The sequence below is a fragment of the Arachis ipaensis genome, chromosome B1 (assembly GCF_059453495.1).
Source record: "Arachis ipaensis isolate K30076 ecotype BB chromosome B1, ASM5945349v1, whole genome shotgun sequence".
Lineage (NCBI taxonomy): Eukaryota > Viridiplantae > Streptophyta > Magnoliopsida > Fabales > Fabaceae > Arachis > Arachis ipaensis.
This window is the reverse complement of record NC_142436.1, coordinates 146181847-146253731: the sequence shown is the minus strand read 5'-3', so window position 1 is coordinate 146253731 and position 71885 is coordinate 146181847. Positions and strand designations below refer to the sequence as shown.

At 33.2% G+C, this 71885-nt stretch overlaps 5 protein-coding genes and 4 pseudogenes across 8 annotated transcripts in view; 1 reads left to right on the top strand and 8 right to left on the bottom strand.

Annotated features, from left to right (window-relative positions):
* Positions 1-6472: 6472 nt before the first annotated feature.
* On the bottom strand, positions 6473-8975 carry LOC107614789 (protein FAR1-RELATED SEQUENCE 5-like; annotated as a pseudogene).
* A 5890-nt stretch (positions 8976-14865) lies between these two features.
* LOC107620132 (putative ubiquitin-conjugating enzyme E2 39 pseudogene) lies at positions 14866-16902 on the bottom strand (annotated as a pseudogene). The gene is made up of 2 exons (XR_015899956.1): positions 15710-16902; positions 14866-15337 (listed from the first exon to the last, which is right to left on the bottom strand). The product of XR_015899956.1 is annotated as a putative ubiquitin-conjugating enzyme E2 39 pseudogene (transcript).
* Positions 16903-20922: 4020 nt separating this feature from the next.
* On the bottom strand, positions 20923-22291 carry LOC107614779 (putative ubiquitin-conjugating enzyme E2 38 pseudogene; annotated as a pseudogene).
* Positions 22292-27331: 5040 nt separating this feature from the next.
* Positions 27332-30629, bottom strand: LOC107614770 (putative ubiquitin-conjugating enzyme E2 38 pseudogene; annotated as a pseudogene).
* A 1883-nt stretch (positions 30630-32512) lies between these two features.
* ECHIA (enoyl-CoA hydratase/isomerase A) lies at positions 32513-34269 on the bottom strand. The gene is made up of 3 exons (XM_016342739.3): positions 33644-34269; positions 33269-33551; positions 32513-32814 (listed from the first exon to the last, which is right to left on the bottom strand). The coding sequence occupies exons 1-3, from the start codon at positions 34051-34053 to the stop codon at positions 32719-32721; spliced, it is 789 nt and encodes a 262-aa protein (XP_016198225.1). The 5' UTR covers positions 34054-34269; the 3' UTR covers positions 32513-32718.
* A 1331-nt stretch (positions 34270-35600) lies between these two features.
* LOC107620123 (uncharacterized) lies at positions 35601-36468 on the bottom strand. Its single transcript, XM_016322340.3, has one exon. The coding sequence runs from the start codon at positions 36420-36422 to the stop codon at positions 35772-35774; it is 651 nt and encodes a 216-aa protein (XP_016177826.2). The 5' UTR covers positions 36423-36468; the 3' UTR covers positions 35601-35771.
* Positions 36469-56221: 19753 nt separating this feature from the next.
* LOC107639238 (PAS domain-containing protein tyrosine kinase family protein) lies at positions 56222-61336 on the bottom strand. The gene is made up of 13 exons (XM_016342721.3): positions 60446-61336; positions 59763-60177; positions 59035-59683; positions 58712-58752; positions 58348-58416; positions 58154-58254; positions 57954-58032; positions 57742-57840; positions 57493-57561; positions 57356-57405; positions 57175-57256; positions 56943-57037; positions 56222-56849 (listed from the first exon to the last, which is right to left on the bottom strand). The coding sequence occupies exons 1-13, from the start codon at positions 60868-60870 to the stop codon at positions 56723-56725; spliced, it is 2301 nt and encodes a 766-aa protein (XP_016198207.1). The 5' UTR covers positions 60871-61336; the 3' UTR covers positions 56222-56722.
* Positions 61337-63513: 2177 nt separating this feature from the next.
* Positions 63514-65249, top strand: LOC107639229 (organelle RRM domain-containing protein 1, chloroplastic-like). Its single transcript, XM_016342710.3, has one exon. The coding sequence runs from the start codon at positions 63888-63890 to the stop codon at positions 65070-65072; it is 1185 nt and encodes a 394-aa protein (XP_016198196.1). The 5' UTR covers positions 63514-63887; the 3' UTR covers positions 65073-65249.
* Positions 65250-68265: 3016 nt separating this feature from the next.
* Positions 68266-71885, bottom strand: part of LOC107639214 (ATP-citrate synthase beta chain protein 1) — a 5123-nt gene continuing 1503 nt past the window's right edge. For all 3 annotated transcript variants that reach the window (XM_016342690.3, XM_016342698.3, XM_016342704.3), the window contains exons 4-17: positions 71861-71885; positions 71648-71771; positions 71425-71559; positions 71104-71164; positions 70946-71022; positions 70668-70823; positions 70440-70568; positions 70172-70304; positions 69969-70096; positions 69646-69751; positions 69456-69532; positions 69280-69350; positions 68898-69182; positions 68266-68754 (exon numbers count right to left, since the gene is read on the bottom strand). The exon at positions 71861-71885 is cut by the window's right edge and continues 41 nt beyond it. In XM_016342690.3, the coding sequence (XP_016198176.1) occupies positions 68679-68754; positions 68898-69182; positions 69280-69350; positions 69456-69532; positions 69646-69751; positions 69969-70096; positions 70172-70304; positions 70440-70568; positions 70668-70823; positions 70946-71022; positions 71104-71164; positions 71425-71559; positions 71648-71771; positions 71861-71885 (1583 nt within the window). In that variant the 3' untranslated portion in view covers positions 68266-68678. The remainder of the gene's footprint in view (positions 68755-68897; positions 69183-69279; positions 69351-69455; positions 69533-69645; positions 69752-69968; positions 70097-70171; positions 70305-70439; positions 70569-70667; positions 70824-70945; positions 71023-71103; positions 71165-71424; positions 71560-71647; positions 71772-71860) is intronic.

Below are 71885 nucleotides of genomic sequence, written 5' to 3'. Positions count from 1 at the left end.
GCCATCAATACTCCATCTTTATTTACCTTTTACCAACTTTATCCTTTATCTATGTTATTATATTATTTATGGAATTCTTATTATTTTTGTTTATATGAACTCTTTTTTTATTATTTATTATTTTTATTTTTATTAATTATTTATTTGATATTATACACTTTTATAATTGTAATTTTTTGTGTTATTTTTATTATCTTTTTATAATATGATTTATTAATGCTATTAGGTAAAGTAAATTAAACAAAAAATTAACTGTAAATAATAATAATAATAAATTATAGCATACTAAAAAAGAGTACTAAGAGTATTAAAAATATACTATATAAAAAATTTCATAATTTTTTTTATTTATTTCAATTACTACCAACATAAATATTTAATTTTTTTTATTATTCTTAGTACTCTCTAAAATTTATATTTTGTTAGTTTTAATTAAAAATATATTTTGCCAATTTTTATATATTATTTTTATTTTAGTGTATAAATATTAATTTTATTATAGAATTAATTAATAAGATATATTCAATTATCTAAATTAAAATGATAAGATAACATACAAAAATTATTTAAGTTGGTGTATATTTTAATAATTTTTTATCTAAAAGTGATTTTGAGTAATATAATCTAAACAATATTTATTTTACTATAATTCACTTTGATGTAAAGATTGCCAAACGTAAATCACTTTAACACAATGAAATTAAATGTTTTTGAAGAAAAAATTAATTTTATGACGTTTTGATCAACTGCAAGCATTGATGGAGGGGGATTTATGGGGAGTTAGGATTGGGATAGAGGTAAAGACCGGATTATGTGTTTAATAGCATTAAAAACGGCACGTTTTAATACTTAATTTAAAATTTAAAATTTTATAAATCAAATGTGTGCCACTTAAGTTCCCTTTTCAGTATCCATGTTCTTTCATAAAACACTCCTCCTTGTAATCCCAAGCAACACCAGTTGCTGCTGACGGAATTGACTCCAAGATCTTCTACCCAGCGAAAACGCCGACCAAGGTAAACCCCTATGCTAAATCTTCTCCTTTTAACGATCAATAATTATGACCATCTTCAAGCAATGTCCAGTAAATAAAATTTTAATGGTAGTAAAATCAATAAAAACAACTTAACAGTGTTGAAAGGAACTAGTGAAGGATATTAGTTTCGCATTTGTTCATATGAAAAAGAATTTTTGTATTTAGGTTTGCTTAAGATTGTTCTGTTAAAGATTCAAATTTTCACGACATTGACATACTTCACAAAAAGGAAGTTGCACTGTTTTTGGAAAAATTGAAGCACTTGCTTTCCAACAACAAAAAGATGCATGTCTATAGATTCTGAACCGTAAGTGTCACTTGTATGAGTTTTTTATCATGAAGTCTGATTTTATTTGATTGTGGCCGTGAACTCTGTTTTGCAGTTGCCGTACATGACGTCTTCCAGGGACAAGGGTAAGAGAAAGCTACATATCGATCAGGGTAGCACGAATAACTACAAGTTGAGGTTTCTGAAGCCAGTAGTTTTAGGAAGTATGAAACTCAATTATATGTTAGTTGTTTGTTGAACAATTATATTTGCTTTTTGGTATGTCATGTATTTTGAAAACAAATTTGGATATTAACTGAATCAGATTTGCATTCGCCGATGATGTAATTTGTCGTACGGTTATAGTTGGCATTGTGAACCATAACTAGGTGAAAAACTTTTTTTGTTAAGATCAAATGGCAGAAGAGACTTTTTTTTTTAAAAAAAATTGCCAGAATGGGTTTATTCCTTTGGGAAACAAATAGTTTTTTTTGTTGGCCTTTAATATACGGTCAACATTTTTTTAAACTACAATTTATATACCATTCTTCGTTGGAGAACTATTTTTTTTTATTTTGGAATTTGGAAACATGAGAATTTTTTTTTCGTAATTGCACATACTTTAAAAAAAAAATCCGGCCCAATCAATGAGAAAGACAACCTTACGCATGTTTTTGTTAATGTATCTTTTCTATTAATGATTCAATATTTGGTAGTTTATTGTAGTTGGGCTTAGATATACTCAGGGTTGAATGTCCGATGTGGTGTGGGTTTTTTTTTTTTTTTTCTTAGCCCAGGAAATGTGAATAAAAAAAAAGGGGTGACTCTAGAAGGATCCACACACCAGAAAATTTTGAAGGAAGTCATTTGTCATCAGAAGGAGGAAACCAGCTATATTCGAAGGAAACCTTAAGCATGTCATCAGAGGCAGATCCATATTAATTAACAAAGTCAGTCGCTTGATAATTTTACATAATCTTCCTAAGTCGTCTGCCCTATCATGTTAGTGGTGGTGAGTACCTTTAGGGCGTTAAGATTCATCTCTTCATTGTAAGTACTCATTCCTATCCTCTTGGATTAGGATGATTGACTTTATACATTATTGATTATAAGGAACTGTGTCCTTCTCATTTGCTATATTTTTTTTCCGATTTGAAATCAGATGGACAGAGGTTGAAACATAGGTAACACCACAGACTAGGATGTGGCCACCGGGAAAGGAAATTGATGAAAATCCTAATACCCAATCGCAACATGGTTAGTAGCAGTGTGGTGGATCCCTATTTATTGGGTACGTGAACATATGTTATTTTTGCTTCATTGATTGTGAATTTCTGTCCTTTTGATTTTTTCGTTTTGTTGTTTCTGCAACCAGGTTGGTACATAGGTAAAAGATCAGGCCTCCGACTATCCGGAAACACAAACAGAAAAGGTGCATGCGAACAATAGTGACGATAATGGTGAATAACCTTTGCTGGTGCACGAAGGATGTATGGAGGCCCCATACACTCACACTGGAACACATGTAAGCTTAACAACCAGTTATTCTACAGTGTGATGTATTAACTGTGTTGATGAACTTGTTTGTTGGACGGTCGAATTCTGACTATTATTGCGTGTCTACATATGTTGGTTTCGTACAGGCTGATGTTGGATTATACGGGATCACTGGAGCCTTAATAAATGATGTTAAATGACCATCTTCCTTGCTTCGGGTTGGATAAATTAGCTATCTGTAAACAGTGCCTGGAGCCGTATTCCTTCCGCCTAATCTTGTTGAATCGGTACGTACTATTGTACTTAGCCTTGTGTATGCCGTTAGAAAATAAGCTGTTCAAATTTTGTCCGGAGAAAACCGAATAAATGGGGTTTTGTTTTATTTTCTTGTGGGTCATTTCGAAGATTAATGTACTGGGTGTTGTCCTCTACAACAATAATAATTATGTAGATATTGGAGCATACTCTTAAATTCGATTTCCTTGGAATTACCAAACGGAAATGAAATAAACGACAAAGAGAGTAAGAAAGAAGAGGTTAGCGTTTGGTTGAATGAAGGTTTGGTATAGAGTTCTCGAGTTACAGGGATTATAGTTTGTGTATTTTGTGGTATGTACGTGTTACGGTAAATCCTAGTTTAAATTCGTTGTGATCCATTAGGGTGACTCAGAGGTCGATTATTCGAGTTTGAGAACTTTCCATCACGATCACTGCTGTGTGGGAAATGATTTTCCGATTCGGACGGTTGCGATCGTTATGAAAATTTCTCAAACTTGAATAATCGATCTCTGAGGTACTCGAACGAATCACCATGAATATGAATTTGGATTAACTGTTACACTTAAAAACCACAAAATATCCATGCTTTAATCCTAGAAACTCATGAATTCTGTGCCAACCTTCGTTCAGCCAAACACTGATATTTTCTTTCATGCTCCATTTTATTTTATTATTTCTGGTTTGTAGTTCCAACGATATTGGATTTAACAGTTGTCTATGACCTTCGATACAAATTACAAACTAGCAACTGATTTTGTTATACTGGTAGAAGCTTAATATTAATTAACACAGAATGTCATATTAGAAATTATTCTAACACATTCTGAACTACATGTATGAGGATGAGCCGGAGATGGGGGTATGTGTTCTGTATGTCACATTGATGCGGCGACGCCCTCTCACAAATCGGTTAGTAACGGAATAGATAAATTTTATGTATATAGTTCATAGCCAAATGAATAATTATTGGGTTTTCAAAATCGATAAAAAAACTTGTAAGCTAAATGCATTTTCAATCGTCTTATATGGGATAAACGTAACATGGGGAAGGAGGGAGATGGTAGTGCTTTGTTGTGTGAATGCTGGTCCAGATTTGTGTAGTTATTGGAATTAAAGCTTGGGTATTTTGTGGTTTTAGAATATGAAGGAGAATCTAGATTTAGGATCTTAATGAGGCGTTCGAGTGAATCGGAGATTGAATATTCGAGTTTGACCAATTTCCATGGTGACGATCATTACCATGTGGGAAATAATTTTCCGATCCATATGGGATGAGCATTATGGAAACTTCTCAAACTTGAGTATTCTATCTCCGAGGCACTCAAACGGATCACCAAGAACTTAAATCTAGCTTCTCCTTTGTATTCTAGAATCACAAAAAACACTTGCTTTTATTCGAATAACTCTACAAGTCCGTTTCGAAGTGCATTCAACCAAATACTATCATCTTCTTTCTTGCTAAATTTTACATTCAAAGCATCCCATACATTCATTCCATCCCCACTGGAACTTTCAAGGCCATAGGTTTTGATAGCCCTTTCCAGTTTCTATTTAAGACAATACAATGAGAGAGAATGAAGTGGGTAAAATCGACGCGAAACAATTAATAACACTAGCTTGTTGTTGTTGTGTCCCTATCAATTGACTATTAATATGGTGCTTGTATAATTCCTTAATGAGCTTCATATGCTTAATATAAATTATACCACTAGGTTGTTGTTGTACTGTCCTTGTAAAAATACTATTTCTGATACTTCTGTAACTGCTTAATGAGATTCGTATGCTTAATATAAATTGATCACAAATTTTTTTTTACAAGAGGCGACTGTGGGTTTTGGGTGACAACATGGGTGAGTTGCATGTTCAAATGACTGCATGAATTAAGTAATTATAATGTTGCAGTCTTTGCTTTCTTGAAATGTCTTCACATATACTTTTGTTACAGTGATTGTTTATGAATTTTTAATATCAGGTAATAATAGTCTACAATGTTACGGATGCCAGATGAAAATATTTTGAAAACGTTCAGGCAGAAATCCTAAGAAGCAAAACCCTGCCTATCAAAGTCATGCTGTAGTCAAATAGCTGAAAATATAGAAAGATTCGCTAATGTTAAACTTAAAGGAAATGTCCGCATGGTTTCAAACTTTTATTGTTCCTAATGTTATCTTCTGTCAGTATCTAAGATTAGCATCTTCAAAATTTTATTGTTCCTAATAATCGAAAGTATGATATGCACAAATATAAATGTGTTTGTGTTTATGTTTTTTGCTTTATATATAACAGATTCATGACACATAACGAATCTCCTAAAATGGTACAAGAAACACTCGCTATATTTGAAACTGTTTTCATATACAGGGCGCCACTTCCCCTAAAAAAAATTTCCGACGAATATAGGAAATCCATAATAACAAAATAGATTCACAACCTGAAAGTAACACAACATAGGTACAATCATCGATGAACAATCCAACCCTGGAGCATACGACCCATTCAATCTAACAATTTGGTTGGTAAATCAAATGCACTATGTATGAAAAAAAATCCATTAACACAACTCTAATTTATCAACTATATTGCATAATCACAATTGTAGAAAGTCCTTACACCAAATGCAACCACAATTAACTGCAACTAAAATACAGCAATGTAAGCAAAACACATACATATTATTGAACATGATTATCATCCTAATGCACTAAGTAGAGAAAAAAATCAATTAACACAACTCTAATTGATCAACTGTATTGCATAATCACAATGGTAGCAACTCCTTACCCAAAATTCAACCAAAATTAACTGCAACTAGAATACAGCAATGTAAGCAAAAGACGTACATATTGTTGAACATAATTATCATCCTAATGAACATATTCACAATTAACGTAAATAACAACAAATTAAAACTCCTTAATACCAAGTAATGGCAAATACATTGCGGTCAGTAAATCAGGATAAATCATGCTTATAGAACCAAATATTTGCATTGCACTAAATTCAGAAGACTAATTCTTCCTATTGGTCAAAGTGTCCTATGCATCGACGCGAACAATGCCATGTACGATCCTTGTTTGTTGCCACAAGGCATTGACGATGGTAACGGATCTCGGACATCGATCTGCACATGTGGTGTGTCACATTTCTCATCCATGACATCATTAACGCATTCATAGTTTGTGAATGAATGTCCCTTGTCCTGCTGTGACTCCTTCACCTGGTTATGACATCATAATCCCCAATAAGAAACCATAATCATGCATAAAAGCGTAATGGTCATTCATCGCAAAGTGGTTAACAAGAGTTTTACGCATTGCACCTGTGTTAACAAATAGAGATTTTTGTTGAAAAATCCATTCATGGACGCGATGTCAATGGATTCACTGCTTTCATGGAGGCTCCGCTGTTTTATAAATTTTTTTTTTAAACAAGAAGAGGGAGATCTTCATTAATTTACCCAGTTCATGTCACGGAAATTAGAGGTTTACATTCACAAAAATTACCTCATCAAAAGTGTTGTCTTTACCCTTTCGGTTCCTCATACTCGTCGCCGTAAACTTCCTTGTTCCACCCTTTTTAAAAGGCTGCGCAAAGATAGGAACATTCACATAGTTTAATGGTTTTTAAAGGGACACCCACCGAAGAAAATTTTCACAGCATGAACGTAGTTAGAATAAACAAATCGTACCCTGGTCTTAGGTCCTAAGTGGTGTTCGGACTTAACTGAGAACGACCTCGAAGAATTAGCAAACCTTTCTGGACTAAAACTTGAGTCCTTGGCTGATGCATTGCCGTCTGATCGATCGCGAGAGTTACCTTCCACAATATGCTGCATCAGATCTGGACAACGCTTGTAGTAATGACCGTACTTGTGGCAATTAGAGCATGCACTCTTCTTCCTCCAAGAAGACCTCTTGGAAGGGGCTCCTTTGCTTTTGACAACAAAGAGATCGTTGATGCCTTCCATGTTAACATTAGGAGTTGAGTTGCCTTGTTTGCGTGACTACAGGCGGATAACTAAATTGACAAGTTCAGACTGGACTTCATCAAAGTCTGCAAGATCCTTGCAAGCAATATCACACAACTTGTTGCAATTCGATGCCAATGCACCAACTCAAAAATTTAAGACCCTTTCGACGTCATCATTCACAGGCATTTCTGTGCTAATAAATTCGTTCTTTGCATTCTTTGTCCACCTTTTATAGATCAACGAATCTGGAAACTCAAGTATGTTTTCGAACTTCATGGCACAGAAGACATGACTATAGGAAATACCACGTGATTCAAACAGCTTGCACGAGCACGAGAACAGATTCTTACCTCTATCGACTTCCACCCGTCGATCTTTGGCCAGGTCTCCGAGAGCAGTCACACTGAACTTGACCTTGTCCAAGGTTGTGCTTAGTACCTTGATATTCAAAACCCCTACCCTCTGAATCTCATTACGAATTTTCTTAAAAATGTTTCGAGTGAAATAACATGATGCAGATCTTTCATATACCTCCAACGAGGTAATCATCACTGGCTCTGAGCACTGAGACTTAAAGTCAGCGATTAATTCGTTGTTTCTATACTCCTTTAAGGCCCTATCCAGGTTATGCATGAAGTCAATGAGGGTGTTCTTGCGATTAACATAAAATCTTATGAGAGAATTTATACCTTCGCATTGTGATGTCGTCCTTATGTAACCGAAAAACTTATCCCGGAGGAAACAATGGGACCACATCGAACGAGTTTCGTACGTCTTTTCCATCCAGGTACTCCCAACAAGGTTGTGCTTATCTAAAATGGCTGCCCATCTCCGATCAAAGTCTCTGTGGTCGTTGTTGTCGCATATAAGACCCTTAAAATCACACAGGAAATTAGGATTCTTTATATTTTCACATGCATTTCTCTGCAGATGCCATCCACATAACCGATGGGTCGCATCAGGAAGAACATTCTTGATTGCATCTCGCATGGCAAGGTCTCCGTCAGTTATTACTGCTTTAGGACTTTTTCCACCCATCGCTTCAACAAAGATTTCCAACAACCACTTATACGTCTCTGTGGTTTCGTCGGATAGTAGGCCGGAGCCGAAGATAACAGTCTGCCCGTGATGATTGCATCCGGAGAAAATAACCAAAGGCTTGTTGTATTTATTCTTCTTGTAGGTTGAATCAAAAGCAACAATATCTCCAAAGCAGTGATAGTCGATAATTGACTGCCCATCTGCCCAAAAAATATGCTCGAGCCTTTCGTCACTAGTGAACATATACTTTCCAAAGAACAGCGGATCATTGTTTGACTTGCCAATCAAATAGTTTATTGCCGCATTGGCATCCCCGTTTTTAACCTTTGACCGACGATAACGATCAATGTGATTGTACAAATCTTTGCGTATGAAGCCAGCATGACGATATCCACCCTTCTGGAACGCAATATACCCCATAATATGGCAGGTCTTGACACCAAAATTATGAAGATTTTCCACTTGGATTTTATCAATGACAGTGAGACGACGATTGGCCGGAACTAGATGCGCAAATTGCGGTGGCGTCAGATCATGGTTGTGAGATTCCACAAAAAATGATACCTTCCATCTACCGCAGCCATAGTCAAGCTTTACCCTAAGCCGAGCTGGACACTTGGTTCGCGTTAGTGACTTTGCCTCCCTTGATCTATCATCCAGATCAAGATACCTCATATTCCTCCAGCCTTCTTTATTGCAAACAAGTTGCCTACTAATGATTGTACCTTGATTATCCCTAACCACGTCGTCCTTCCTCATTACAAATCCATGCCAACAAGAATATGCGTTATAAAATTGGCAGGCCTCATCCTCTGTCCTAAACTCCAGGTTCCAAATATCCTCCACCATTAAATCTGCTATTCTTTTTACACCACAAATTTCTTCACTCTTGCTAGTAGAATCCAATGAATCCACATCGTCGTCTTCAGCAGCATCTTCTGCAATCGGTTGATAATCGTAATCATCACCCAAATCATTATCAGAATCATTCTTCACATCATCCTCGTTTATGGACATAATTTAACCCCTGCCATAATTTTACCGAAAAATGTCAATAAACAGAGCCAATGGCAGCAACTACGGGAAGCTAAACTAAGCTGCATGTAAAATTAAATGAACAAAAACCAATTAAACTAATCCAATTATTTTCGACCCCAGTATAAGGTTTTAATTTCAATTCCCCAAACCTATCCACAACATAGAACTGGATAATGTTACTTAATTTTCAAATTCCAGAATAGCAACCCAATACCCTAAACAGAGAACCGTTTAAAAGGCATAGACTATCATCCAAATTAAACTAATCTGGATAACAAAAAAAAGTTAATCGGACATACCTTGATGACAACCAAAGGTTAATCTTGAACGGATAAAAAATGCACTCTCGGAGGGAGGTGACCTTACCTAATCCGACGCACGTAATTCGAAGGCAGTCGAAAAATGAATGTTGGTAAACCAGCTTCCAACAGCCACAGTTTCGGGTCAAGCAGAAGTTCAACTACAAATTTTTCTACCGGAGCCACATCAGTTTAGCGTTCGCCCTCTCCTCAGTTGACGTCAACGCCTATCTGACGGAACCAGAGCACCAATTCCAGAACCTGTTACTCGAGGGAGATCATTCTTGCTAAATGGACACTGGGTATAGAACAAAGGCAAAAAAATCAAACAGGGTTGGGTAGTGAGTTCTGGGATAACAAATTTCACGGTTGGGTAATGGGTATACAACGAAAGCGAAAAAACCAGTGGGTAGTGGTTCTATGCATTTTCCAAGTTCTGAGACATGCATGTTGAATTTCAGGAAGAGATGGAGGGTATTTTTTAAAATAAAAAATAAGTTAGAGATTATAAATTATAATTGTAAATGTTCCCCAATACACTATACAGTATGTGTATACAATAATTAATGTAGTATTTGTTATGGTATATGTTCATTAAAGGCTTTTGCTATAACCAATTAATGCATTAATGAGAGGTTGAAAATTTTTTTTATCAATGGCTGAGATGATGACACATATGCAAGGGTAATTTACCCATAAATTTGGCATGGGTTTGGAAGAAATTACCTAAAATAAATGGTAAGAGATCACACTTTATTCTCTAAAGTGAAATTCAAACTTTAGAAAATTCAAATAAAAAATATTATAGTGTGCTTATATTTTGGTAACTAGGATTGGGTCTATAATTTTTCTCACTACAAGCAAACCAAGGCGAAAATCAGAAGAAAAATTCCTCCAAACGACATTGGACTTCAACTTGGCACCATATTGTGAAACAGTAACGCTATGGAGATAAAAATCTAAAATTATTTTATTTAATTTAATATTTATAATTTTATATATATAATATTTAAAATTATTTATTTATTATATTTAATATTATATATTTATTTTAGGGGTAATTAATAAATATAATAAAAATAATAATATAAAAGAGTTAATTACCAATTTAATATCCAAAAGATTAAGCGCTGACAAAAAATATTTTAAAATATATTATCGATAAAAATTTTTTGAATAATTTTTAGTCTGTTTGAAAATTTTTAATAGTATAAAATTGAATTAAATTCTAGTATTTATAATGAATTATTAAAATTATAAAATTGAATTGAATTCTAGTGTTTAAAATGTTTATAAAATAAATTAAAGTTTTATAATAAACAATTTTATCTTTTATTAATATAACATCATATTTAAATAATAAATATATTTATTTATTAAATTATATAAAATAATAAAATTATACTTTTAACTAAAATCTTTTCAACTAAAATTTATTTACCTCTTTTAAAAAAACAAAAATTAGATTAACCTAAAATATTAAATTTAAAAAATATTATTATTAATTAAAACAATTAAATAACTCTTTATGGTTGATTTCAATGACAAACTATTAACAAAAAATAAACATGAACTATCGAAAATTAACTTGTTAATTAGTTTAATGACATAATAAATAAAAAATTAGTTATCAACGATCAATTATAGCAACTAATTCATGTTATTAAAATAGAATAAAATTGTGCTACTTTTTGCTAGTATCATAACTTTACTTAAAATGTTTAGACGTATTAGTAAATGTTTTGTATCATAAATCTAAGTTAAACACATAAAATCTATACATGTGGATAATTTTTTTGGATCTACATAGTAGACTTTTTAAAAAAAAGATATATATTATATTAAGTGAGTTGAAGAAAAAAAAAAAAGGTGGTGAGAGAAGAACAATGTGTATTAAAATGTGGAAGGCATAGAGAGAAAATGAATGAAAAAAAATTAAAAAAAAATAATTAGATTATAAAAACATTTTAGACATTTTAAATTTTAAGTAAAATTTTAATGGAGTAGAATTCTAAATTGACCTTATTTAAATTAGAATTAATTTAAAAAAAATTAAATTAAATTCTATCTATACTAATTTAATTATTTTTTGTTTCAAACACTGAAATTAAATTTTAAGAAGTTTCCAAACACCCTTACAAAAGTGACCAACTGCTCCATTTTTGTTAATGGAAAAGGCTAAAGTAACAAACGGAATGATAATATATACAAATATGAAATTATATTAAATTTTATATAATTCTAAAATTATTTTTTAATTATTTTTTATAATTTAAACAAAACATTAAACCATATCATTGTTAGTCTAGATTTTTTTTCTTCTTCATTCTCAAATCCTCTTCTTATCTTTCTTTTGTTCTCTCTGTGGTGATGACAGCAACTCAAATGACAGCAAAATCATCATCATTCCTAATTCTTTTTGTGCTCTCTACTTTTTAATGTTTTCATCGTCGGCGAATTCTTTCTTCCTTTTTTTCAATAAATTCTCTTTCATTTTTTCTCTAATTTTTCTTCTCTTCTATTTTCTCAACTATTTCACCACTACATGTTTTTTTTTCTTTTCTTCTTAGCATCCCATTCTTTTATTCTCTCTATCTCTTCTTCTCTATATTTAGATTTATTTTTTATTTTTATTTTTTAAATTGTATATTGTTATTGTTGAATTGTGTGAATATTATTATTGTTAATGATGAATTGTTATTGTAATTGAATGATGTGAGTGACCGATTATTGAGGAGAGTACTTAGAGCGAGGTGACAAAGAAAAAAATTGAGAAAAATAAGAAAGAAATAAAGAGAGGTAAAGGTAATTAGGGGATGGAATTAGTAGTGGATGGTGTGGAAAGTGGTGGTATTAGAGCAAAAGAAGACATGGACGGAACTCACGGAAGATGGTAATTTAGTATCACGTTATGTGCTTTGTTAATGAGTTTATCTAAAAATAACCAGACGTTAATGAGTTTTAATAAAAATAACCAGACGTTAAAAAGTTATTTTTATTAAAATTTAAAATATTTTTAAGAGTTATTTTGTCATTAATATTTTATTAAGATTTTTTTTTGTTAGTATTTAAAAAATTTAAATACTAATTTAATAGTTATCTCGAATATAAAATAACTTAATCTTAAACTGATTTGAATTAATTTTTATTGTCTCTATGCAAGTCTTATGCAGTATTTTATGATTTGAATTAAAACATGCTTATTTATTGATTTAGCAGTTAATATATGCATAAGATTAAGATACGAGACAAGTTCCAAAATTCAACGGCATTGTAGTATTTACTATTTAGTATAGCCTTTCAGGTTTTAATTTACAATAAGGTAATACTAAAAAAATAAAAAAATACGGTTAAAATTTGTCTTATTTAATATTAATAAATATTAAATAAAAAAATTACTAAAAATATCCATAAAATTTATAAACGTTGATAAAAATATTCATAAACTAAGAAAATTAATATTATACTCAGGAAAGATGGATTTCGTATGACAAAAATATTTAAATATTAATTTTTATTGAATTTTTAATAAAATTCTTAAACTATTCTCATCCTCAATTTCAACTCACTTTTTTAATCCTCCATATTTTAACCTCCACCTTTAAAACTTTTGTCATAGAGTCGAGAACTACTACAACAATCGAGGCCGAAATCAATGATGGTGGTGGTGACGGTGAAGACTTCGACCAATTGTTCTCCGAAGATGCCATGTCGATCGGTAGTTTTGGAGCAACACAAGAGGGGATTCTTGTCACCATTACAGCCAGTAATGACGGTCCTGAATCAAGTACGATTGTGAATGATGCTCCATGGATGTTTATCGTATTAGCAAATACTATGGATCGACAAATAGTAATATCAGTAAAGTTTGGAAATGGTGCAAAATATGATGGTGAGTCTCTTTACGAATCAAAACTATTCAAGAATGATTACAATTTTTGGAGTTCAATATTACTCCTGGTTCATCTTGATAGAACACCATGTAACAAAGGTCTATTAGAGAGTATGAAAGTGAAAGGGAAGATCATGGTGTGTGTTACCGAGAAGAACACAACGAACTGATGAAGTATAAACAAGTAGAAGCTATAAAATTCTCACCACCATCATTGATTTCGGTCTCATATATTGTAGTAGTTTTGGACTTCATAGCAAAGTTTTCAAAATTGCAGGTTGAGTTATGAAGGTTTGAAAAGTAAACTGAAGTTGAAGGTGGAGCTAGTTTGAAAATTTTATTAAAAAGTCAATACAAAATTAAGGTTTAAATACTTTTGTCGTACGGAACTCGGCTTCCATAAGTATAACGTTAATTTTTTTAGTTTATGAGTACTTTCTCAGCATTCATAAACTTTATGGGTATTTTTGATAATTTTTTCAAAATATTTTTGTTTACGATATATGCTAATAAACATTCAGGTAATTAATATGCAAGAGATGAACTCAAGATCCAAAGTCTCTACAAGAATTATTTTGCATCAATAACAAAAGAGATTCTAATGTATATTCTTACCATTATGTCATCATTTTGGTCTTATAAATAATAGTTCTTACCTCCCTCCTACACAGAGGCATATTGAAGCTCTGTTCATGGAGGAGACCAAATCGGACATCTTGAAACGACCTTGAAAGACCCATCTCATCGTCTTCGTCACTTACCTAGCCGGAGCTTGCTGCATAGAGGAGCTCCCCGTCGTCTTCTTCGCTGGCCTTGTCGGAACCTATTGTACAAAGAAGTTTGTCGTGGTCATCATCGTTGGCTTTGTCGGAGTTCGCCACGCCGTGCAGAGGACGTCATTCGCAGCAATAAGGTGGCTTAATTCATGGCTATGGACTATAGAGTCTATTCAAACTTCAAAGTAATGGCAACCAGAGAAAACACATGACTAGTGCTACATCCAATTTAGGGAGTGGGTGGGATGGTTCTTAGAGTCGGATTTGAGTTGTTGGGAATAGCCCAAGTCAAAAAAAAAAAAGCCTTAGCTTTTGCTTATTAAATTTTTTTTTTTTGTGACTTGCATATTAATTTTGTAATAGTTATTACCTGTGTCCTAGATACTTCCATATCTACCAACCACACTTAAATTTCCTTAATTTTTCGTGTTTCATCTTATGAATGTTCCTCTTTGTTCCCCCCATCCCCCACCTTTATACCAAAATTTGAATTTGTATGAGTTGTTTGCTGGATGTTAGCGAAAGATAATGAACACATCTAGGAAGAACACAATCTCAAATCCGGTAAGAATGTAAATTTGATTTCCCCAGTTAATATGAGAATCATTTTAATACGGTAATTTGTTAATATCCAAAGAGCCTAGAAGTATTTGTTTAAAAAAGAAGTGCCTAATTCATTCTGATATAAGATGGAGAAGGTCGAATTTAACAAAATTTCTATATAAAAAATATTAAAATAAATATAAAAGCAACTAATGGATTGGACGGATTGGAGGTTCAAAATCAAAATCATTGAGGATGCATGGTACATATGAAGTTCATTGCTCTTTTCACGCCACTTCAAGCCTAAAACTCAGTGCTTGAAAACCTAAAATCTGCCCACAGCAATTGTGGGCCGAAATTAACTGGATTAATAAGGAATTCCAAACCTGTGGTCCATTGATGGGGTTGCCTAACTAAAAATGATGGATGGACAAAAAAAGAGCTGTCAAATGTCCAGTTATAGCTAAATCCTTTATTGTGAGATAAGCTCTCCTACACAACCCTAATACTATAAGTGTGCAAACGGTATAGATCAAGCTAGCAAAAAATCTCTTGACCAAAAACACAAAGACGCTAGTAACAGAAACATTGGCGTATAATAAAGTCACCATAGTTAACTATAGAAACTCCCGTCATGGACCAGAAAAAACCCAAGAGTGCCACTCTACCTTGTCAAGTGTCTCACTACCGCTATGCTTCTGCATCATAACATAAATCAAGCAAGACAAATAAATAAATCAAAATTAAAAATTATTGCATTTTTCTAACTTGATTCTTTTTTCTCCCAATTGCATCAAATAATACCAATTAAGTTGTTATGTGTCAGTTAAGGGGGTTTAACATTATCTGTCAAAAACAAAATGATTTAGTTTCTTGTATGATTTTCATCAATCTTTCATCAACAGAAAGCAATTGAAAATGAAGACATGGGAAACTATATATCATTGTTAGGTTTAACTAATTTTGCCAATCTTAAGCCTCAATATTCGCTAAAAATCAATATTGAAAAATGTATTTATCATGCTAGAAGAATAAAACATCATATCATATATCATGTATTGGAATTTTACCTTGAAGAGATCACTTTGACACGTCGACTCTTCTACTTTGATCCTTCTTCAAAGCATAAAACTTCCTAAACTTACCCAACACCTTCCTGACAATCTTCCCATACTTTCTGTCACCGCCATGCCCCTTGTTCTTCGACGAACCACCATTTTTATCACTGTTCTCTAATTCCAAAAGCTCCGAACACAACGAAGAACCATTCAGTTGAAACGCCACAACCATCCGAAGATACAACTTCCCCATCGATGCCTTGAATTCCTCCGAGACCTTCACACGCGACCGATGGGAAGAGCCATCGTTCTCCCCAACGTCGCTCACACCGTACCACCCAACCCTCACGCGCCCATTCACGTACTCATGGCACGCCCTCAGAATCTGACACGCGCGGTCACGAAAGTGCGCGTGAACGAATTCCTCGAAGTTCCGCGGAGGTCGTTGGAGCCAAAACAGCATGGTCCTACAGCTAAGTAAGAAAACGGAATAGTTATAAGAACGCGCCTGCTTCTCAAAGAAGGCGCGTCCGAAGATTTCGGATCCGGCCTCGTTGAAAAACGGCTTGTCGTTTAGGACGAGGCCTTGGAGAGAAACGAGGAGCTGCAAAACGGTTGAACCGCATGGGTCCCACTTCTCGCTCTTTTTACCGATCCAGGTGTTGATGAGGCTGAGGCACACTTCGCCGTTATGGTAAAGGTTCGGGTTGAGTTTGAACCCGCAAGAGAGGTAGTGAACCTTGGGAGGTTGGGAAGGGTAATTTGGCGGGAAAGCAATGTCGAAGAAGAAGAGTCCATCGTGGTAGGGTGTACCAGCGGCGCCGACGATTGCTGCCCTCATGAGATCGATGCGGCTCTCGTAGACGCGGACGTAGATGGAGTCGGGCAGGCCGTTGGCGAGGATCTTCCATTCTCGCATTATGTTCTTGTACACTTTGCTGCCCGTGTTTGTAAAACAGTTTCGGGCAGCGTGGTTGGTTGGTTCCGGGTTGCGGTTCTGTTTCTGTTTCTTGGTAGTGTTAGCAGTTGGTTGGGAAAAGTGGTGCTCTGAATGGTCTGAAACGACGTCGAAGCGCTCGAAATTGTTCAGGCCAGCCATTTTGTTGAGGAAAGGATTGTAGTGATTGAGTGGTGTGGGAATGATGATGTGTTTGTGTTAGTGTTTATTCCAAGAAACGGTTACGTTATTGGGAAATGGAGGGGCAACTGGCAGCTGGCAGCAGATGCAAGAGATGAGGGGTTAGTGAGAGTAACTAACTAACTAACGATGAGTTGAATGAGCAAGGAATACGGATCATTATGCATGCCATGGGTTTAGCATTTTTAGTCATGGTAAGAGAGTGAGTTAAACAAGTATAATTATGGTAAACACCGCATGGTCTTCTAACGCCATCACTTTCTTTAATTAGATTCATCATGGGCAATTGGGTATCCCAATCACTTTTCCAGCTTAGAGTTTTATTAATGAAGTTTCATGAAATTAATATTGATTAGCTAACAAATATCTTTGCGGTAAATACGGATCGAGAGTTCGAGACTTTGTAGATCCAAAACTAGACCAACATATATTTTTACGGGGAGAGACACCGTACTAGTGCATTTTCATTTAATTTCCTACAACTTTACCAACATATTGAAGCGATATAATTTGTGTATGTATGTGCTAAGAGTTCTTGTGTTGCTTTCTTCTTCAATCCGGTGTAATTGTCATGGGCTCAAGCTCATGGTCTCTATCCGAGAATTACCGTACGTAAGTGGAGTCATGCAAAATGAATTGAGACAGTTTGGAAATAATGTACAAAGCAAAAAAAACCGTATGTTTTGACACATTTTAGATGGATCCAGTGGTGTAACGCTCAATTAACGGATTAACCATCACCACAATTTTTATATACGGACTTGGTAAACCAAATTTTAACTTGCGGTTTGCATTAGTAGATGACTAGGCCAAGCTAGTTAAGGCATGGCCAATGGTTCATGCAAGCATCAAACCATGAAACTTTTATAGGTTAGGCAGTAATATAAGTTGTAAACTTGGCTAAGTGCTTATGCAAGCTAAACAAGGATCTTTGTCAAAGCATATTACAATTTTTCTTTTTCTTTATATGTTTCGGTGCATTTTTTTTATTTGGTTTAAAAGATCTTTCCGTTGACATTTTTCTATGTAAAGAAGTGAGAGTTGAATAAATAAAAAAAGTTAATTAAACTTAAACGTGATGAAGTAATGGCGATAAAGAATATTAGTCTTTAAATAGTGTTGACGAGACACGTTTTCTATATGAAGCATTTCTCTAATAAAAATGGTGGAATGTGAGCATATTAAAATCATATGACAATTAAGTTAGCATATGTGAATTTTTGGTAGAGCAAAACCTTTCAGTTACAGGGTTCCAAAGAAACCATACCGTAACGTTTTTGGCAAGGTGCTAGACAACTATACAAAATTAGTCTAAATCGAGTTAAAAACTGAAATGGTAGGATAAGGACACATGCATGCATTGCTTTTAAAGAGACTGAGGATAAAATAGTACTTAAATGACAATGTGTGAAGCTAATTAACATTTTTTAGGTAACATATCAATAAATTTATATTAGTTAACATATATAATTTTTTATAATCATTTTTTCATTTAATTTTTTAATTGAATATGTGAGTGTACAGAGGTGATAACTTTAAAACCATTGGCCATTTACCAAAACTTCATGTTAAATTCGATAGTTGTAATACAATGAGAATGACAGCCAAATGGTAAAGATCAGAATCCGATTTTGGAAAAAAATTGAGTTTGTGACACTTGACTCTATACATTTGAATTCTGAATACATAATTAGTATCAGCTCCTTTGGATAAATAATTTAAAGGGTAAAGTATTAAATTGGTTCTACGTTTAGTTCTTAAGGTTTAAAGTGTTTTATTTGAATCCAAAATTTTTTTATTTAGTTTCAATTTAGTCCCACCGTGAGCTCATCAAAGGTAAAAAATTAATGAAATATCCTACAAAACAGTAGTACAAGAATAAGATCCATAATTTGGAGAATAAGTACAAGTTCTAGAGGCACAAAATCAACCGTGGATGCATTAATATATTTATTTATTATTTTTCTTATAATTTAAATGAAATATTTTTTATAAAACTAAGGAAAATGATAAATACATATTTTGATGTATCCACGGTTGATTTTGTACCTCTAGAACTTGTACTTATTCTCCAAATTATCAACCTTGTCTTGTACTACTGTCATGTAGGACATTTCATTAATTATTTAACTTTGACATCACGGTGGGACTACATTAATGCTAAATAAAACTTTTTTTGATTTAAATAGGACACTTTAAACCTTAAGGACCAAAACAGAATTACGCCCAAACGTAGGGGACCAATTTAGTACTTTACCCTAATTTAAATAAATTCTTTTTTCTCTTTTGAAGAAAGAGGATAAGAATATTTATTAATAATAACTTATAAATAAATTATTTTATATTTGTATTTTTAGTTATAAAAATATTTATTTTAAAGTTGTAGTGTTTGAATAAATAATTCAAAAAATATAAATTTTTTTACATAATAAAATGGATATTAAAATAACGATAATAACAAATATTTTTTTTATATTGAATATTAATTTTACATCACCTAACCACTAAGATTATAATCGTTTAAGCAATTGATTATTTATTTGTTCTCTTATTAGTTCTATTTTTTTAGGCAATTGATTCTTTTCACGTAATATCATTAAAAATAAAAATTGGTTCTTCTATTTCACCTTCACCCATAACGATATTTTTCTATGTGGTGAATAGTAATAAAATTTCAATTCACAATAATCTTAATGGCAATGCCAAAAAAATTATTGTGTAGTTAGTATTTGCTGCTTTATTGTGTATAATATGGTAGGTGAAAATAAAAAATAAATGTAAAATATGTGTCAATGTATATTTTGTTGCTTTTTTCTTTTTTTACTCTTATTAGAATTTCCTGCTCTTTTATTGGAGTCAATAATTTGCTATAACTAACTATCAAAATAATAACAAACTATATAAAAATAAAATCACATGTAAAAAAAATAAAATTAAAATTAAAATTTCATACTACACACAATATTAAATACAAATTTAATAATAAAAATAGAGTGGTAAAATAATTATAAAAAAACGCGAAAGAATATATATAGAAGCTTGTGTGTAAATGGTGGTAGATATTTTTTGTTTTGATGAAGTCAATTTTTACGGAACTGATAGAATGACTTATCGAAAAGGATAAGTCATATATTTTTATTTTGTGGTAAATAAAAAAGACTATTTGCTTGTGCTTGTAACTTTTAAAAGATTGGAGTATTTTTGAAAGTATCTAAGATAGAACTTTTTAAAGTTGCCTTGTGTTTTTCAAAATTTAAAAGTTTAATATAACATCATATTGTAACTAATTTTCAAATTTAATACTTACATTTACTTCTATTATAGTATTTTTAAATTTTAAAAACTATTTTACCAAACGCAATTAATGTTACTTGTATTTATTGAAACCTATTTTTGATTTGATTTACCAAATATAAATGTTACAATTTTTAAAAAATTATCTTTTAAAAATTAACTAAGCTTATTTTAAAAAAAATTGTGAATTAACTTTTTAAAAAATTAAATTTTTTTTAAAATAATGCCAAACATAGATATTATAATTTTTCATAATTCAATAATTAAAAAATAAAAAAATAACTTCTGCTACTTTTCAAATGGGTGCTAAATATCATTCCTTCAATTGTTACCCGACCCTAATATATAACATTATAACATCCAATTTATCTGCATCTATCACAGAAATAATGATTAACTACGAAAAGCTGGTCTAATAGATATTGTACTTTAACAACATATTTTAAGATTACTATTTTTTTTCAAGAAAAAATATATTAATATATTTATATATAAAACTTTATAAACATTTTTTTATCATATTCTTCTAGCCTAAACAGTTAAACATTATTGAAAGAAAATAATACAAAAAATTGTCAAGGAAGTTGTTAATCTATTAATTCAAAAATAAATAAATTTTGACTAATTAAAAATATAAAAATATTTTTTATTTTTTAAAATATAAAACATTTAAATTTGTATATATTCTAAACAAAAAATTAAAATATCTAATATTTAAAAATATAAAAATATTTTTAATTAGTCAAAATTTTATTTATCTTGGCATAACAAAATTAAATATCTATTTGTCCATTTTATCAAATAAAAATTAAGAAGCCTAATTAAAGGTCAAACAAGGATTTACTTATCTCCTAACTAACCCTTACAAAAAAAAACTAGAATTGTTTGGAGTCTGTCTTCTTCTTCTTCCATCCCAACGCCGTTTTGATCCTATCCACAGCTTTCATGAAGATCCCACCCTTATTGTTATGCTTCCCAACCTCACCCTTGTTTTCATGCTTCGTCGGATCAATCATTTGCTTCCTTTTGGGTTGCTTGTTAATAATAACTTCTGATTCCAACTCTTTTGGGGTACCTTTCAAATCCGCACCGCATGATTGAAACGTTTGAACCAGCCTAGGGTACAAAATTTCCACCAAACTCTTCTTAAAAGATGCCGAAACTTTCACATTTGACGAAGAACACAAACTGGATGACCTACCATCACCACCTTGGTTCCTGCAGTAATACCCGACCCACACGCGCTCATTGGCGTACTCGCGGCACGCGTCCAAGACAGCCACGGAGCGCGTGCTGAAGTGTTGAAGGACGAAGGCCTCAAAGTGCTCGGGCGGCCTACGAACGAGGTTCATGGCAACTTCCCACGTGAGCTGAAACGCCATCTCGGTGTAGACACGTGACCTGCTCTGAAAGATAGGTCGTCCATACGAAGTCCCAGGCTCATTGAAAAACGGCTGCTCGTTGAGAACGAGTGCTTGGATTGAGAGCAAGACCTGAAGGAGCGTCGAAGCGCGTGGATCCCACTTCTCGGCTGTCCTGCCGTGCCACGTGTTAAGGAGGCTCAAGCAGACCCTGCCGCTGCTGTAGAGGTTCGGGTTTAGACGGTGCCCGAACGAGTGGAAGTATAATTCCGGAGGATAGTTTGGATATTTAGAAGGGAGCTTGATGTCGAAGAAGAAGAGACCATCGTGGTACGGTGTGCCCGCGGCGCCTATAATCACCGCCCTCATTAGGTCAATGCGGTTCTCGTAGACCCGAATGTAGATGGAGTCTGGAAGGTTCTGTTCCAAGATCTTCCACTCTTTCATGGCGCACTTGGAGAGATTGCTGTTGGCGGTGCTGTAACTGCTGGATTCTTTTGATGGTGAGCCAAAGAAATGGTCATCCGGGACTTCCGAAACGATATCGAAGACCTTGAAGATCTGCTCTCTTCCTTTCATGGTGTTAGCTGCCTCCTTCTGCTTGTGATGTGATGAACTCATTCTGTCTAGGGAAACCTTAGCGTCAGGAAATACAAATTCAATTTTGTTAGTCACTCCCTTCTATGTATTTACCATCACTCTAATCTTATATAGAGAGAATTTCTTAAAAATAGAATCTTTTATTTTTGTAACTGGTTTTTTTTTTTGGTGACTATTTTTGTAACTGGTTTAGAACTTTTGTATCAGAGTTGAATTTAAATATTTAGTGTGGGTTTAGATCGGATTGTTTTAGCAAAATAATAATAATAATAATAATTTTTTAATAAAATACTTTTATTAAAATTATTTAGATATATTTTTAAAAAATAGATTTTATTTTATTATAAAATTAAATTATTTATTTTTTAAAAAAACTAATAATATTTTGTTTTTAAAAAATCTATTTAAATATAAAATTATTTTTATTTATAAAAAAATAATAAATATTTTTTAAAAATCATTCCAAATCCGTACATATAGTAACTTTTTTATCGACCATAAATTTAATTCATCCAACATTAAATCATGGATATCAAATATCATACAATTTGAATTAATATATAGTCTTGACTCCTGATAAATAAGTCATTCTTCGATCACAAGCGCTATAAGTTTGGACATGTGGGCCGCAAATCAAGTAACAAATAACATAAAAGGCAAAATCTCAAAACTAACATTGAAGCGAAATTTGGGATTTTTTTTCAGAAATAAAATAAAAAAATAATTTTTTATATATAATTTTTTAATTTTAATTTTTTAAATATGATTTTTTTATTTAAGGCGAATAAATTTTGCTCCCGGCAAACTCTATATTTTTTATACAGTATACCTAATCCGGCGAATTTCACTTTAATTTTTTTTAAATTTAAATTTTAAGTCATTATCTTCATCTTTAAGAGTACATAAAAGAACACAAAAATACCTCGACATTAAGGCTTAGTTTGGTAAAGCTTTTACTTTTCAAAAGTAGCTTATAAAAGCTAACTTTTAAAAGATGGCTTTATAAAAGTTGTAGCATTTATGTTTGGTAAATCAAATTAAAAATAGCTTTCAATAAACACAAGCAACAACAATTGCATTTGGTAAAATAGCTTTTAAAATTTAAAAATACTATAATAGACATAAATGCAAGCATTAAATTTAAAAATTAGTTAACATATGAGATTATATTAGACTTTTAAATTTTAAAAAGCACAAGCCAACTTTGAAAAGCTCCGTGCTTTCAAAAGTTCCGTGCTTTCAAAAGCACCCCTAACTTTTAAAAGCTGCAAGCACAAGCACTTAGGCTTTTTAATTTACTAAACGCAAAATGAGGTGCTTGTACTTTTTAAGTGTGTGTTTGGATTATAGTTTACAAACGGGAATTTGAATAAAATTGATTTTGCAAACTTGATTTTAATAAAAAGTAAGTTTGTGTTAAAGTGATTTATGTTTGGCAATCTTTGCATCAAAATGAATTATAGTAAAATAAATGTTGTTTGGATTATACTACTCAAAATCACTTTTAGATAAAAAATTACTAAAATAGACATCAACTTAAATAATTTTTGTATATTATCTTATCATTTTAATTTAGATAATTGAATAGATCTTATTAATTAATTCTATAATAAAATTAATATTTATACACTAAAATAAAAATAATATATAAAAATTGGTAAAATATATTTTTAATTAAAACTAACAAAATATAAATTTTAGAGAGTACTAAGAATAATAAAAAAAATTAAATATTTATCTTAGTAGTAATTGAAATAAATCAAAAAAAATTTTATGATATTTTTTATATAGTATATTTTTAGTACTCTTAGTACTCTTTTTTAGTATGCTATAATTTATTATTATTATTTATAATTAATTTTTTGTTTAATTTACTTTACCTAATAAAATCAATAAATCATATTATAAAAAGATAATAAAAATAATACAAAAAACTATAATTATAAAAGTGTATAATATCAGATAAATAATTAATAAAAAATAAAAATAATAAATAATAAAAAAAGAGAGTTCATGTAAACAAAAATAATGAATTCTATAAATAATATAATAACATGCATGAAGAATAAAGTTGGTAAAAAGTAAATAAAGATAGAGTATTGATGGCTAAAAGTCCGTTGGTGAAACGCAGAAGCTCAAAATTGTAGCTTCTTATAAACGTAGTTTTGAAAGCAAAATCACTTCTACGTTCATGAATAAAAAATTTGCTAAACCAAAAATTGAAACTTTCAAGAAGGCTAAACGTGCTTCTTCTCTTGTAACGCGTTTGCCAAACACATCCTAAAAGCACAAGCACCTATCCAAAAAGCTTTACCAAACTAAGCCTAACTATGGCTTCTTTAACATTGTTGGCGGTAATAGCAACCATTATCATCGTCTCCAGACGTACACAAATACACAAGAATAAGCCATATTTAACAAAGAATTTTTTTCATTATAAATTTAAAAAAATTCATTATTTCTCAATAAAAATATGACTTATACATGTTACTCTTGTGTACTGCTACGTATTCTGGAGACGATGATAATAGTTGTTATTGTCCGTTGTAAGCTTAAGAATTTGAGTTAGCCATTTTTTTTTTTTGAATTTATTGGAATTCAAAGTGGAGTTCGCCGTAGTCAGACAAATTCTATAAAAATGATAAAGTTCGCCGGGATTACTTCGAACTTGCTTTAAACAAAAAAGTATTTGAGAAATTAAAGTTGAAAAATGGGATTTTGAAAAATAATAATTTTTTTATTTTATTTTAGTGAAAAATCTGCAAAATATGCCGAGAATATCCACGGTATACGAGTTCAGCATAATGACCTCTCACTCTTTAAAAAGGAGGGTGAGCAACGTAAAAAAGATATAATTACACTCTCTGATTCACTTATTTCACTTATTTTCTTTTATTATTAAGATTTGATTCTAACTTGAGCGTCGGAGTATTTTTTGTAGGTGTTTCCACCCGAGGTGCTCAACCCAAGTCAACCTATAGTTCTTCCGCAGAAACTAGCTCACTGTTCTAAGGAGATGCTATAGCTCGACAGGACCATCATGAACGGAACATTTGGCACCTACCATGAAGTCACAAATAATAACCCCACCGCATTAGCTCTCTTTTATTATACACTCTTTTCACAGGGACTTCAATAATGGTCGACAATGAAATTCTACAATTATCGTAAGCTGAGTTGCTAGTGCAAAATGTGGAACTCCAAGCGGAGATTCAGAGGATGACCGACCTACTAACCCAGCACTAAAATGGGAAGTAAGACAAAGGAGATTCCAAGAACGCAAACTCAAACAACGAGCTTGCGCTGGAAGTTCATTCAGAGGTCAGGAGGCAACTCCTTCAAAAGAAAAAAAAAGACAATATTCAATCATTTTTTAGAGGACATTATGAAATTTTATACGCCAAAAAATTTTACGCTACCCACCTCCCTCAAGTCATACGAGGGGGTCGGAGGCCCACACATCCATGTTCTATTTGTGTTTTGTGTTTGATTTCGAAGGTAAAAAAGAGGAAGAGTCAGTTATAAGTTGTAAAGCATAAGCTGTAACCACTGCAATAACAGGGTCAGAGCTTAGAAAGTCACAGAACTCATTGAAAAAAGGTCTTTCACTGAGATCATGGTCATGCTTCTTGACAAATTTCTTTAAAGGAATCAACACTTTGATCCTAAATTACCTAAGCAGTAATAAGCAAAGTTTCACAGTGCATGACCAATAACTCTCTTAATACTGCTATACACTTACAAATGATTTCCCTAATATCCAACAATATCAAAATAAAATTTAAAAACTATCCACCACATTCATTTCTCACACAAACAGATAAGATATTGAAAATCGCAATGGCAATAAACTGATGAAGTAAATGATTACCCAAACTATGATTAACTAAATTAAATTGATAGCAGAAAGCTGAAATTGATTATTCCAAACAAATATTAACTAGTTTAGGAAATTCAAATTAGCAAAAAATTGAAAGATAGAGACTGAAAAAGAGATGAAGTGACATATTCTGTATACGTGTTATTCTCTACAGAGAGTGAGAAGATTCTTCTCGCATGGCAGATTGGAGCCACAAAAGCTACATCGTTAAAAATTCACAAAAGAACAAACATAAAAAATTTCAAATGAGAAGAATTCAAAAATTGAAAGTGATGTGAAACCATACCAATTTGAATTAGGACAAGTGCACCGAACCGGTGGATGAGGATGACCAGCGAATGGCTGTTGCTGAGGTCAGTGATGAGATCGTGCGATATGAGCGGCGGCGACAGTGGTGAAAGAAGTTCGTGCGATGGAGGGAGCATGGACGGAGAGAGGAAGAAGCTCTTCACTGGTGTGGAATGTGAATGGAGCTCGAGAAGGTAGGGTCTGAGTTAGGTTAAACTCAATTTTTTCCGACGGAATATTTTAAATTACAGACAGATTTTCTGTTTGTAATAATTTAATAAAATGCAGCATTTTTGTCCATTTAATTACAGATAAAATTTTTCGTCAGTAACCATTTCTCACAAAAAAATAATTTTCCGACAGAATTATCGACGGATTTTCTTTTCCGTCTGTAATTTATGCTAATTCATTTTTTTTTGTTTCTGACAAAAAATTTCTCGCAAATTATGTTTGTATTTTCGTGGGATAAAATCTGTCGAAAATATCTGTCTGTAATAACTAATTTTCTAGTAGTGTAGGCATATACTAAATCGAATTAACACCTTTCGATTTTTATATATAGTAGAATTCATAGTAAATCGACGTTAATAGAGTCAATTTACCATTAGCCGGCGAGTACCAGGTATAAATCCTAAGAGGGCTAAATTGAAGCTTTTTTATTCGATTTAGTAGTGTACAGGTAAATCGATACTCATTGATTCGATTTAGTAGTGTTTGGCCTAATTCAAATTCATTGAATTCAATTTATGTTTGAACCCGAAATAAAGTAATTCAAATGTTATAGATTAGATTTACTACTAACAAACCTAATTCAATTTTAGTGAATTTGATTTACATAGAATTATGAAACGAGACATTTAAATAGCATTTTTTTATTTGGAATATTCAAGTAATATTAGTTTTTCTTTGGTTTATAAAGGTGAATTACCCCTTAAACAATGACTAATAAACAGCTAAACATTAAACAATGAAAAATCAAAATAAGTTTACAATACAAAACCACTAAATTAAAAGCAGACAACAAATTATTCAACTCCTAAAGACATTACAAAAGTAGTTGACTGCCTAGCTAGTTATTTTGTTGTTTCCACTACTATTCTTATTCTTCCACTTATCACTACTCCTTTGATTCTAGCTACAACCTTTTTGAAGATCCCCACCTTCTTTTTATCTTTTGGGGAAGCCACCACAATGATCTTTCCACTGCTCTTATTTTCATCGCCATTATTCACTTGCTCATCCTCCTCTAACTCCAATTTTTCCGGTACATGGAAACTCCCCAAAGATTGAAACATTTGAACCAGTTTGGGGTACAAGTCTTCCTTCAACATCTCCCGAGAAGATTGCAAAACTTTCACCTCCGAACAGGACAAATCGGTGATAGACCCTTGCCTCAGTAATATCCAACCATGACGCGCCCACTAACGTACTCTCGGCACGCGGCCAAGACGGTGGCAGCCCGGGTGCAAAAATGATTCTTGATGAAGGTCTCGTAGTTCTTGGGCGGCCTGCGAACTAGGTGATTCCCGAGTTGCCACGTGAGCTTGAACACGATCTCGTTGTACTCACGTGACCACACCTCATGAAATGTTTTGTTTACGTGAATCTGCCAAGGCTTATTGAAGTAGGGTTTTTCATTGAGAACGAGAGCTTGGATTGAGAGTAAGACCTGGAACAGTGTCGAGCCTTGTGGGTCTCACTTTTCGTCGGACCACGTGTTGAGAAGGCTCAAGTAGACCTTGCCCGAGTTGTAGAGGTTCAGGTTGAGACCGAGCCCAAAGGAGTGGAAGTATAAGATCGGAGGGTTGTTTGGATATTTCGAGGAGAACTTGATGTCGAAGAAGAAGAGACCATCGTGGTAATGGTGTGCCTGCTGCGCCGACGATCACCGCCCTCATTAGGTCGATGCGACTCTCATACACCCGAACATAAATAGAGTCTGGTAGATGTTCTTCCAAGATCTTCCACTCCTTCATGATATATGTGTAGACGCTGCTCTTTGCGTTGCTAAAACTAGAATTTCTGTTGTCTGGAAGGAGAAAGTGGTGGTCTGAGACGTCAGAAATAATGTCGAAGGTATTGAAGACGCTCTCCGCTTCTTCTATGATGTCTAAAGTTAAGATGTGAGGAGGATTGAATAAACAAGATTCAGTTGAGTTTGGATTCAGATTTACTTATTGAGAAAAAAAATGGAAATAATCCTTGTTAAAAGTTGACTTATTCTAAGCATTCAACAAAATCTTTTTTTTTTATCTGTCATGCATGCCTATCTATTTTTATAATTCAATCTTAATTTCATAAAATAAATTTTAAATTAATGCTAATCGTTAAGGCCTCTAAAAAAAAGTTTAACTTCGAAGGAACTTCTCAACATAAATTACTTACATTTTAGTTGCTTTTGTATCGGTAAATATCTTAGGGTAATCAAATCAGTCACTCCACATAATTTAGACTTGACTTATTGATGCACGAAAACTTGTCTCTCAACAAATTTCTCTCGGCAAGTATACCGAATTGTCGTCAAGTAAAAACTCACAATAGAGTGAGGTCGAATCCCACAGGGATTGATTGGTCAAGCAACTTTAATCAGAGGAATGTTCTAGTTGAGCTAAGCAGAAATTGAGTTGAGATTTGCAGAAAAGTAAATGGCAGGAAAGTAAATAACAGAAAATGTAATTGCTGGAAGTAAATAGCGGAATGTAAATGACGGAAAGTAAATTGCAGAATCTTAAATGGGGGTTTGGGGAAATGAACATAAAAGTAAATGGAAGAAAGTAAAGAGAATGAGTAAGATCAGAAATGGGGATTCATTGGGCTCAGGAGATGTTGTATTCTCCGGATTAAGTTCATTCTCATCTCTTCCTCAATCAATGCGTTCATTGATCTCCTTGGCAATATTAAGAGATTGGATTTCAATTCCTTGGTAATTCAATCTCTCAAATCTTGATCAATAGCCAATTCCTTGGTCTAATTGCTCATGAGAAGAGATGAAGTATGGTCACTGATTATACCACATATATTTCCAAATCAAAGTGTTGGTAGGATTATATGTCACTATATCCATTCAAACCCCAATTTGGTCCAACATGAGAAAGCATTTCTAACATGATCTCTTCATTCCTCTTCCAAGGTTCCAAAGAGATCCAAGTATGAATAGCTTCTTTTCCAAGACAACTACCCAATTAGATGAAGATTGAAAGCTTTCTAGTAAAATCAAGAGAAAAGAAAGAAGAAGAATAATGAAAACTATTATTGATCCATCAAATTACAACAGAGCTCCCTAACCCAATGAAAAGGGGTTTAGTTGTTCATAGCTCTGGAAATAGAAGAAGATAAAGAAGAATGCATTGTCAAATTAACTAGAAATTATAGAGAATGTAAAGTATACAGAGTGTACCAAAATGCCAAAAAGCCCCCTTACTAGTTCAAAACTACTCCTATATATACTACTCTTCTGATCTTCTAGTTGGCTCTTCAAGTCTTGGATATGGGCCTTTGATCTTGAGTTGAAGCAGTTATAGTCTTCAGTGGGCTCAGCTTTTGCTTGCAGAAAAAGTGTGAGTTAGGCATGGACGTTAGTTAGGACGTTAGTAGTGTTAACGTTAAGTGAAAATGTGGGTTCGATAACGTTAGTGACGATCACCTTTTTCACTAACGTTCCAAGCCAAAAATGATCCACGTTAACTTCAACGTTAGTGGCACTAACGTGACCACTAACGTTGCCTCTTGGTCCTTCACAAACATTATTGGCATTCACCTTTTCCAATAACGTTGCTTATTGCCTCTTTTCCCCACGTTAAAGTTCACGTTAGTATAACTAACGTGACCCTTAATGTGGGCATGCCTAAGCTTCGAGAGCGTTAGTGACACTTACCTTTGTCACTAACGCTCCAAACGCCCCTCCTTCTCACGTTAGAGTTCACGTTAATTAGATTAACGTGGCCACTAACGTGGTGGTAATTGCCATCTCCAACGTTAGTGACAAAGGTGAGTGTCACTAACGTTGGCCTATCACTCCTTGCTCCACGTTACCCTTCACGTTAGTGGTCTTAACGTGACCACTAACGTGGGCAATCTTGACCTGTTCCAACGTTAGTGACAAAGGTGAGTGTCACTAACGTTGGCGATCTCCTCTAATCTCCACGTTAGAGTTCACGTTAATTAGATTAACGTGGCTCTTAACGTAGCTTATGTATGGCCTTTTAGAACGTTAGTGGTGTTCACTTTTACCACTAACGTTGGAGCTCCTCTTTTCTTTCCATGTTAGCTCTCACGTTAATGTAACTAACGTGGCAACTAACGTGGGTTATGATGGCTTCGAAGGCGTTATTGCGATCACTTTTCTCATTAACGCTACAAGCTTATACCCATTCCACGTTAGTGGTCACGTTAATTAGACTAACGTGGCTACTAACGTGGCTCTTCCTTGCTTCCTTTGTCCTGAAATCAAGCAAATAAAGTTTATCAAAGCTCTATTCCAAGTCATGAGATCATGCATTATCCAATTTGTCATTCAATTCATGCATAATTCTCATGAAATCATGTAAAGTTCACAATGTTTGCTTGAATCAAAATGTAAGTGTATTTCTACCCAAAACTTGCTTATTTACTAAGAAAATGCATGAAACTACCCTAAAACAGTAAAGAAAAGGTCAATGAAACTGGCCAAAATGTCCTGGCATCACTTATTTAAATTTGGGAGTTAAACAGGTTAGCACTGGTCCATTTAAGTTTATTTTGTTTATGAGTCATAATTTTTTTAATTCAAATAATTTATTACTTATTTATTTAATTTTTATTTTATTTTTTAAAAATAATTTAACAAAAAATGTCATTTTTAAAAAAATCTTAAAAAATAGTATTTTATTAATTAATAGGTCTGATAAAAAAAAGATATTGACTAAAAAAATAAAAATATACTTTTTAAAAAAAATGCAAAACAAAGTTGTACAGAATGACTATTTAATTCGTCTTTTTTTTTTAGTTAATTGAATTCAATCTGTTTACTCCAAAATTTAAATAGAATTAAATTTAAAAGTAAAATTCGTCCTTTTAACGGATAAACAGTGATCCAATAAACTTAATCTATTTTGACAGTCTTACCTAAATTATATCTATTATTTATTTATTATATATTATTAAAATTAAATTTCTTTTATTAATAACATAACTGACATGACATGTTTATGAATATATTTTTTAATTATTTAATTTAATTTATTTAAATATGTTATTTAATTAATTATTTATTTAATTTGATTAAGATAAATATTAAATTATTTAATATGTTGTTTGACCATATAAATTATAACTAATAATCAACTACATTAATTATTTGATTCGATTAGAATGAATAAATTAATTTTATTTTAAAATTTTGCTAACTTGTACCCTAAGACATAGGTTAAAATATCATAAAAAAATATTTTATAAAATTTATTATAAAAAATAAATTTTTTATATTTCAATACATTTAATACATAAAAAATATTAAAAAATTTCTATTATTATATTTATAAAATATATCCTTAAGACACAAATTAATTATATTTTTTATTTTAATTTGCATTTATTTTTTTGTCTTATGTATTTTGAGCAATGAATTTAAAAAGTGTTATAATTAATTATTTATTTAATTTGACTGAAATAATATTAAATTTTTTAATATTTTATTTGACCATAATAAGACTTGGCTTACTAAAACTTTTTGGTACTTTTCAAAAGTATAAACACCTTGTACTAAAAAAAAAACACTGAATATAGTTAAATTTAGGATTTAACGTTGCATAATAAAAAATGATAATTTACTCTATAAAATATTACAATGTAATAATAAAAAAAAAAAATTATGAATTCACATTTGAACCAGAATATTAGCCATGAGCTTCTCTAGCTGAAGCTACTTCTACCCTACCATTCTTTGTTAAGGCAAAATTTCAATTCCGAATACAAAATTTCAATTACTTCAGTATTTTCAAAAAATAAAAATACAAAGAATTAAAATTTTTAAAAACAAAGATTTAATTTAATTTTTATCTCTCAATCTGAGTCTGTCTCACTTTCACACACAACCTAATCGTTTCTATGAAAAGTTGTTAACGTTCCTTGCCTCTTCTTCAACCCAACTACCCAAGTGAGCAAATCCACCTTTAAAAGTTAGCTTAAAAGTTGAAGACAATAAGACTAACATATTCATTCTTGTAAACTACCATCCTCCTCTGTTATTCTTCTCCTTGTTTTCTCTGCAAGGCTTCTACACTATAAATTTAGTATTTTTCATATAAGAACTGTTGATGAAATACATCTAGTTGATACTCAAAATAAAATGAAAATGACTTAACTGGATATTTAACTAGAAACAGTTATTGTAAAAAACAAATGTGAACATTGACATGTAAAACATCAACCCCTAAGGGGAGAACAACATGTATTCTTTTCACCATGAGAGTAAATTCAAAAGCTACAATTTGGACGGTTTCTTTCTCCCAGCTATGAATTCCTGCATCTTTTTGAATTGCTCCTTTGTCATTCCATTGTAATAATCATGAGCTCTCTCCTGAAATTCCATATGCAAATGGACAAGTTATCTAGCTGACCAGGAAGATTGCCAAGAACAATGATGCATAAAAACCAAACATAAAGTGAATACTGAAGAATGTAACATCCAAAGCTTTTAGCAATAAGCTCTTAAGTAGATTTTTGCTCTACAATTGACGAATTCCCTGTTCTGTTTGATTAAACATTAATACAAGATGTCCCAAATGTTAACTTTTCAAGTTCACAATACTCATTACTCTAATAACTTGCTGCTACAATTTCTCCTCATCTTTCAATTCTATCCGTCTAAGAATATATAAAATTTATTTACATAGACCCATCCCAAAGTACAGCGCAATTCACATACTTTTAAATAATCATACATAAACTCATCTATGTAACATGTACTCAACAAAAAAACTCATATATGTAACTCAAAAAAAAAAAAAAAAAAAATTGAAAGAAAAGCGGACCTTTTCAAGCGAAAGAGCACGGCCAAGATCAAGCTTGATGCCGTCGTTTATGACCGACTTATATCTCAACACCAAGTCCTGATTGTTTTTCATTATGGCTTCTGCAATTTCTCTGCTTTTCTTCAACACTTCACTGTCCTCAACGACATGATTCACAAAACCCAATTTCTCAGCAACCTCCGCCGTCAAAGGCGTCGCCGTCAGGGACACCTCTCGTGCCTTATTGACTCCTATGATCCGCGAAAGCTTTTGAGACAATCCCCACGAAGGAAATATCCCAAACCTACCAAAAAAAGAAAGCCCCAAGATGTTTTTAAAATTTTGAAAATCGTCAAATGGCAAAGTTAATCAAATAAATTGCAAAATTTGTAAAACCTGGCGTGGGTGTCTATGAACTTGGATCCTTTGGCGGCGACCAAGATGTCACAGGCGAGTGAAATCTCGAACCCGGCGGTGATGGCGAATCCCTTGATGGCTCCGATTATGGGCTTCCGGCAGCGATCCATTTGAATAACGGGGTCGCTTTCGGGGTCCTTGACGTCGCCCTTGAAGACGTCCTCGGCGGCGGTTAGGTCGACGCCGGAGCAGAATGATCGACCGGAGCCGGTGAGTATGATGACCTTGACGGAGTGGTCTTGATCGAGGGCCTTGAAGGCCTGAGCAAGGTCCACCATCATGGGGCGGGTGAGGGAGTTCAGAGATCCGGGGCGGTTAATGGTTATGATAGCGACGCCGTTTGGTTCCCGGTTTACAAGAATTAGATTCTCCGATGAAGACCGGTCCATGGTTGAGCCGAAACCACTCTTGCACGGTTCGAATAGTGATTTTCCACAAGTTGCTATTATTTAGATTTGGATCGAGTGAATGTCTGAATGATGTGAATGGTAAAGTACATGGAGGGAGGTTGGGATGGAGTGGCAAGTTTTGAAGTGCGTGAAGCCGAGAGATGAATGTGACACGTGACATGCTATCCTTCTCGATTCTCAAACCAAACCAAATACTGGATAGAGATTCTTCAACTTTTTTTCCTCCTCTGGATAGAAAATTTTCATTTTGACATTGTTTTAAGTTTTTTTGTCGGGTCCTTTTTGTGAATTTTGGGGTTTTGGGGTTAAAGAAACAGGCCTTAGGCCCAAATAAAACTTATCTCAGGTTTTTGGTGCTTTATGTCAAGACTCTAGACCAGTTTTGTTTTTTATAAGACTCGTCTTCTCAAGGGTACCTTGTTTGGCCCATAAACCCAAAGTTCAGTTTGATATTTTTCATTGGGCTCAAGAGTATCCCGTTTAGCCCAAGAAACCCAAAGTTCGGGAAACACAAAAGAGAGAAAAAAAGCCAATACCAAAAAAAAAAAAAAGAAGAAAAAGAAGATTAAAGGAGAGAACAGAAGTGATTGAAGAGTTTTAGCCTTTAGTGTGAGAAAAACAAAATGAAAAATAGTGTTTTCTTTTTTTCTTAGATGGGAGAAGAGAGATCAGTGTATGATCTCGGTTATGGGAAAGAAGGTCATATCTTCCTCCTGTTCGTCTCTTCATCTTTGCGGTATCCTCAAAGCACTTTTCAATCAAACAAAAAGACAAAAAAATATTATCATTCTAGTCTTTGATCTCTTCTAAATTTTCAAATTTGTGTCTATGGTAAAAAATTTTAATTACCTCCGATAGATTAATGACAATCAAGCTATAACTTTTGAACTATAACAATTGTTAACTTTTTATTATCAGGTCAATTTCTAATCACTTATGATCATCGTTAACTTAGTCACCATAGATTTGACCAAATATTTATATATAAATGAAATATAATAACTGATTTGATGATTTTTTTTTATAAATATATATTATTTTGTTAAAAAAAAAAAAAAAAAAAAACATGTATAAGTGAAAATGCTAATATTTATTGCATTTCACCGCCACTCTGCAATGTCCATGTATAGTACTCGAATATGCATGGCCAATGGAGCTACGTGCTTATTAATTATATATATACTGTTGGCAGAAGCTTTTATATTGCACTTTTGTCTTATTTAATATTAATTATTGCAACAATTAATTAATAAAAGATAAATAAAATAAGTTCTATTCGTAATTTTTGTCTCCCTAATATTCAAGTGACATACATACGCATGCATCTTCTTATTATAAGGTTTTGGAAAAACAGTTTCAAGTGCATATTCTGTGCAATCTGCAAGTGATGCCATGTGCCTTTCATTTATGGCTGGCCTGTTAATTTAATTTAAGGTATATAACAACTCTAATATTTATATCTCATCACCTACATACTATGGCAATGATAATGTGTAGTTAACTCTAATAATAAGATGAAGGCTTAGTTTTCATGATAAAATTGTTTATTTAATCAATAATAAAATACGAATTACGTATTTGGTTCCATGAAGAGGCACTATATTGTGCATTACACTGCATGCATATGATCAAAAAGAAAACAAAAAACAAAAGAGCATTACATTTCATGCATCATATATATTAATTTATCTCACCATCTATGGTGGTGGATATCCACCACCACCACCTTCACAATAACTACCGTTGCAACCGCCAGATCCTACGTTTCCAATGTCACCCCCATGTCCACTTCCAAAGCCACTACCTCCACCAAATCCAACTCCTCCTCCACTTCCTCCTCCACCTCCTCCTCCACCTCCTCCACCTCCACCGCCACCAGATCCCCCACCGCTACCACCACCGGAACCAGCTCCAAAGCCTACACCAGAACCACCTCCAGAGCCTCCACCAGAACCTCCACCTCCCCCTCCTCCAAATCCACCACCTCCTCCAACGCCACCACCATGTCCACCTCCAAAGCCTACACCAGCACCAGCACCGGCTCCTCCTCCAATGCCACCACCATGTCCACCTCCAAAACCACCACCAGCACCACCTCCAGCTCCACCACCTCCACCAATTCCACCACCTCCACCAACACCTTTGCCAGCTCCAAAACCAACCCCGCCACCAGAACCAGCACCTCCACCCCCACCAAAACCACCACCACCACCACCACCAGCACCTAAACCAGCTCCTCCATATCCGTCAACAAGTTCGTCTTCTTTGAACCTTCGGCATTCTGCTATCCCTATCACCAAAACAAATATCATTACAAGTGCACCCACATTCTTATGTGATTGCCCCATCTTATCTTATCTTTGATTTGATTTTGGTTGTAATTACAAAGCTTCTCAAGCAGCTATATATAGAGGGAAAAAAGAACGCAGATATCTACTACCAGTCTACATACCACATGCCATTAATGCAATACTTAGACTTATAATAATGAATTTGAATCTTTTAAATTTTTATTTTAAAGAGTAGAGTGTGATTTCTTATTTTTAAATAGTTTTTTTTATTCTTTTTTATTTTATCTATGAAATAAACGGTGAAAGATCATATTTTACTTTCTAAAGTAAAATTCAAAATTTAGAGAATCAAAATCCTATAATAGTTATAAGAGAAAATTCCACTTCCCTCCCTTGCGATATGCTAAAATGACGCTCCCCTCCCTTCTATTTTATAAATGTACATTCTCTTCCTTTTTAACTTTTAAAAAATTTTCTATTTAATTCATTTTAATTTTTTTGTGTTAATTAATATTAACTTTATCCATTTTTTAAGAAAAAAAATTATTTTTTGAAAAATACCTATTAACAAAAATTTTATTTTTTATCATTAAATTTTGCTTACTAAAATACCCTTTTAATAAATTATTTTTTTATTGATTAAATTATATTTTTATTAAAATACTTTTAAAAAAATTAATAATTAAATTATTTTTTTATAAGATACTTACCCTTCAATAATTTTTTAATTTTTAAATTATGATTTTACCAAAATTTTTATTAACAATTATTTTTATATTTTACTATTAATTTTTTGATATCAATATATATTATTTTAATATTAAATAAAAAAATCTTACCACTGTTAATATATATAACAATTAATATATATAACAATTAACAGTGATAAGATTTTTTTATTTAATGTTAAAATAATATATATAGATATAAAAAAATTAATAGTAAAATATAAAAAAATTGTTAACAAAAATTTTGGTAAAATCATAATCTAATAATTAAAAAATTATTGAAGGGTATTTTAGAAAAAAAATTATATAATTATTAAATTTTTTAAAAAATATAATTTAATCAATAAAGAATAATTTATTAAAGGATATTTTAGTAAGTAAAATTTAATAATAAAAAATAAAATTTTTATTAATGGGTATTTTTTTTAAAAATAATTTATTTTTTTTAAAAAAATAGATGAAATTAACATTAGTTAACACAAAAAGTTTAAAATGGATTAAAATATAAGTTTTTTAAAAGTTAGAAAGGAGGAGAATGTACATTTATAAAATTGAGGGGATGGGAGTGTCATTTTAGCATCTCGCAGGAGAAAAGAGTATCTCACAGGAGAAAAGAGTGTAATTTTTTCTAATTATAATTATAAAATGAATACTCGAATAAAGATTTTATAATTGTCTTCATATAAAAATTTTACTTTTTAACCTTTGAATGATGAATTATAAGGTTAGATTTTGATATATTATAAAAATGTTGTTTTTATTTAAAACGTGATAAAATAAATAAATCATACTTTTATACAAATTATACAAAATATTTGTATAAAAAGATGTTTTTGACATTTTGATTTGAGTAAGTCCTAATTATAATTATTGATAAACATCAAGTAAACTTGCATGGCCGAAAATTTCAAACTTCTATGATTATTGTTTTATTATAATTAGCCGGTGAGTTCATAATGTCATTCCCCAACCATCAACTACTTTAAGCACGATTATTAGCAAACAATCAGATTAGGTTAAAGTTATTGCCGGATGTAATTAATTTCCATCTAAAAGGAGTAGTTTTCACATCCAAATTAAATTTGATCTCGTTAAATTTTGGAAGGATGGAATACAATAAAAGTAAAGTTTCCAGAAAAATTATTTTAAGTTATATCATAGATTAGTAATATTTAAAAAAAAAAATACTATAGATTAGTAAAACGGTAGAACTAAAAAGGATTTACTTTACTTGTGAAGAAATGATAGAAAAATTCAAGAGTAATCAATCGAAATTATTATTTTTATGTCAGCATTTTTAATTATTAGTCTAATTACTTTAGATTAAAAATCTAATAATTATTGGTTAAAAACAATAGTTTCTTGAATTTCTAGTATTTCTTAACGGTAAAACTGACATATCTGCTTTTAAAGTGTAGATTACATCTGAACAGAAATTATTCTTGTGGCAGGTAAAAACATTGAATGCCGGTTGGTGGAGGTGATGGGTGAAAGTCAAGGATACAGAGCAGTTAATTAACTTTTACCCCAATTCATAGTCTGAATAAAATTGTATTAGCCATAAGATTTCCACAAGTAACTTGGAAATGCAATTAGGATTTCAGGAAGAAGGCCACATATTATAAATGCATTTGTTCTTGCATCTATAACTGGCAAGCATTATTGTCCCACCATGTGATGAAATACTTTTAATACTAAAACTATTTTTTGTAATTTTGCATGTGAGCTTTATTATTTTCAGCATCGAACGTTCACGTACAAATCAAAATAACTTTCTGTGTGTAGCTTTTTTGTGTGAAACATAGCATATTAGCATATTATCATTTCCTGTACTAAAATGTAATTTTATCAATAATAATGAATATTGTAAGATATGTTGGATAAATTATGCTGCATGGTTTCACTACTTAGAATGAATTATGAAAGCTAGCAAAGTAAATACATAGTTACATATACTAATCACTTAAGGGGGCCTCACTATTTAAGCCTTCATTTTTAAAATAAATAAAATATTAACAGATAATAATTAATGAATTAATAGCTGGACGGCAGAATCATGTGGCTAATCAACCACGAAACTCTTTGGGAGGATTTAAGCCATAACTAAGCTAGCTGTTCAGCAACGCATCGCGAGAGTTTCAACTTCCAACAACAGAATTGATAGCATCAACACGGTATACGCGAGAGTCCTCTTGGCATGAATTATTATATTGTTTTCTCATGCATACATAGTATACTATACTAAGAATACGTTATTGACGAGTTGACGAGTTTCTCATATATGCAAAGATTAGTAAAATGAAATTCTAAATGATCTACTATGAATAGAGGTATACAATAATCGTATTCTCAGCACATATGCGATGTTCTCCGGTTCAGTCACATCATATGCGACTTCCTAGTTGTGATTTTCTTACAGCATTTAATTTTAACTTGTAACTTGTAAGGCCCTTCCAGCTATGGTCAACTATTGTGGCTATATAAAGTCAATTATATAAAATAAACAATATTTATTGATATTAAATTTTAAATGTAAAATTTTAAATTTTAACTTAATTTTTACCAAGGAAAATTTTTTAACCAATAAAATCATATAGAACGAGTTACATTTAAATTAAGACCATTTATTCTGATTATAGAACTAATCTAAAAGTAATGTGTTTATGTCTAATATAATAGAAAAATTTATTGGTATTTTTTTTTTTTTAAGAAGCTAATCTATTCCAATTGTAAATTTTCGAGAGATTATTTATCAGTGTGCTCCTAAAAATATTAATCTATGTCAAGCAGGCCAAGAAACAATAATTAGCAGACTTAGAAATATTTATCAGTTGTTAAGTGGTTTGTTTTCTATTTTTGGTCGTGAAAACTGTTTCGTTTGTATAAGACTTTTGACAAGCCCAAACATCGGAAAACACAACAAAGCCTGATGCTAGTTTCCAGACCCACTATCCAAAAACAATTTCAGACCCAAACTTCGAAACTCAAACCCTGAAAAAAAAAAAAAGAAACTCAAACCAAACATTACCCAGAAATTTGACCCGAAAAACCTCAAACCGAACAATTACCATCTCCCAACTCCTTGCCTCCCTCGCTCCTTTGATCATTTAAAAAAAAATGGTTATGCTACGGTGTATACAAAAATTAGTTTTAAGCATATTTATAGAAAGTTTCTAATGTCTCTTGTCTCTTCTTCACTTCACCTTCCCAGTCTCACTCTGCAAATCTACACTCTTTCAAAGCATTGTTAACCATTTTCTTCTCCTTGCTTTTCATGACGGTTGTTTTTTAGACGCTCTAAATTAAAAGTAATACTACACGTCTAAGTCTTTTTATAAATTAAGTCTAATTAAATTAAATAATAAGATTTAAAATAATATTAATCATAACTGATTTTTGTTATATCAAATTAATTTAATTAGACTTGGTTAACAGAAAAATTTTGGATGTATAACATTATTTTTAAATTAATATCTCTAAATAAAAAATTAAGACGACTAACTTTGATATATAACTATAAACAGTTATTGGGAGAAACAAATATGAACTTCACTTGACTTGAAAGGAAGGGCTAATTTCATGTATTCTTTTCAGCATGGGAATAAGTTCATTGCAAATACAAAACCTACAATTTGGAGTCTTTCTTTCGACCTTGTATGAATTCCTGCATCTTCTTGAATTGTTCCTTCGTCATTCCATCGTAATAATGAGCTCTCTCCTTAAATTCCATATGTAAATGATCAAGTTCATCAACTTGCATAAAAGTATAAATCTAGTTGCAAAGCTACAAATATTCTTAAAAAAAAATACTAAATAAGACTTAAAGTCATGCAATCGTCCATAATTATAAAATTAAAATAATAACTAATTTTTTTAGAAAATTTTATTTAAAAAAAAATACTAAATAAGTCCTAAAATTTTAAATGCTTTTTAAAAACTATAAATTTATCATAAAGTTTTTCTAAAACCTATTAGTTGTTACCTTTTATTTAAATAACTACTTTTAGAGTGTAAAACTTACAAGTTAAATCTATGACCAAAATTAGGGGTGGCAGCGGGATGGGTAGGGGCGGGTTTTTACCCCACTCGATCCCGTCCCGCCGTTCTATTACTCATATACTATCCGTCCCATTATTATCTGCGGGTAGTAAATTACAGAACCCGAACCTGCTCTGCAGGTACCCGTCCCGCTCCTACCGCCCCTATAAAAATTAAATATTTTAATTTTTACCTATTCATATATAAATTAAGACAAAAATTTAAAATTCATAGATAAATTAAAATACAAACATAAAATTCATACAATGTTATTAGCTAAAATAACTTGAAATTAAAAAAAAAATATTGTTAGATCACTACAAATTTAACACCATAATAAAAAAATTACAATATTAGATATAAAACGATCTTTAACCCTTATTCTTGATCATTTTCAACATCTTCATCATCATTAAAAGTTTGCAAATCAAGATTTAAACTTGAAAATCAAAAGAAATAACAATTAACAAATTAATTGGACAATTAACTGATATAAGCCAACCGGGGGAAATTTACACCGGTCAGCCAAAACCAAAACTAGTTCATGAATCAACCAAGACACAATTCTATATAGTTCGAATTACCCTAATTTGAACTTTACTCTCAATGTAATTCGAATCACAGACACACGCACACACCCACTAATTCGAATCAGCTTGATTCGAATTAGTCTGATTCGAATTACACACGTGCAATTCAAAGTATAATTCAGGTTTAGTCTATATTTGACTGCTGAGTTTGATTATTTGTGTTTGTTGAGTTTGATTATGCTCAAGTTCAGTGCTATATTTGACTACTGTGTTTGATTATAAATTGAGTTTGATTATACATGTTTACCAAGTTTGATTATATTCAGGTTATGTGCTATATTTAATTCCTGAGTTTGATTATACGTGTTTGCTGAGTTTGAGCATAATCAAACTCAGCAAACACAAATAATCAAACTCAGCAGTCAAATATAGCACTGAACCTGAATTATACTTTGGATTGCGCGTGTGTGTAATTCGAATCAGGTTGATTTGAATTAGTGGGTGTGTGTGTGTCTGTAATTCGAATCAGTGTGATTCGAATTACATTGAGAGTGAAGTTCAAATTAGGGTAATTCAAACTATATAAAATTGTGTCTTGGTTGATCCTTCTGGAGTTGAGACATTATCCGTTGCTTGTGGAATTTCTGAAGTTGGATTAGCATTACTTTAAACTTCAATTTCATTATCATTAGGAGTAACACTGTTGCTTTGTGTATCTTCTCTAGCATTACTAGCCATGAAGTAATTTGAAAATACCTATATCAATAAAATTAAAATTAATAAAAGTATAAAAATAACATAAATCATATCATAAATGCATAAAAATTAAAATACACAATTACAAAATCAGAATAAAATTAAAATTAAAAATGCATAAAAATGATAATTCAAAACATAAATACACAAAATAATAAATACATATCTACTGATTTTTTAATATTTCTTTGTTCCTAATATAATAAGCTCACGCACCAACCTCCTGTTACCTCATGGCTTTTGCACGATCAAAATAATTAATTCCCATGTTACTATCTTTTTAAGAATTTTGATCCATTTTCTCTTTTATAACATCACATCATAGCTGCCCACTATTTGGTTTCATATCTTTTCTTGTCTCAGCATTTCATTTTTTTTGTCCTCATCCTCACATACATACCTTCCATTTACCCCCACAATTTAAATTTTGAATCAACAAAATCTTCATATTATGAACATACACATCACCACTTGCGATGTCTTTTCATTAGTATCTCATCAGTTATCACTTAGTAAAACGACACCCAAGTAGCTAGTTAGGGATCTTAATTCCTTTTTAAGCTAAATATATGAAAAAAAGAGAGAGAATTATTTCCTAAAGTTCTTCATAGTTCATACTGAATGCACAACAATTATTTATTTATAGAATAAATGATCATTTGTACCCACAAAAGATGAAAACGCTGACATATGTACTCACACTAAATCAAAACTAAATTTATATCCACGCAAGATGTCTTTTGTGTGACAAAAGTACTCTACGTGGCATTCCAACCCTCCAAAGACAGGATACTTTTGTCATATAGAGTGCATCTTGCGTAGGTACAAGTTTAGTTTTGAACTAATGTGGGTACATATATCAGCATTTTCATCTTTTATGGGTACAAATAGTCATTTATTCTTTATTTATATTATATGTCCTCGATAATTATTCAGAAACGTAGATAAAAGTTAAAGTTGTTTATCAAAATGATGAACTATATAACGATATAGTTATATACAGATTAGGATTAAGGAAGTTAATTAGGACATAAGAAGATATATAGAATAGAACAGAAAATTATTGCTTTGATCTTTATTCTTAACAAAGGAAACATAACAGTTTGTGATTTTCTTCATAATTAGAACACCATGAGCATATTTTCTTTCATAAACCAAATCATTTTGATCTTGAAGGATCCATTCAGTACTCAATGACAATTGTAAAATCAGAATAAAATCAAAATCCAAAATTTATAAGAATGATAAAGAAGCCAAAACAACTTCTGCATATAACCAATCAACAAATATATTGTTCTCTGAATCAAGCTGTTTCAACCCACCAAACCTAGTAACAAACTCAGGAAACTCCACAAAGAATCTATTATCACCCAAATCAAGAAACTAAGACTCTTACAAGAAAAAGAGTTAGGCAATGCAGGTTATAAAACATGCTCATAAAAGGAGTTTCCATGAACCCTAAGAGAAACAACTCTGTCACATAATTTCTAAATTAAAGCAGGAATCTGCCCAGTCAAAAGATTCCATGCACTAAATTTTAAAGGATCTTTTGAGCATCAAAATTAATTTTAGTTTTTGCTTAACTATTTTAACATAAAACTTAAATCATAAAAATTAACTTAAAAAGAAAAATTGAAGAAGTACAGAAGCAGTAAGTAGTGAGTGAGGAGTGCTTAGTGCTTACCAGTCACTAGAGAGACGACGAGGGATAAAGGAGGGACGACAAAGACCAGAGACCACAGATCAGAGAGGCGAGTCGGCGAGGACAGTGACGGCGAGAAGCGGGAGCGACGCTGACGTGGGATCTGGGCCCTAATTCTTTGGGTTGGTGAGCGACGGCGGCTGTGACAACGCCGACCGGCTTACTGCGACGGAACGAACTGTGACGACGAGTCGACGACTGACTGGTGGTCTGGTGTAGCTGAACCGAGGCTATGGTCGTTGGAGAAGAGCTGAAGAAGTGACAAAGAGGGTTGGGAACTAAATAGGAGTGACGGTGAGAAGTGAGAACTAACCCTAATTTCTAATATATATATATATATATATTCCGGGGCGGGTTTAGCCTAAACCCTATCCCGTCCCGCCCTACGCATTAACCCGCCACGATTTATATCCGACCAGATAGAGGGTGGAGTGGGTACCCGCGAGTACGAATACTACTGCCATCTCTAATCAAAATGCCACATAACACAATATTACTGCAAAGTTAAATGACCGAAAAGTCCATCTATAAATTAAAAAATCCAATTCAAATTATATAGTTTCTTGTATTTTGAATTTAATTTCCTTAATATGATTTCATATCCAATTTAATACAATCCAAATTTTCGAAATCAGAAGTAGTTCGGTTGAGTCAATTTTTCCCAGATATATTTAAAGTTCGGAATATCTGTCTGATCTGTCTTTTCCCTATAAACCAATGCTTTGTTGGAGTTAGTTAGAACCTTGGTGTCAATATATATAGTTGTTATTCCTTTTGCCCTTTGATATCTGTGCTTTTTATGTAGAGTAATAGAGATCAATTATTGAACTACCTTTTTTAAACAGTGATTAATGTAATATATATGCTCATTTGCTTGTCCAAAATAGTTCTCTTTAGTTTTATCTTTAAGCTAGGTGAGTGTGAGTAAAATAGTTAACCAACTTTTGAAGCTGACCATATACCTGCCCTTGTAGATTTTTGTGCGGGACAGTTTGTGCAAGAAGCATTTCCATATATTTGTTGCATCCAACCAAGTTGATGAGAAGTGACAAGCCTAGATTCTTGCTTGTGTTACTTGAAGTTGACATTGTCCCAAAGGTTTTTTTGGCTTACTTTAAGGTCTAAGGATGTTCCAATATTAATGAAAGTTTTAGCTGGCTCCAGTCCAGATCATGCAACAATAACTCCGCGTGCTGTGGAGCATTCCCTCTCTCTTTATCATGTTTTAATGTGTCGTCTTGTTTATTTCCTTGTCGGAGAATCCCACTAATTTCACTTTAAATGCTAAAACACCCTACCTATCTTAATCCTTCATTAGGCTGTCTAATTGTAAATTCCCACTACTCATGTTCTTTGATATATTCTACATGATCAGATGTGTCACCCCATTATTTTTTCTTTCATAACATCACAATATCACATACTTTAAAATATTATTAAATATTATTAAAATATTATCAAATGATCAAATATTATTAAAATGTAAATTAAGAAATTATTAAAATTATTATTAAGTGTATGTCTTATTTAATAATTTTCAATGGATTGTTTGATATTTTTAGTGTGCAGGAAGAAAAATAAAATTGTTATCTTCGCTCAAGTGATGAAAGCCCAGTTTGATTACTAAACATGCTTAGCCCAATAATAGTTGTTCTTTTCAAGTGGTTGAATATTAAAAGAGAAAAGAAACCAAAGGAATCCAAGTCTCTCAAAGCCCAATATTAATTGTTCACTTCAAGTAGTTAAAAGGCAAAGAAACTCAAAATGGCCGAAGGATTTCAAAAGCATGCTTCGTTGCTCCATGCCTTGATTATTTTTAACTCAATTAACTTTATTCCTTGGTAACCAAAAATCAATTCAATTCAATTTATTTGCATTGAAAGCTCCACGGTTACCTACTCCCTATTGTGGAATGGAATTCAAAATTCAAATGGATTAATTGCTTGCATAGCTAACTGAAACATAAAATAAATTGAGTTAATTTTATATTGAATGTTTTGTTTCTTCTCTCTCTTCACTCTTTGGTTGTTTCGGCTGTCACTTCACTCGGGAAAGAAGAGTGAACAAGTTATCAGAGAAAAGAGAAGTATAGAGAAAACAGTGAAGCTATGAAGAAAAAAAATGCTAGGTTGATTATGGCATTTGCAAAAGGAAGATTTGAAACATGGTGTGGCTAAGATCTTTGCCACTAAAGGCAAGATTTCAAGAAGAAGCTTCAAGATCTTCATGCCAAGAATAGAAGCAATTGGCCTTGGTCAGAGAAGAAGATCTCTATGGTAAAGCTCGTTTTCACTTTTGTTCATCCAAGATAGAAGGTAGCTACTGGAGCTACGTAAAGGAAGAAGCAAATATGGAAAGGAAGGAGCTGTCAAGGATCAGAGATTCATTAAGGGTCAGTGTTCTTTTTTGGAGCCAAAGTCAAGATCAAGGGCTGAGAATGAAGAAGCTTGATGAGAAGGGATGAGAGAGGTACATGCATGTTGGTTTGCTTTTCGGTTTTCCCTATCTCTTCTCTCTGTCCGAACCAATGCTGTGTGTTGGAGAAGATATTGCTGGCTTGGCTGAATCGGTTTCAACCTTGGAAGCTTTCCCTTCTATAATAAGGGTGAACAGCCAAGGGTTGAGACAAGGAGAGAAAGTGAAAGCACAGAGTTCTCATAGCTACCCAAGCTTCCTGAGTTCTTCTCCTTCAAAGATGTTCATTTTATTTTCTTTTTCTTAGTATTGTCTGTCTGAGTCTCATGGTAAAAGGCAAACATGGTGAGGTTTGTAAGAAAAAACCATTGACAGGAAAAAGACAGTGATCAATATTAGAGAAAAACTCATAGATGTCTCAGAGTTTCTTTGTACATCTGTTTGTTGTGTTTCATGATCCTGTGTGGATTCCCTTGCAAGTTGGGTTAGCACTTTGTGGTTGAAAGCTTGGTAGGTGACCAAGTCAAGTTCAGATTTGGGGATAGAATCTGGATTTGTCCCAGATAGGAATGGGTAGTTCCTAGGGAAGAATTGGCGTATGTAATCTGATGATTATAGTGAAATTTCGTCATTGTTGTGATGGAGACTGGATGTAGGCTGCATTGCACTTAGTAGCTGAACCAGGATACTTCTGGGTGTGAATCTCTCTCTCTCTTTTACTCCTATTCTGTTTCTGTTGTACTGGAGACAAAATTGAAAAATATCTCCTAATCGGTTACGAGACAAAAAGAAAATGTCTCTTGACTGGTTATGAGACAAAAAGTAGAAATATCTCCTGAAGCTATTTGAAAAAGCAGAAATTAATATACAGCAAAAAAGGGGCTAAGATTCAACCTCCTATTCTCTTAGCCACTGATTACCATCAATTGGTATCAGAGCTTGGTTTCAAAGAGATCAAGCTTTGCATCTTGGAGAAAAGATCCTGATGGCGACTAACAGTGGCTCAAATCTGGTGGCCTATACTCTGACAGAACGGTAGTCAAGCAACAGACCTCCTTTCTTCAATGGAAAGAACTACAGTTACTGGAAAGAAAGAATGAAGATATTTGTTCTATCTGTAGATTACAAATTTTGGAAGATAATTCTGGAAGGTCCACAATTTTCGACCACTACTGGAGCTGATGTTGTGGTTACTCTTAAAGGTGAAGCTGATTGGAATGACGATGACAGAAAGAAAGTAGAGCTCAACACCAAAGCGGTCAACTTGCTCAACTGTGCGGTCAGTTTTGAGGAATACCGACGGGTATCACGATGCACAACAGCAAAGAAAATCTGAGACAAACTACAAATCACTCATGAAGGCACAACCTAAGTCAAGAGATCCAGAATAGACATGCTAAATAGAGAATATGAAATGTTCTCAATGAAGGAAGGAGAGACGATAGATGAATTGTTTGAAAGATTCAACGTCATCGTCACTGGCTTGGATGCTATGGGAATCACATATTCTAAATCTGTGCTTGTGAGGAGGATATTGAGATGTCTCACAAAAGAGTGGGAAACTAAAGCAATAGTGATAGCTGAAAGTAGTAACATTGTTACTATGACCTATGATGATTTGAGAGGAAATTTTTACTTGCCTTTGAAAACATAAATTTGAAAAAAGATACAAAAAAGAAAGGAATTGCTCTCAAATCTGTTACTGAACCTCTGGAAAATAAATCCAGTGATAACTCTTCTGAAAATGAATTTGTTTTGTTTGCTAAAAAATTTAGGAAAATGGTGAAGTTGAAGGAACGAAACAAAGGAGGCAGCTCAAGGAAGCCAAAGAGGGATCTAAGCAAAGTAATCTGTTACAACTGTAAAGAATCTGGGCACTTCAAGTCTGATTGTCCAAAACTGAAGAAGGAGAACAAGCCAAAAAGAGGAAAGAATAAGGGTCTCATGGTATCTTGGGAAGACTTAAAAATGACTCTGATGAAGATGAAGAATCAGAAACCAAGTCTCAAACCTGTCTCATGGCCGATCATATAGAGTAGGTAGTATTTCTTGATCCTTCCACTAAAGACCTTCATCTTATGATTGATCATATTTCTGAAAAGATGAAATGTTTCTTAAATGAAAACCAAGATCTTAAGTCTCAAATAGAAATACTAAAAGCTGAAAATGGTTTTCTTAAAGATAAATTAAGTCGAAACTGCTATTGATCTTGTTGAAGAAAATAAGCAGTTAAAAGCTGAACTTAAGAGCTGTGAATATCTTCATTATGTGACTGCAAATCTAAAATATTTTGAGAAAAATGAGTGGCTGCATAAAGAAATAAAAAGACTTAAAGAGGACCTAGCCAGCTTTGCTCAAAGTTCTGAAAATTTAAATCAACTCTTGACTAGCCAAAAACCTCTTTATGATAAAGTTGGTTTGGATTTTCACAAATCTAAAAAATTCATTGAAAAATCTTCTTTCACAAACATGACATCCTCTTCGGATGACATAAGGTTTCAAAACCCATAAGCTTTAGAAAAACAGCAACTCATAAATTTTGTAGATTATGCAATCAGAATTGTCATTTTCCCATTCAGTGTTCCATAAGAGAAAGGATGATTGGAGATAAAGTTTACAAAATTGTTTGTGATTACAATGGCTTGGGATAAAGAAGATGGTTTGACATCAAAGGATCCAAAAAGATTTGGATACCTAAGGTTACTTAAACTTGTTTTGTAGGTTTGCCTAGCATCCAAGAGAAAAGACAACATGTGGCATATGGATAGTAGGGGCTCTAGGCATATGACCGGAAAATCAACATTCTTCATTAAGCTTGATGAGTATGATGGAGGCTTTGTTACTTTCGGTGACAATGGAAAAGGAAAAATAGTGGCCATAGGTAAAGTGGGTAAGAATTTCTCTTCTTTCATTAATGATGTTTTGCTTGTTGATGAATTAAAGCACAATCTTCTAAGCATTAGCCAATTATGTGATCTTGGTTAAGAGGTTATTTTTAGAAAATTGGATTGGTTGGTTATTTGTGAAAAATCTGGTGAAATTTTGTTTGAAACTAAGAGGTACAATAATGTGTATAGATCAACTCTAGAGGACTTAAAGGATCAAAAAGTAAACTGTTTTACTTCTCTTGAATCTGAAAAATGGCTTTGGCATAAGAAATTGGGTCATGCAAGCATGTACCAAATTTCTAAACTTGTTAAAAAAAATTTAGTTAAAGGAATTCCTAAAATTAAATTTGATAAGGATATTACTTGTGATGCTTGTCAACTAGGCAAACAAGTAAAATCATCTTTTAAACCAAAAGAAGGAATTTTCACTAAAAGGCCATTAGAAATGTTACACATTGATCTCTTTGGTCCAACTAAAACTCAAAGTTTGGGGGGGGGGGTAAACCTTATGGTTTGGTAGTGGTAGATGATTACTCTAGATTTGGTTGGGTTCTTTTCTTAGCTCACAAGAATGATGCATTTCATACTTTTTCTTCTCTTTGTAAAAAGATCCAAAATGAAAAAGATTTAAAAATTGCCCACTTGAGAAGTGATCATGGAAAGGAGTTTGAAAATCAAGATTTTAAAAATTTTTGTGATGAACTTGGAATAGCACATAACTTTTCATACCCAAGAACACCTCAACAAAATGGGATTGTTGAAAGAAGGAATAGAAGCCTTCAAGAAATGACTAGGGCAATATTTTGTGAAAATGATGTTGCAAAATTTTTGTGGGTTGAAGCTGTAAATACAACTTGTTATATTTTGAATAGAACCATCATTCGAAAAGGTTTAAAGAAAACCCCATATGAGCTTTGGAAAGGAACCCCGCTCAATCTTAAGTATTTCCACATTTTTGGATGCAAATGCTTTGTACTCAAAAATAAAGAAAATCTTGGAAAATTTGATCCAAAATCTTACGAAGGAATGTTTGTTGGATACTCTACCACTAGCATAGCATTTAGGGTTTATCTCAAAGAACATAGAACTATTGAGGAATCTATACATGTGACTTTTTGTGATACTAATTCAATTTCCAGTGCCTCTTTAGATGATGATGCAGAAAGTGAAGCTGACGTGAACCATCAAGAAAGTCAAGAAAAATCCAAAATTGTCCCAAGTGATGAATCTGTCCGTCCAGAAATATCTCATCAAGATGGAAGAGACAATTCAGTTTTGTCTCTTGAACAAGCCAAAGAATTTAGAACAGAGCTGTCTATTGAAACTCGTCAAGACAGAAACTTTCCTCAAAAGCCACGTGAATGAAAATTCTTGAAGGATTACCCACATGAATTCATCATTGGTGATCTTTCTCAAGGCATAACCACAAGATCCTCAAGCAAGAAGCAAACCGAGTCAAGCAATGTTGTCTTCTTGTCCTAATTGGAGCCTCTCAATGTGAAGCAAGTTCTTAAAGACCCTTCATGGGTCAAAGTCATGAAAGAAGAGCTAGCCCAATTTGAAAAGAATGAGATTTGGACTCTTGTACCAAATCCAAATAGTAAGAAGGTAACCGGTACAAAATGGATTTTCAAAAATAAATTAGGTGAGGATGATAGTATTGTTTGTAACAAAGTTAGACTAGTGGCCCAAGGTTACGATCAAGAGGAAGATATTGATTTTGATGAGTCATTTGCTCCGGTAGCAAGAATGGAAGCAATTAGGTTGCTTCTTGCCTATGCTACCCACAAGGACTTTAAAATATTTCAAATGGATGTTAAATGTGCTTTCCTTAATGGTTTTATAGATAGGGAAGTATTTGTGGCTCAGCCCCCCGGTTTTGAAAGCAAAGAGTTTTCAAATCATGTTTTTAAACTCTCTAAGGCTCTTTATAGCCTTAGGCAAGCTCCAAGAGCCTGGTATGAAAGGCTTAGTGCCTTCTTGTTGGAAAATAAATTTCAAAGGGGTACCACCGATACTACTTTATTTATAAAAGAATCTAATGATGATATCTTGCTTGTTCAAGTTTATGTGGATGACATTGTGTTTGGCTCGGCCAATGAATCCTTGTGTGAAGAGTTTGGAAAACTTATTATTAGTGAGTTTGAAATGAGTTTAATGGGAGAATTAACCTTCTTTCTTGGTCTTCAAATTAAACAAACTCCTAATGGTATTTTTATTCACCAAGGTAAATATGTCAAAGAGTTAATCAAGAAACTTGGTCTTGAAAATTCTAAACCAATGGAACTCCTATGCATCCAAACACAAAACTTGACAAGGATGAAAATGGGAAGGATGTGGATGAAACAAAGTATAGAGAAATGATAGGATCCCTCATGTATCTTACATCCTCTAAACCGGATATTGTTCAAAGTCTGGGTGTGTGCTCAAGGTTTCAATCTCACCCAAAAGAATCACATCTTTTGGCCGTTAAAAAAATCATTAGATACATTAAAGGCACATGTGATTTTGGCTTGTGGTATCCTAAATCTAATAAATTGTGTGCAGTAGGGTTTTGTGATGCAGATTATGCGGGAGACCGAGTGGATAGAAGAAGCACTTCCGAAATGTGTTGCTTCTTTGGAAGCTCACTAAACATGTGGTCAAGCAAGAAGCAAGCCACAGTTGCTCTGTCCACGGCTGAAGCTGAATATATATTAGCCGTTGCATGTTGCTCTCAATTCATTTGGTTAAAAACTCAATTGGAAGATTACAAATTGAAAATCAATAGTATACCTCTGTTTTGTGATAACATGAGTGTAATAAACATTTCAAAAAATCCTGTACTGCACTCTAGAACCAAGCACATTGAGGTTCGATATCACTTTATTAGGGAACATATGCAAAAGAGTACTATTGATATCCAATTTGTTAAATTTGAAGAGCAACTTGCTGACATCTTTACTAAACCACTGTGTGAAGATAGATTTTGTTCATTGAGGAACAGTTTGGGGATGATGGATTTGAGTTTTGTTGAAAAAATATAATTTTTATGCCTCTGTTTATTTTTGTCTCGTAAGCAGCAGGGAGAAAAATCTGGACAAGTGATGAACTCTTTAAAGGAAGACTTATATAAAGCCCAGAAAATTTGTGGATTAAAAATGAAGAACTGTGCCCTATTGCCCAACATGCTGTAACCACCTTTTAGGCCTATGTAAGACAAACTTTGTTCACATGATATGGGCTCATTATCTTTAAATCATAAAACTCTTTTAATTTTTGAAATTAATTTTTCAACATACCATCACTTTACTCCATTTCAAGTCATGTCAGTTTTAATCTTTTGTCATTCCTCATGACTTGTATTTTCAGTTTTCATGTTTTTTAAAAATTCAAATTAATTTTTGAAAACCGTTTTCATTAATGATTTTGCTTTAAAAGAGAAGGTTTGTTCCTAGCATTAATGATAGTTCTTTTACTCCTAAAAAGTGGATCATATTAGAGGGTAGCTGTTTGTGACACCCTTGTTCTTTATACTGTTTTGAACTCCATTCCCATATCTTTAGCTTATGACTGTGTGAAAAGTGATAAAAGGAGTAACTTGCCATATGGTATGTTTTTGACTTGCTTGATTGAGCATTTTAATGTTAATTTGAGTAATGAGCATGTTGAGAATAAAGTGTTCTCAATCAAAGGTGGTGGTGTACCGCAACATGCTAAAGGTAAAAATGTTCTCTTGGAGTTTGCTACCATGACCAAGCAAATGGTAAAATCTAGTAAAGAAGCTAGAAAGCTTGCATTGCAAAATGAAAAGGCTTGGCTAAAATCTCCTGAAAGGGTAAACTTGCTCTTAAAGCATTTGGATTCAGTTGATGAGGACATGACTCCTTTCAAGAAAGAAGATGATGTTTTGGAATCTAATGAAGAAAATTTTGATGCCTAAGTTTGCTCCTTGTTGTTGCTGCTGCTGAATGTTCTGTTATTTTGCTCTTTGTGTATTTGACTCAGTGGAACTATTTTCATTTGTCTTGGATGACTGTACCAAACTTAACTTTGATGCTGTTTTATTTTATGCTTGAATTATTATGGACTGCATTGTTTTTCTCCATTTTTTTGCAGGTCCCTCCTTGATGACAAAAGGGGGAGAAAAAGATTAAAAAAAAGCTGAATTGAAATTGAAATTGGGGTTGCTGGTTGCTCTGATATAGCTCTGATTCAGTTTATGCTCTGTTTCATTATTTTTTAGCTGAGCTCTATTTATGCTCTGTTTTATGATCTGTTTTAAGCCCTGCTTTGATATGCTCTACTCTGTTTTCATGCTCTAATTTATTGTGTTAAGCATTTTATATTAGTGGATTAATTTCCATCTGAGCTTTGAATATAATAATCTGCTCAAGTACATGTGTGATGAATTACGGATTTATATTAAGATGTTTCGATAATCCTTTTCACTTATGAAAATCTGGTTCTGTTTTAAAAGCTCCATTTTTTTTTAAATTCTTTTTGGAACTCTTTTGAGCATGGATACAGGTGTTGCTTCCTTGATTATCTTGTTAAATTAGGTACACATTAAAGGGGAGCTTACCAAAAGGGGGAGAGATTTTGAATATTTTTAAGGAAAGTTTTCTAATCCTAATCCTTTCAATTCAATTTTAATAATGTTTGTCATCAAGGGGGAGATTGTTGAGTTTGAAAAACTTATATTTAATTAAATGATGATCAAACATTATTAAAATTATTATTAAATGTCTTATTTAATAACTTTCAATGGGTTGTTTGATATTTTTAGTGTGCAGGAAGAAAAATAAAATTGTTATCTTGGTTCAAGTGATGAAAGTCCAGTTTGGTTACTAAACATGCTTAGCCCAATAATAATTGTTCACTTCAAGTGACTGAATATTAAAAGAGAAAGGAAACCAAAAGAGCCTAAGTCTCTCAAAGCCCAATATTAATTGTTCACTTCAAGTGGCTAAAAGGCAAAGAAACTCAAAATGGCCCAAAGATTTCAAAAGCATGCTTCGTTGCTCCATGCCTTGGTTATTTTCAACTCAATTAACTTTACTCTTTGGTAACCAAAAGTCTGACACGTGACTTTATGCCTTGGTAACCAAAAATCAATTCAATTCAAATTATTTGCATTAAAAGTTTCACGGTTATCTACTTCCCATTGTGGAATAGAATTCAAAATTCAAATGGATTAATTGCTTGCATAGGTATCTGAAACATAAAATTAAATTGAGTTAATTTTACATTGAATGCTTTGTTTCTTCTCTCTCTTCCCTCTCTTATTGTTTCGGCTGTCACTTCACTCAGAAAAGAAGAGTGAACAAATTATCAGAGAAAAGAGAAGTACAGAAAAAACAGTAAAACTATGAAGAAGAAAAAGGCTAGGTTGATTATGGCATTTGCAAAAGGAAGATTTGAAGCATGGTGTGGCTAAGATCTTTGCCACTAAAAGCAAGATTTCAAGAAGAAGCTTCAAGATCTTCATACCAAGAATAGAAGCAATCGGCCTCGGTCAGAGAAGAAGATCTCTATGGTAAAGTTCGTTTCTATTTTTGTTCATCCAAGATAGAAGGTAGCTACTGGAGCTACGTAAAAGAAGAAGCAAATATAGAAAGGAAGGAGCTATCAAGGATCAGAGATTCATCAAGGGTCAATATTCTTTCTTGGAGCCAAAGTTAAGATCAAGGGCTGAGAATGAAGAAGCTTGATGAGAATGGATGAGAGAGGTACATGCATGTTGGTTTGCTTTTCGGTTTTCCCTCTCTCTTCTCTCTGTCTGAACCGCTGCTGTGTGTTGGAGAAGATGTTACTGACTTGGTTGAACCGGTTTTAACCTTAAAAACTTCCCCTTCTATAATAAGGATGAACGGCCAAGGGTTGAGACAAGAAGAGAAAGTGAAAGCACAGAGTTCTCATAGCTACCCAAGCTTCCTGAGTTCTTCTCCTTCAAAGATGTTCATTTTGTTTTCTTTTTCTTAGTATTGTCTGTCTGAGTCTCATGGTAAAAGGCAAACATGGTGAGGTTTGTAAGAAAAAGTCAATGAGAGAAAAAAGGCCGTGATCAATATTAGAGAAAAAGTCATAGATGTCTCAGAGTTTTTTTGTACACTTATTTATTGTGTTTCATGATCCTATGGGGATTCTTTTGCAAGTTGGGTTAGAACTTTGCGGTTGAAAACTTAGTATGTGACCAAATCAAGTTCAGATTTAGGGATAGAATCTTGATTTGTCCCAGATAGGAATGGGTAGTTCCTAGGAAAAAATTGGTATATGTAATCTGATGATTATAATAAAATTCCGTCATTATTGTGATGGAGACTGGATGTAGACTGCATTGCAGTTAGCAACTAAATTAGGATACTTCTGGGTGTAAATCTCTCTCTCTCTCTCTCTTCTACTTCTATTCTGTTTCTGTTGCACTGGAGATAAAATTAAAAAATATCTCCTAATCGGTTACGAGACAAAAAAAATGTCTCTTGACTGGTTATGAGACAAAAAGTAGAAATATCTCCTAAAATAATTTAAAGAAGCAGAAATTAATATACAACAAAAAAGGGGCTAAGATTCAATCCCCCTTCTCTTAGCCACTGATTACCATCTACATCCAATATTAAGAAAAGCAGTCAGCCATAGAATGTAAATGCATGCATTTGACTAAAAGTATCTATGACTATAATTATTCAATTAGTTGAAATCAAAACAGGTCAATCAAATTCTGAATAATTTTCAAATGACAATGGGATTTGGCTAAGACTAAGTAGCAATTCGTTGCTTAAGTGGATAATGATACAGATCCAACTATAGCTAACAACACTTTTATAAAGATGACAAACTTTCTTCTTCTGATCTACTAGTCAAATGAAAACTATTTTTCTTTCCCTTTTGGTTTCACTATCAGCTGTACAACTTTTAAGTAGTGGTGCAAACTTTTTGCATAGAAAGACTACATATATATTTTTTTTTTGAGGCCGTGGGAATAATCAAATCCAATTGAAAAAGACTCAGTTACAAGCATCACCACCAATGAATTGAAGAAACATTATGGTGTCACTAAAGAAAAATAAAATGACTAACCCAATCACCATCAAAAGTTTAGCAATCTCCCCATCTATTATTTTTCCAATCATTCCAGCCATCTCCCTTCATTGTAAGGTAAATGTTGATGAACAAAGAATTCAGAGCACCAATTCTAAATGATTCCAAGACCATCTCTTTGGATCAATTCATTTACTCGTTTGGTAAAGTATGTGCCAAAAATATCCTTATGCCTCGAACACACGACAAAAGAAAATAGCTCCAAGGTTGTGTCTACTGTCTAGGACTCCTTTTGGGGGCTTTCCCCTCCGGCCGATCGAGCAGCTTGGAGCTGAATGGCATACTGCCTTTGCAGCTCTCTAAGCTTCTCGAGTAGTTCCCGGAATGTTGGACGGGAAGCTGGATCACTGGTAGAAACAGATGAAGTTGTAAGTTATAATACTATTTCTTTTGGATGAGAAATAAAAATAGTTTTTTAACAAAGAGACGAGCATGCACACCGATGCCAGCAGCTCTCAATTATAGAAGCCCATCGTGGATCAACATCTTTTGGAATTTCAAGTCGCTGATCCATGAACCCCACGGCTCCAATCACCTGCAATGTTCCTAGACGAACAATTAATCTATATGCACCCAAAGTGATACACAATTCATGTGATGTCTATCATTCTAGTTTGAGTATCTATTTTTTTCAAGATACTTTCAAGGTTTACATAAGCATGAAAGCAATACCTGCATTGAGTTGAGATTATCCCAAGGGATCTTTTCGGTTGCAAGTTCCCATAATATTACTCCAAAGCTGTATACATCGGACCTGAAGTTCCCAAGGACAAGCAAAATGAGTTTTCAAGGACTCAAATTTCTTTAACAACATTTGACAGAAATCAAAGAGGACATAGGTTGGAGGACATACTTCTCATCTGAGGGTTCGTTACGAAGAACTTCTGGTGCCATCCATTGTGGCTACAAAACAGAAAAATGCTACAATCAGAAAGATGTGTTGACAATTTTTTTAGCAGCCAAAACATAAAGAGAGACAGATGAACCTACTGTGCCCCTCCCTGTCTTCGTCGTGAGAAATGTTTCATGCTTAAGACGTGAAAGACCAAAGTCACAAACCTGTAAAGACATGTGATGATATTATCTAGCTTCATTGAAGACAATGATAGAAACATGTACCCAAATAATAATAATAACAATAAAAAACAGCAATGCTAGAATCATCAAGCAATCAAGTGAAAGTTTGAAACAGTACAACCCAACATTACAGAAAATGTTGAAAAGTAGCGAGTAGCACACCTTTACAGTCCAATTCTTATCAACTAGAAGATTTGATGACTTCAAATCTCTATGGATGATAGGTGGATTGCAGTGATGAAGATAATTCACACCTCGTGCCTGCAGACAGAAAGTATTCTGTAAGCATACAACAGTACTTCAAACACAGAAATTTTCTAAGGCATCAACAAAAGTCAGGGTTCTGATGGCAAATACTATTACCGAATACTCACAATATCCAAGGCCATATGAACTCGTCGTCTCCAGTCAAGTTTCGGCGTGTTTCTGTGTAACAAGCGACACAAGCTTCCACTGGATTCAAAAAGGAATGCACAGAACACTAATCAGCCCAACTGAATACTCTTTTGACTTGCAAAACAAAAACATCATCAAAATGCTATTAAATGGGTCATAAGAGAGGTTCAGAACAAACCGTGGGAGAAACTCTGTCACGATGCAGAGACGTTGAGGTGAAGTCACTGCCCCCATAAAGAGAAGAATATTTGGGTGCCGAAGCCTTTTAATAACAGAAACCTTATTAAAAAAGAAAAGAAAAAAGATGAATAAAAACACATTTATAATCTGTGTTCTAACCAAATCAGCAAAAGAGACTACGTGAAAGCATACCTCTTGTCTGAAGGAAAGTATCACATCATCTGAATATTCTTGCTTTGAGAATACCTTGACCGCAACATCCTGAAAAATAACAATATAAGTTGTCTGTGTAGTTTCTGAATGTTTAAAAAGCTTATTCAAACATTGTCAGGTTTACAATCCTTCTAGAAATGCTGTGATCCCTTAACTTAATATTTAATAATGCTCAGTTCACACATTAAAGAACCTTCTAGTTGCAAATTCTGAATGTATGTACATGTATATATGAAAAGAAAATTGTTGTTGATATCTTAAGTTTTTCTACATTATTAAGTCCCAGAATAATGCATTATGCATGTATCAAAACCATAAACTAAAAGAAGAGAAAAATACATACTGATCCATACCACAGAGCATGATATACAGTTCCACAGGAACCTGCAATTAAAAAATAAAGTGGTAAACAGGTAAAGCATAAGAATGCAAAATGCAAGTAGGTGCTATATAAAAATGACCAGAAATCCATAAAGAATCAACCAACTCAAACATAAGAAGTCCAATTACAGCTAACATGTCAACATTCTTTCTGGTAAATACTAGTTCTTTTGTTAAAGCATGCATTACTGTCAAACGGTTTTTTTCTCAAGAGTCAAGAATGTCAAAAACTTATTCTATAACTGATTATTAACAAATAAATGCTTTAGTTAAGAGCATGACTACCTTGTCCAATTTGTTCTCCAATAGTCAGGTCTTCCCACAAAATTTCATAATCCAAGCAATCAGTGTCCACATCCACTTTATTATTGACAGCACAACTTCCGGCACTTCCACAGCTGCTGGCACTACTTGTGCTGTTAATATTGATGGACGAGGACCAGGATCCTGAAGTCTCATTGTTACTAGGGCGATTCCTTTCACCTCCTTGTCGTTCTTGCTTCTGATTAACTGACTGATTTTCTTGATGATCATTTGACAAGAAAGACACAGCAACACGGACATCCTTTGCCTCCGATCCTTCTTGATCATTTGCTTTCCATGGCCATGCCATTGTTTTCTTTTGAATCCATGCTTCAGCCCTAGACGTTATAATCTTGTGAATAGATTTTCCTTCACTATCATCGGCAGATTCTTTCAAAGTTTTTCCTTGGGATCTTTCCTCACCATGAGAAAATATACCAAAAGGGGACTGCATCACATCACCTCTGGGTGTGCTAGCTCCACTGGAATTAGCATCCTCTCTGTGGTCTGCAACACCAACTTCTGAGAAACTATGCTCAGATTGATGACTTCCTCCGTTCCCGCTTTCACGATCACCGTTATTTTCTCCGGTCCGGATTCTTGACTTAACTTTGTTACTTACCTTTGATGCCTGTTTAATGGTTCTAACATCAAGACATGCTATGCTATACTAGTATAAATTACAGAAACATGAAAGTTACAGCACTAACCAAATTCGAGAACTTGGATGCTATAGAAGTTTGGAGAGGCTGCTGAGTATCAAGGCCAAGTTTATTTGAAATGCTACTTCTAAGAGGCCTAGAGCCTGAACCTGATTCGGCATTGTTTGCACCCAAGCACGGAACTCTCGTTTCAACGAAGAGCCGCGAATCACTCGAGACACAGATAATCCCAACTAAACTTCCATCATCATCATAGAAAGGAGTATTCGTCGCCACCACCAAGAACTGCTCTCCCATCTTATTCTTGACCGGGAATTGCCCAGTCCAGCTCTCTCCCATTACGACACGGTTCACAATATCATCAGCCAAGGCAAAATCCCTGGGGTCAACAATCAGCTCAATCCCATCCTGCCCAAGAGCTTCCTCCGCAGCATAACCATACAGATTTTCGGCACTTGGGTTCCTGCAAAATCATTGCAAATCAAATCCAAGAGAGTGAAGGGGCGGAAAAAACTCTAAATGTAGGTCCCTCACTCCCCATAATTCATGCAATCAACAAGACAATACAGGACAGACCATATCAAAACCAACATGCACATCCATTTTTAGCTAAGGACTTGTCATCTCCAAAATCCAAATCATATATACACAATTCAACAACCCATAATAATACTTAACCACACCCCATTGCAACAAAATGAAAACTTCTAAACAAAAATAGAAAGACTGACCAGTAGATTATCCGAGAGGTAAGATCCAATATATGAACGGACTGTCCCATTGACTGCAAAATATTAAGATACTGTCTATCAGTAAAATTCACGGCGGAAGGACCACACTTTGCACCACCACCTCCTTCACCTTCTTTTTTGGGATCACTGCGACTCTCTCTCTGCAGAGGTGAAGATTGCTTAAAGGAACAAGAGCCTCTCTTCCATGCGGCAGCTGAGGCTCCATCGGCGGGTCCCCTCTTCGGCGGTGCACCCAATCTAGAACGCTGCGGAGAGACGGAGTGAGACCTCTGGCGATGGTGGTGGTGGTGGCTTCTGGTGGCATCAGAAAGCTTGAGCCTTGACATCTCTTGCTTGAGATGCTCGTGACCTTCCTCTAGCTGCTCGATCTTCTTCATAAGCTCTTCCGTTGGTGGCGTTCCCATTTTTTCTTTTCTTCCTTCTTCTTCTTCTCTTCACACAAATTCAACTCAATCTTTGTTTTTTAGATGTGCCTCCCACCAATAACAACATTCATTTCCATCTCACACTTCCACACACCCACACCCCATAAAGAAAAAGTCTCCAGCTTTATTATTCACTAACTCACACACACTCTCTCTCTCAGAATGCTAACAGAAACCAGAAAGAGATATGTTATGGGTTGAAATTGATTAGACAAACTTTATTTCTCATCATTTTTTTCAATTGGATGTCCTATGTCAATATCTCTGACTCTCTCTCTCTCTCTCTCTCCTCCGGTCAATAAAGCCAGACGTTATTTAAATTTTTTTTTTATTATACATATTTTTTAAAAAATGTCTCTTTTTATTGCTTGCATTTCCTGGTTTATCTGCTTCTTCTTCAACCCTGGTATTGTGTTGTGTATGAAGTTAACTGTTCTTTGGTCTTATCATTAATATATCTCAATCCAGCTATTTGGAGCAAAGCAAGAGTTAATGATATAGTAACACTTCCACGCGCCAACTCGCGCGTGTAAAGCACAGAAGCCTATAGTCCAATCTGCAGAGCGCGTCACCATTCCTAACGGCCATTAGAGAATTTGCTTCACTGTCGTAAACTTATTCTGTCTTTTTATTATAAGTTGCTTCTTTGATATTGGTTCATTCTCACATTACCAAGTTAGCACTTTTTATTTTATTATATTTATTGATTATATTTTCTCTCAGAAGGCTCCATTTTTTTTTTCTAGTTTTATTCAGTACATGATATTTCCTTTTTTTTCTCTTCAAGTTTTTCTTTTGTCTGCAAATACTTTTTTTTCCTTCCATTTTCGGGTTATGTTCATTGGACTGATATCTTCATGTTTATGGACATATTAGAAAAACAAAATACCTATATTTTTATTTCTCACATTTTTTTTTCATTTCTTTCCTCCACGGAATGTTTCAATTTTTTTACTTATAAAGATACATAGTCGCCATTTGGTCCTAGAAATCAAAAGTCTGTTGCATTAAAGCTGTCTAAATCAAATATAGTTTTGTGTCTACTGTTTTGGGTAGATAAATCTGATTATCACAAAAAGAAATGTGTCATTAAAACAGAAGAATCTATGGGATTTTTTTTTTAAGTTTTTTAACTACATATTTCAATTGATTGAAGTATTTTAAAAAAAAATATTGATTTATAAGTTATGACATAATACCTTAGTATAATTAAATTATATGGAGAGCAAAAAAAGCATATCCATATTTTAAAAGTAATATTTAAAATTTATTTTATTACCTTCATAATTAATGATGATTGTGTTACATCATATCATGAGCACGAGGTATGGACATGTTTTCTAGAAGCAAAATACTCTTTTATTATTCAAATCCTATTGTGTGTGAAAAGTGAAAACACAATACTACTTTACTTCTATTAGACTTCAATTTAACTAATTTCGTGATTACTCTTTACTCAAATATGTTTTTTTGAGTTATCAATTTAACAAAAAATTATCTGTGCTTTATAAATTTAAAATATATTGTGTATGTGTTTTATTTTTATTTTTGAAAAGTTAGTGATGTTTTAAAAAATTGATATAAATTATTTTTTAAGATTACTTTATACTTTTAAAATTAGAGAAATTTTCATATAAATTGATATATTAATGAATATTTATATTTATATATTTTTTATATATTTATATTTATTAAGATTATTTTAAAATAAAATAACAAATAAATCCTTAAAAATTTACGCTTCAAATAAATTAGTTTCTAAAAGAAATACTAATAAAATTTTTTACAATAACTGAGAGATACATTATGACTAGGATAAAAAGTCTTAATTTAAATATAACTTATTCATATTTATTATCTTATGAGATTTTATTAGTGTTTTTTTTCAATGAGACTTTATTAGTGTTTTTTTTCAATGACTAATTTGTCAAAATCTTTAAAAACGTATTTATCACTTTATTCTTATTTTAAATATTAAAAATAATTTTACCAAATACAATTTTTTTTAGTTTGTACTTATTAAAAGTCTCTGTCTTTTGTTTGTTTTAATTTACCAAATATAGTTTTTACAACTTTTAAAGAATTATATTTAAAATGTTACTTTTAATAAATAAATATTAATGTATGAATATTATTAATACTCTTAATATTTTTTATTTATTGAGTATTATGTAACATTAATAAATGACAGATGTACAATAGAATATAAAGAGGTGGCTAGTATAATAATATTTTGACTCGAAATTGATGTGGGAGCAAGTAGAGTTAGTAAGTTAATTATATTAGTTAATTGTAATAAGGGAACACAAGTTTCATATTGTTTAAAATAGTGAACTTTGTGTTATGTATTAGTCTCACATCGTCTAAGTTATGAAGGCTTTTCCTTCTTCCACTTATATAAATAACTTAAGTACCTTCTATTTATAAAATAGAATTAAACCGAATATGAAATAAATTATGTGTTTATTTTTCTCTAAAGTCTCTGAAAGTTTAGCCAACCAAAATAAATTTATGGCTAATTTTACTATAATAAAATGGTTAACCTTATTAAAATTGATAAATCTAAATTATGTCAACGTAGTACCGTCAAAAATTATTATATCTGATAACATCTCCAGAGTCACACACGCAGTCCAGCGCCACCAACAGTGTGAATGTGTGATAGAGCTCTCCACTCTCCACTCTCCTTAGTCATAGCCCAAGACCCCTCCACTCTTCGCCGGCGGAGCGACACAACAACAGTGGCATCCCGTTCAGCCCTCGCGACACAGCAACAGTGGCAGTGCGGTCGCCTTCTCGCCTTCCTCCGTTCCGTAGCCGCCGCCTCCGTTGCCTTCCTCCGTAGCCACCGTTTCCTTCCACCGTTCGCAGCGCCGTCGCCTTCTGTGCAGTTCCAGAGTCGAAACAGTTTAAAAAACCGAAAACCAAACCAAAGTGCACCGCAAACACCTCTAGTTTCGGGTTAGCCCTTTTTCTTATCCAAAAGGGAAAAAAAAATGGAAGTTATGTCTTTTTGTGTCACATTCATCAAATTTCATACATTTGCCTTTCTGAAACCAAAAGTAGCAACAACCCAAATTCAGGGCCTTTCACTACCCAATAATAGGAGCAAACATTGCAATCTTTATTCATCTTCTTCTTCATCTTCAAGAAGTATAGCAGCAACAGCAACACTATACCCTTCCACCACACAGAAGAACCGCCACTGGATGGTACTCATGGAGCCTCCACCTCACGGTGTCACTTCCAAGTCACAACTCATCGATTATTACGCCAGCACTCTCCACAAAGTCCTTGCTAGTGAGAGAGATGCTCAAATGTGTATATATGATGCTTCCTACGATACACACTTTGGTTTCTGTTGTGACATTGATCCACAAATAACCTCCCAACTCACAAGTTTACCGGGGGTCTTGTTAGTTAGGCCTGATCCGGATTTCAGTTCTTCGGAAAAGGACTATAGTCTATCAAGTGGTCAAGAAGGTCTGCTATCGAATTCAAAACTACAATTTGAAACCAACATGTTATTCTTTCTTGAGAATTCAAAGCATTGGCTTGTTAGAATTGATAAACCTGCTGTTGGGATTGTTACAAAGGCTCAGATGGTCGATTATTTTGTTCAAATATTGACCAAGGTCATGGGAAACGAGAAGGATGCTCAGATGTGCATATATCATGTTTCTTGGAAAAAAATATTTGGTTTTTGCTGTGAACTTGATGACGACTGTGCACAGGAGTTAGCTGGTGTGCCTGGTATCTTATCAGTTCAACCAGATAATAATTTTGAGTCAGAAAATAAGGATTATGAAGGTAATAACTTGGAAAACAGTTTGAGTGTGCAAAAATCTTTTGAAGCAAGTCAGGCAGCTCCCCTGCGAACGAAAAAGCTTTTTGTGACAGGACTATCGTTTTATACATCTGAGAAAACCTTACGCGCAGCATTTGAAGGCTTTGGTGATCTTGTTGAAGTCAAAATCATTATGGATAAAATTTCCAAAAGGTCCAAGGGTTATGCATTTGTTGAGTACACCACAGAGGAGGCTGCAAGCGCAGCATTGAAAGAGATGAATGGCAAGATTATTAATGGATGGATGATAGTAGTGGATGTTGCCAAGACTAACCCACCAAGGCACAACAGGGTCATGTCAGGCCATCAGTTTCACAAGCCAAAAGCCTTTTAAGGTATTAACTATTTCTAGCTCTCCGCTCTTATTTATCTCAACCTTTTTAATATCAGTCAAGATAATACAAATCGAAATACTGCAAAACATAATAGAATTATGTGCAATTGTTATAGTAAACTGTTCTCAACCTTAGGAGTCATTTCTATTTTATTTATGTTTATCCTGTCTTTTCCAGAGTTAAATCTTAATATATTAGTTGACTTGGGCTTGTATTAGCAAAAAAAATTATATTAGCTATCTTTTTATATTTTATTATAAAACTGTCATTTATTAGTATTACACAATATCCAATAAACAAAAGTAGTAAAGGTACTAATAGTATTTATACATTAATAATCTCTCTTAGTATTCATACTTTAATAATAAATTACTTTTGAAAAATCAAAATTTGACCAAATCCGGACTGAGTTTATTATAAGAGACTTTATTTAATGAATTTTATTTATTTGTTCCAAAATACTTTTGGCATCAAAGTGCTATTCAAAGTTATTAATACTAGTATTTAAATAACTTTATCACAAAAACTATATGAATAGAAAAACTACTAATATCTTCACATTTCACACACATCATTTTGTTATCTTTAAACTACCAAAATAGTTCGGGAAATTTTATATCATTGACAAAATTTATATCATGGAACAAATATCTTTTATGATTTTTTTTTAATGATTATTATCTAAGTATGATAAGAAAATAAAAAAAATGAAAGTTTCTCATAATAAATACGAATTAAACAAAATAATTATTAAAAAAAAGAGATATTCTCCATATTTATAAGCAATTTTGGCATCTAAGTTCATCCAAATAATTTTAGGTCACGCGTTTTTTTGGCTTTCTTCTTTTCTCACGCTTCTTCTCTTCTTCTTCTCTTCTCCCACGCGCTTCTTCTTCTTCTCACACTCGTTTAAGCACGGAGCGTCTTCTTCTTTGGGTTCCTCCTCCTCATTCTTCTTTTTCGCGTTCCTTCTCCTTCAAGTATTTTCTTCTTATCATCATTCTTTTGTTGTTTGTTGTTGCTGCTGTCCTCCTTCTCTCTCTAGTGAAGAAGCAGTAGAAGATGAGGAGGAAGAATTTTAAATTGTGCATAATAAAAATGAACCGAACATGTTATTATGGTGAAACAATTGTATACTACTAAATGAATAGAACATTATCCATTATATAAATTCAAATTCGAACAGCTTTCTGCATAATGAACCGAACAGAAACAATTGTATAGTACTCAATGAATGAAACATAATCCATTATATAAAATCAAATTCAAACAACTTTTTCTATAATGAACCGAACACGTACTCATGGTGAGACAATTGTATAGTACTAAATGAACGAAACATAATCCATTATATAAAATCAAATGCATAATGAACCGAACGCATACTCATGCTGAAACAATTGTATAGTACTGGATGAACGAAACATAATCCATTATATAAAATCAAATTCGAAACACCTCTGAGTACAATTTAGAGATTATCAATTCAATTCAACTCGATTCAGATTCAAAACACCTACGTCCATTCAATTCAATTCGATTGAAAAAATAATCCATTAGCAAAATGTTGGTGTTGTTGGTGATGACGATAACGAAAGAGGAGAAGAAGAAGAAGAGAAAGAGAAGGAGAAAAAGAAGAAGAAGAATATGCGTGAGCGAAGAAGAAGGAGGAGGAGGTATACGTGAATTTGAAAAAAAAAAGATGACGTATGCGCGTATTTGAAAGTACAAGAAGAAGAAGCACAGGGGAGAAGAAGAAGAAAAAGCGCACGGAGGAGAAGAAGATAAAGCGCGTGTAATGACGCTTTTTTAATGAGAGTAATTTTTGTTGGTGTTAGACCTACTTATATAAAACTTAGATGAAAAAATATTTGGATGTATAGGCCTTTAAAAAAAATCTAAAATGCAACAAATTCACTATCAATGTTAAAAAGAAATGTTTATATATTGTTAACATCTTGAGTAATGGATTAACATACAAATTTTATCCCAATTATTTATATAATTATCAATCGAGTAATGAATTTAAGATAATTTATTTGTAACTTTTATTGTTATTTTTTAATCTAAAAAATTTACATTTTGAATTAAATTTAAATAAAATTTACACAAAATTATCATAATAGTTTGTTATAAAATTAAAAAGCTAAAGAAACATAACGAATTATATATTAAAACTAAAAAATGATCATTTATAAATAGTAAGGATAATAAAATTTTTTTTGGTGACTATAAGGATAACAAATGAAAAAGTATAAGTAACCAACAACATTTTTGAACAATATGTAAACAATGTGAATTAATAGGGTTAAAAGAGTAAATTTAATTAGTAACATTAAATTAAGGTGTAATGTATTTTTATTTGATTGATGGTTGTTCATGTTGTTCAAGATAGTCATTGTTTACCTAACACTTCCCTAAATTTGAATATATTGAAGTAATATTAGATAAATTTTCTCATATATTCATGACAGAAATGTAATCAATTCTAGAACAATCAAACAACAAATCATTAAATATAGTATAACAATTGAGTAAATGATATGGTTCATTCATAAATAAGTGGGTTAATTTACCCTAGTGCGATGCTGGAAAAGGAAAAAGAATATATAAAAAAAATCGGGCTTTATCTCCCTCTCTTTTGAGAAACTAGGTACTTAGGTAGAGGTAGGTTTATTTAGTAGGAGTTGGTTTCGTGCACATCATCAATAAGCCATAAGGGCGTGCACGCACACAATTTTGCCAGGCTTGAAAGATACATTGATACAATGAACAAAATGGAATCTAGGTATATTTTCCTATTTTAGGTGTATCTATAATTATATTACTTTTTAAAGGGAAGTGAAGGCTGCAGTGTTCAAAACTTGAAATTTTCCCTTTGCCTTAAACAGAAAGCCTCGTTTTATGATTGTGATAGTCGCATCACTATTTCCTGCCATGGGTGATCCATCTCTAGGAGCAAACAATTGGTATTGTAAGATATGCTTAGCGGAACTGAGTTGTTATTACATCCCACAGTTAGCTTTTTCCCCTTCCCTTTCTCAAATAATGAGATTATGTACGATTAATTTAAGAGATGTTTACACAAATTAGGGTAGTTATGCCGAATCCGATGTTGCTAAAGCAGCAACAAATTATTCAATCGCTTAAAAAGTAGATTAAGAAATGTACGTGAAAATAGGTGAAGCTAGCTTTGACTTGTGGGTGCACCGTGCAGTCGTGCCACACAGAAACAACTTTATTGCAACTTACAAGATTACAATTCTTTCTTACTTGAGCATAAAGTCATAAACATACAGGTGCAAATTACAAAATAATGCGCTCGAACTTAGTGATTGCTCCTTTTTGAAGCCACAATTAGATCAGGGATCAAAGTTTTAATAAAGAAAAAAGAAAAACTTTAAAATAGACTAAATTATTTCTTAACGGAATTTTAATATAAATAACTTACAGTGGAAGATGACTAGCAAACAATAGACCGTAACACTAGTCTAACAGCACAAAAACAAAACCAAAAAGAATATATCCCTCCAGTATTATGCACTATGTCCCAGCATATTGCTGATTTAATGCATGGAGAAGTTCTTCAGTCAAACTAAATCCCCTCACTTTGTGTAAAGAACATCCTCCCATGGGTGGCGGTAGAGCGGCTGCTTCAATCTCTTTTGGTCAAACGTATGCCTGAAATTTTTAAAGAGGAACATTAACATCGTCTAACTATTTGTATATATATGTACGTGTATTCAAAAACTGCTTTGCTCTACAAGATGTTAAAATAAAAAATTGCACTTGATGAAAATTATATAGTATTGAACTAAACTCACCCAATCAGACCAATGGAACGTGCCAGAACAAAAAGCCCATTCAGATAGCCGATATCCACAATTTCATCAATCTCTTGTTTGGTGAACATTCCACTTCCAGCAAGAAGGTCCAAGAAAAGGGACCCAATTGCACCATCCACGTTTAGAACCAAGTTATTTGCCTTGGTGAGGGTGTAGTCTTCAACTTGTACAGCATATTCAATGTATTTCACAGAAGGAAAATGCGTGCGAGCAAACTTCTGTAGCAATTCGACTCTCTTATCTTTGTTATCCCTGCTCTTGATTCTATTTTGCAGACCCAAACCAAGCTTCATACATTTAGATTTTTATGGCAAAAACATAATAATTATAAATTAGCACACAAACAGGAAGTATGCATTACCTGTGCCCTATTCCTGGCACACGAATGCCTTTCTTCTTCATACTTTCTACAAACTCATAAGGTGTAAGACTCTGCAACAAGTGAAAAAAAAAAACAGAGTTATGCATGTTGAAATTCTAGATGGGTATCAAAAGCTAAAGTATACCAGCTTCATAAGAAAGGCCTATTGATCATACCCTGTCACAAGCATCCTTGAAGTAGCGAGCAGCATCATCAACAGCGCCCCCAAATCGTGGACCGATTGTAAGCAACCCTGTTTTAGAAGCACATTTCCCACCATTTAAACCAAATACTAGCATAAAGAATCACTGTCTCCTAAAGATACTAAGCATACCTCAGCTGTAAAGAGACTGAACACTGTAATACCTGATACAAGACAAGAGACAAGGTCCTTCCCAGCCCTCGCTGTCACTATGGCATTGTGAGCACCAGAAACACAAGGACCATGGTCGGCACATAGAATGATGCATATCTGTCCAATATAATACATCAGCAAACTGAGAAGCTGGAGGAAAGTATTCAATATTTTCTTCGAAAAGCGGTATCTAAATGAAAAACTGGCAGTACTATGACATACTTTAAAAAGGCTTGAGGCTAAGCACAAGCAATTGCACATGTTTTCGAGACAGATATGCCGAGAAATGAAGGGACAGAAGAAGTTTAAAGGACTGGAGCATTAGATAGTCTACCTCAATAAATTGAGTGCAATAGCGGGGAAGGCTGCGTTTGAACCACAAAAGACAGATAACATCACCCACACCAAAACCCTGTTCGATAATGGAAGACATTGGTACACCAGCATAGCACGGCTCCTCACCTAAAATATGGAAGAGAACCTTAATACAACTACCAAATCTGTGTCTAGGAGACAGAGAGACAACTCAATGTATACCTCTGTCATCAGAGATGGTGGAAACGATATGAGTTGGAGCGCGGACTTTTCCATTCCTAATTGCAATGCTAAGGTCCTCAGGGATAGGTGGAGGGGTGAACTCCTTCACTTGTGTTATATTCCCTTCTTTAACCTTCCAAGAGGAAACTCAACCATGATACTATAGCTAAGGGAAGAGAATTTTCTAAAACACTGCTCCCTTCTGGGGCTGGGGAGAAGGTAAATCTCAAAGAAAAGGAAATTTCAAAGATACAACAAGTGAACTAACCAACTTGTCATATGTTTCCTTTATTGCATCTTCAAAAGATTCATATGACGTGGGAACAACAGCTCCAGCTTCCTTTAGTGCCTGATTCTTTGCTTGAGCAGACTCCATTTCACCACCACTTTTGGCTCCCTTGATTTATGGAAATGCCAACAAATATTAGGAACTGCTCCTCTTATATACCAGTGTTTTAATTGTGAAATAGTGAAAGATAATGAAGCAGTGACGTACAGCATGACCAAATTGTACTTCAGATTTGAAGAGTCTTGCACAGGTTCCACTAACCCAGGCAACAACTGGTTTTGTTACTTTCCCTTCTTTTAGGGCTTCCACAAGAGAATACTCATCACGCCCACCAAGTTCCCCAAGTACTACCATCATTTTGACCTGAGGTTTAATGTGAATCAAGACTAATCAATGACAAGAAACTGTGGGCTCTAAATTACAAGCAGAGATTTATGATTAGTTGATATATATGCAGTACCTCCAAGATAAATGCAAAAATTTACCTGGGGAATGTTGTTAAATCGCAAAACATGATCCGAAAGTGTGGAACCCGGAAAAACATCTCCTCCGATGGCAATGCCTATAGCAACGGCAGGATATAACTCAAAACAAGCAATACAAAATACAAAATCATAAGACTAGAATTCAAACTCAGTGGCACCTTCATAAATTCCATCAGTTACACGGGCAATAGAGTTGTACAATTCATTGGACATACCACCCTGCAGTTCAAAAAGTTGTTTTCTCTCAAAACCATCAAATATGTCGTCAGAACAGGCCAAGAGAAATAAAGCTCAAACTCCGAATTTATTGTGACTATAACTACCAGTTGGTATAGAAACAATTCAGTTATAAAATCTATGCATCAGCGAATATCTTGGACACCTTTTGCACCTTGTTAACACCATCTGAAAAAGGTTTTTCCCCCACACAGGAGAAAGATGAAAATGTATATTTAACAGAAAAATGATTATAGACATACAGATTTAGAAACAAATCCGACAGATCCAGGCCTGTAGAGCTTGCAATGAATTATATTGTCGATTGTTCCAGCTGTGTCACCTATCTTAAAAGCACCGGCTTGAATGCCTCCAACAGTGGCTGGGCCAATAACAACCTAATATATCAACATTAGCTCAAAATAAGTATTCCAGGATAATCTATTCAACTATTAGGTAGGTTTGAATTTTCATTTCTTCTCTAACCTTGTTGTTTGTCCGGGCATATGCAATTAATTCCTTAGTGTCTAACTCAGGTACACCTTCGGCAATAATAGCAACAACTCTGATTGTTGGCTGCTTCAGAGCAGACAAGGATGATGCTGCGGCACTGCAAGTATATCAAACTTCACGTTTACTGTGCAAGAACAAACCCAGAAAGGCCTCGAATCAAATCAAAACAGCAACACCACCACTTACCTTCTAAATGATGCAAAATTGATGA

Excerpts from the sequence above, each read along its gene's own strand:
- ECHIA (XM_016342739.3), bottom strand. The coding sequence starts at position 34,053 with ATGGACCGGTCTTCATCGGAGAATCTAATTCTTGTAAACCGGGAACCA. Across the intron at positions 33,552-33,643 it reads TTCATAGACACCCACGCCAG|GTTTGGGATATTTCCTTCGT; the intron begins GTTTTACAAATT and ends TTTTTTTGGTAG. Across the intron at positions 32,815-33,268 it reads GTGCTCTTTCGCTTGAAAAG|GAGAGAGCTCATGATTATTA; the intron begins GTCCGCTTTTCT and ends ATGGAATTTCAG.
- LOC107620123 (XM_016322340.3), bottom strand. The coding sequence starts at position 36,422 with ATGGGGCAATCACATAAGAATGTGGGTGCACTTGTAATGATATTTGTT.
- LOC107639238 (XM_016342721.3), bottom strand. The coding sequence starts at position 60,870 with ATGGGAACGCCACCAACGGAAGAGCTTATGAAGAAGATCGAGCAGCTA. Across the intron at positions 57,841-57,953 it reads TTCATATGGCCTTGGATATT|GCACGAGGTGTGAATTATCT; the intron begins GTGAGTATTCGG and ends TTCTGTCTGCAG. Across the intron at positions 57,038-57,174 it reads ATAATCTCAACTCAATGCAG|GTGATTGGAGCCGTGGGGTT; the intron begins GTATTGCTTTCA and ends GGAACATTGCAG.
- LOC107639229 (XM_016342710.3), top strand. The coding sequence starts at position 63,888 with ATGGAAGTTATGTCTTTTTGTGTCACATTCATCAAATTTCATACATTT.